The 72089-nt window shown below is 40.3% G+C and overlaps 1 long non-coding RNA gene across 1 annotated transcript; it reads right to left on the bottom strand.

Annotated features, from left to right (window-relative positions):
- Positions 1-44615: 44615 nt before the first annotated feature.
- LOC109503443 lies at positions 44616-70426 on the bottom strand. The gene is made up of 5 exons (XR_002162418.3): positions 70325-70426; positions 66879-66962; positions 55379-55507; positions 48170-48932; positions 44616-45294 (listed from the first exon to the last, which is right to left on the bottom strand). It is a non-coding gene; the product is annotated as an uncharacterized LOC109503443 (long non-coding RNA).
- Positions 70427-72089: the final 1663 nt, after the last annotated feature.

The raw sequence follows: 72089 nt of genomic DNA, 5'->3' as shown, positions 1-72089 counted from the left end.
CACATGCGGGTAGTGCAAGAAACATCATTTCCAGCTCCCTTTCCTCCAACTGGCCTGTGGTTCATCTCAGTGATTCTTGGCTATATGGTGCTTCTCAAGGGCTATCATAAAACACTATGGTTTTAGGTTTGAATTAAGCACTACATTGTTTGCAAGGAAAATTGTTCATTAGCACTCAGAGAGGAAAGTTATTTTATGACTTCTTAGAAGACGATTGGCCCCAGAGCAGGTAGGCCACAGGCATTGTACCCTTGTAGCTCCCTGTACTCGCCCATCATAACCCTCAAGAGGGCTCGTTGCTATTGCTTACTTCAATTTTTGTCTTTCCTGCCAAGCTCAGCCCCCTGAGGGCAGGGGAAGGGTCTGTTCCATTCATTATTTCTCTACTCACACCAAGCCTCCTACCTGTATATTCTAGCAAACCAATAACTGCTACTCATGTCTGATTGTATGAGAGGCTAACAGGAATTAAGTTCATGGGTGGTAGGTTTAAAATGGATTATTAACACGCTAAGTAGATTCCAGGCCCATTTCCTCTTTTCGATATTAGTGTGCAATGGACAATCCAGTTCTCAACAAAAGTTCCTTGTTAAGAGAAGAACCTTGGTCTGGCAGAGCCATGTATTCATTCATTCATTCATTCATTCATTCCACAAAATTCTTTTAGCATCAACTACACACCACGGACTATTCCAGCTGGGATCCATACATAAGTGACCCCCCAAAAAACCTAAGTCCCTGCATTCTAGTAGATTACATTCTAGTGGGCGAAAACAGACAACAAACAAAAAAATACACAGTGTATCAGGTGGTGCTGAATGCTATGAAGGAAAATAAAGCTGGAATAGAGAGCCAGAGATTAAGAGAGGTGCTGTTTCAGATATTTCAGGTGCTATCTCAGTTTTAGATAGGATAACAGGAGAGGCCACAGACAAAGGGAAGTTTGAGCAGAAGCCTGAAGAAGTGAGGGACTGAGCGTGTGGGTGTCAGAGGCAGCATGTCTGAAGTAGGAGGGTCGGCCAAAGTTGACAGTCATGATTGGCTTTTCCTCTGATGGAGATTGGAAACCATAGGACTAAGGGAAAGCTACGGGAGCCAGTATGGTGGTTGCAAAGAAAATATTATGCTTCTCAGAGCTTGCTCAGGGCAATCCTGGCTCCTCTTCCAAGCAAACGCAGGTGACCATTCTTGTCTTTGGGCTAGGGAAACAATTGTGGCTTTGTTTTATATCTTGGCCAATATTCTTACAAAGGTTTTAACGATGGAAAATGCAAACCTGCAGATATGATTCCCACACTACCTGAAGGCCAAACACCTATTTACATTACCCAGGTTGCCGCAGGGCCTGGCCATGACTCCTTCGCTCTGGGAGGCTACTGGCCAGGAATAGCTTTTGGGAGCCAACCAAGGCAGATGCCAGCCCCCCTCTCCACCCTCACACCCAGGAATCCTTCACTGACAAATAACAGAAGAGCTAGGGCAGGGAAGAGAAGCATGCCACTTGCCCACCGAACACACACTGCAGCAGCTAGACAGTTAATCTTCCATCTAAAGAAATTTTCAGGCAGCTTCAAGATACATATTTCCAATTTCTCCTGAGAGGAGAAACTGATGGGAAAGTCGCACCTCCCAGTCAGTCCCCAGTTCACAGTGAAGAGCTTGAAAAATCACACACAAGGAGATGTGAAACCGATAAACAGAGCTGAGAGCTCCTCTGAGAAACTCAGAAACGCAGTGGCAGCTGGAAAACCTTGTTTTCCTCAGGTTTCCAAACTTCCCTCAACTAACTTCACTGTTGGTCTCCGTCTGGTGTGAAATGATTAATTCTTTTAAATGATGTAGGGCATCATAGAGATCCAGGGCTTCTTTGCTCTGCTCCGAGACTAGAAAGAGACAGATGCCATCTCACTACCTTCTGGTTGGTTTTGTTATATGACCTCTCCCCCATAAATATTTATGCTGGCAATTTAAAATGACCAAGTGATGCTCTATTTACCTGGGGCAAGCTTATCCTCGTTCATTCATTGTTTTTCTTGTACATCCTATCTGCTTTGGCCACAGGACACACTTGTCTGCTGATCTAAAGATAATACTCAAATTCCCTAGTCCCAGGGGATGCAGCGCTTGGTAAAAATTGTAGGAGCTGACCTGGACCAAGGGGCTACAAGAAGGTCAAGTAGGTTGAATGGCTTTTTAGTTTTGAAATTGTCTCACAGTGTCTTGTGAATTATTCATTGATCCAAAATTATTTGTATTAAGTGCTGAAATGTGCTGTGTTGGGGTTACAGAAATGAATAAAATGTGACCCTCAATCTCAAGGAGATCACAAATTGGTAGAAGCAGAATATGAAAATAGAAGACTAATGTGACAGTAGTGTGGGTGGTTAGTGGCCTACCCAGAAGTTTGCCCCCCACTTCCTTCCTTCTTTCCTTCCTCCCTCCCTCCCTCCCTCCCTCCTTTGCTCTCTCCCTACTTTCCTTTCTCCCACTGTCCCTTCTGCCTTCTGTCCCACTCCCCTCTTCATTACATATTATTGATCATTTAACCATAGCAATTACCAGTTGACAAATAGCACAAAAGACCAAGTTGTTACCCTCAACACACTGACTTTTTAGTATTAGCCAATGTCTTAGTGAGAAGTGGTTTACTTAAGGGGACCAGTGGCTCTCAAATTACTGGGGGGTTTTTTCTTTATTTTTTTACCCCGTCGGCCACACTCTCTAGAAATCTCAGCAGCAGACCGTAAGCAGTTTCTGAGAGTAGGAACTCAGTTATTCCAATTCTCTTCTACTTTCTGTTTATCTGGTACAGAGTAACAGCTCAATAAGTGTTGAATGAGTGAGTGAATGAATAAATAAAATATCCCAATTACCACAGAGTGGCTGGGAGACTTAACATCCCACTGGAAAATTGGATCTTTATTGGTGGCCAAACCAGATAACTCAAACCACAGTTGGAAAATTTACTTTGGTGTTTTGAGTTGTATGCCATAGACATAAAACTCAATAAAAATATGTGGCTCTCTTGCCCAGGAGGTTTCTAGACCCATCTAGGAATGACACTCACTGAAAATATTTTGGCAGCTCTTTTGTGAACTTCTTTCACTACTTGAAAGCTGAGTTTTAGTAGCAAGAATATTTTACCAACTCTTACCTGGAAGGTTCTAATGATGCCCAAAGGGAGCCTGGAGATGACTTGGTGGAGTCCACTGTGCTTCCTGTCCATGCTAATCTCATGCCCTATTGCTATACCTTTAGGACTTAGGATCCTGGTTTGCTCTATGTCATGTGCTTGGTGTGGTGAAAGTGGTGGAAGAAGATTAAATTCTAACTTAAAGGATCTAAGAGCAAGTTGGGAGATAGGCAGTGTGATCTTGAGTCCTGTATTAGTTTCCTGTTGCTGCTATAACACGTAACCACAAATTTAGTGGCTTAAAACAATGCAAATATATTCTCTTACTGTTCTTAAGGAAAGAAGTAAAAAATGAGTCTTATGAGGTTAAAGCAGAGTGTCAACAGGGTTAGTTCCTTCTGGAGGCTCCTGGGTGAGTTCATTCCTTGCCTCTTCTGCTTCTAGCGGCTGCTGGCATTTCTTGGCTTCTGGCTGCATCATCCCAATCTCTGCTTTTGCAGTCACATTGCTTTCTCCTCTACTGTGGTCAAATAGCCTTCTGCTGCCCTCTCACAAAGACCTGTGTGATCACATTGGGCCCCTCAGATAATCCAGGATAATCTCCTCATCTCATGATCTTTAATCACACCTGAAATGTCTTTTTTGTTATGTCAAGTAACATTCACAGGTTCCAGGGATTAGGAGGTGCGTGTCTTTGGGGGAAGGGTCATTATTCAGTCTACCATAAGCCCTTCAGTCTTGCTGAAACTATGTATATAAATTATGGAATAAAAATGAATAGTTACATGGTGTTTTATATCACTCTTGTACTGTAAAGACCATTAAAACACAGTTTATTGCTGTTGTTGTTATTGTCATTACCACTACTCTACTGAAGAACCCCACTACATTTGCCAGTCAAAGAAGGTTCATGATCCTCAAACAGGATTCTTTTAGTGAATTCTCCCATCCCTACCCAGGTCCCAATAAACTGTGAAACTGCAAAATCTGTTTGATTATTACATTTCTTAAGGTGCAACTTACATTCAGTAAAGCATGCAAATTTTAGCTTAATGAATTTTCATGTATGTTCACCTTCGAGTAAACAGATCCAGATCAAGATATAGAAAATTCCTAGTACCTTAGTAAGGTTTCCTCAGGCCTCTTCCCAATCAGTTCCCCCAGGTACTTAATGGTCCTGTCTGGATGGGGGTTTATTCATTCAAAAATTTGTCCTTGAGATTCCTTTGAGTTTTTGCAAAAACCAGAAGTTTATTATTTTTTTTTCACTGTGTGAATATGCCATAATATATTTACCCATCCTATTTTTAATAGATATTTGGGTTATTTACAATATGGGCTATCATGAATGAAGCTGTCATGAATATTTTTGTGCATGTCTTTTGTTGGATATAAGCAGTCATTCCCAACAACCAAGGAAGTCCATCATAATGGAGGAAAAATAGGGAAATGAAAAGCCAATTTCACTTTTAAATACAATGTAACAAATAACAAATTGAATCCAGACCTAGATGTGGAGTTTTATAAACACAAAACAGGAGGGAATGTTCTTACCCAAGTTAAGGAGGTTAGCTCAGATCCAGTGGAAGAATGTCTGAGAAGTTCACAGTCAATTTCATGGCCGTGATTTTGTCTGGGACAAAAACTTTGGTTCTCTGTAGGGGCTGCAAAGACCCATCAAGTGCACTTGCTGACCCGTATCAGTTAGGACAGAAAACTCTGGCAGGAATTGAATCAAACTCTGGCATGTCTCTCTCTCTCAAAGGTGGTTGGGTAGGTGAAAGAGGGCATGGTTCAAAGACAAGTAGGGAGGACTGTGGTTTGAAAAGAAAGGAGGAGCCATTGGCAGCTTAAGGTCATGGAAATGTGGAAACAATCCATGTCAGTTTATTTTATGATCATTCCTCAGAGTTTCCATCTCACATTGGATTTTTTTCTGGGGCAGATTAAGAAGGGGAATCAATTAATGTGAATCTCATGTTACTGTAAACAGTTGGAGGTCTTAATTGGGCCAGGAGTGAGCAGGTGGTCCTTCCCCAGTCAGCTATCCTTTCACCTGTCAGTCAAATGAGGACTGGGCCTCCATCATTCATTAGCAACCATTTGTCACCTCAAACAGAGCTTTGAAAAGATTTCTTTGAACTTTGTTTGGGATTGATTTTCTGCATATGCTGAGCTGTTACTGACAAACTCTGGGCAACTGCTCCTCTGTAACAAATGCATTAAAAGAAAGGGTGAGAGGATTTTAATAGCCTCCAAATTACAGAGCCTAGAAGGCTGGGATTCTTTCTCCACCCCGAATTCACCTCACCAACACTTCACTTCCTGGCATTGCATTACAATGAATAACAAGAACTTTATCCTTCTTAAGAGAACTGTCTTACACTTTTGCTTATTTATTTATTTATTTATTTATTTATTTTAATCTGCCACTAGTTCCAGACTAAAATTGATTCTTAATGATGCTTAATTAAGAACGGACTTTATACCTTGGCTTTGTCTCTTACTTTTCAAGGAACATTCAGGGAGGGTATTTGCATTATCAAGGGCTGGTTTGGAGCACTACCCAGATGGTCCTAGAGATGCGCTTTTAGCCTCTTTCTTCCATTCTTGCCCCTCTTAAGGTCAGGGGCTATGGCTGGTTTGCTCAATACTAGATGTCAAGTATGTTCCACTGTGTCTAGCACAGAGGTGATGCTCAATGAATATTTATTGAGTTCATTAACTGATTCAAAAAAACAACTAGTTGTCACTTTTGCCTTGTAAGGTAAAGACATGTTGTAACTTTCTGTAGCCAAGGAGAGTAGCCATAGTTCATCAGCCAAATAAGTTGTTGGAAGGATCCAGCTTCTATTTATTGATTTACTTGTTTTACGAGTATACGAGTAAAATTTATGCGTTGTGGAAATTTTGGAAAACATACATAATTCTGATGAAGTTGTGATATCCCCTGCCATAGAGCAGGGTCTTATTTAAAGAAGCATGAGTGATCCAGCCAGAAATAACCATCTTTACCTACATTTCTGTCATATGTGGAAAGCCACTGAAGAACTTCCAACACGTGGACTCTTATTTAAATCTCTTCTTCCCCCATTTCTTCTCTGGTACCAGAAAACATCCAGAGTCTCCATTTCTCTTCCTATCCCTCTCTCCTCTTTCAACCTCTCCCTCTCCCTCCCACGCCCTCCCCAATAGAACACTCTTGCCCTGCATGATGGCTCCACCCATCAGCTTCCCAGTCCCCTCGCTTTTCCCACCATGGGAGGCTAGTTCTGCTGTGGCTCTCAGTACATTTTCTAGAGATAATCTGTCTAAGCAACTTCAGTTCTTTCTCAGAGATCAGGGAGGATGAAAGGGTGGATTTCTCCTGTCACACACACGTTAAGAATTATCATCCTATCTCAGGCAAAACTTATTAGAAAATTCAATTTAAATTAAATCTCACCATATACACATAACCAGTTTGTACTTTTTTTGTGACGATACTATAAATTACAGTATTGTATTCCACTTTTTAACTTAGCATTTTGAGCGTTTTCCCATGTAATTAAATAATATAAAAAATGATTTATAGGTGCTGCCAGTACTCAGTCTTACGGAGGCCACATTGTTTTAGACAATTCTTCTATTGTTGGGCATTTGGGTTGATGTGAGGTTTTTATATTTCTCTTCAATTCCATGCCATAGGGAAGGCATCGGCTCTAAAAAGTGGACTTTGCCAGAAGACAGGCACCAGCATAATGAAAGGGGGGCACTTTCATTATGGACCTAGGTCTCAACATTTACTATACACATTTTCCTCTTGCTGGTTTGGCCTCCTGGGGGTCAGAAACTGAAGCTGTAATCAGTGGAAGCCAAGTGTGCGGGCTGCCAACTTGACTCACATTAGGAAGTTCCCAAATCTCCTGGGCTGTATCTTTCTTTAGAACCTGACAGATCCAGGCATAGTGCAAATTAAATAGGATGAGCCAAGCCAAATCTCCCCATCTTTCAAATTTCTGAGCGTAGGTCTGAAGCAGCAAGGGGACTTTTAACACTGACCTCTGGTAAAAAATGATAACACACTTCTGTTAATGGACCTGGAAAACCCCCAATAGCTAGAATCGGTGTGTGTGTGTGGGGGGGGGGTGGTATTTTGCATTCTCAATTTTATTAGTTTGGTTCACTCTACCAGATTTTTATACTCTGTTCCTTAGGAACTATGGAATGCCTATAAACCCTGAAAACTGCACTGAACTTTGGGAATTGATCCAGTTCTGGTTGCTAAACAGATAAAAAATAGAAAAAAAAAAGGAGCTTGTCAGAGGATAAGCCTCATTTCAGTGCTTGCCAGTCTTCATATGTGAAGCCCTGGGACTATTCTGCCTCAGTTTATTTGTAAGGGAGATTAACAAACAATTGTCTTGGGGGGCACTCGCCATGTGTCCTGAACATCCCACTGCTAAGTAAGCACGCGCTGGCTGACACCGTCTTTCAGTGGGCAGAGTTCTTTGGGAGTCAACGCAGATCCATATGGAAAGCCAAGTTCATCCCTTAAGATCCCTTCAGTGTTGGTTTTTGGCCAGGATCATGTTTTTGGATCACCAGAGAACACGTGCTTTTTGGTGTATTTCCTCTGGCTAGCTTTATGCTTTTTGGTTAGGGAAAGGAGGCAGTGTGTCATCCCCCTGCTTTGCTTACAAAGGTGGCCGTTCTGGCATTACATAAAAAATGAAATAATGGGGAAAATGTGACCAACACTGGGATGGTAACGTTAATAAGTAATCAGGCCAAGGTGTATGCGAGACAGGTGTGAATGGGACACCAGGGCCTAATGGCTGTCTCTTCGTGCATGGGGCCTAATTTCTTGACACTAAACATGGACAAACCAGAGGTTGTGTTAATTGGGAATGACAGCATGTATCCTGTCTGTGCTAGTGTTTTGTTGAGGTTGACAAAAGTTGACTAAGCCGGGTACATTGTGCTAGGAATTGGGCATTGTTTTTGACACTGACCTATCCTTCTCTACTAATATTAGCTCTTTAATGAGGTCATGCTGGTATCAATTTTTAATATATAAAAATTCGTAAATATCTGACCTTTTAGCTGCTGAGGAGACCTTCACAATCTTGTCATCATCTGCACAGATTCTTGTTTTTCGTGTTTTCCTCCTATCTTCTTTTACGTCCATGCTTTTATATTTGTCTTTAAAATTTTTTTTTAATTTAAAAATACCAGAATCAATTTTCACGTTGGAATTACATAACATTCCACTGTTTTAAGAGCCACTCTATTGGTCAGCTACCTTGAAGGATGGGACTTACATTCTTTCCATCTCTGTGTTAATACATTTATATTGTTCTTTCTTTAGTGGTACGGCAACTTTGGAACATTGTAGAAACCATAGGGTATTCTTGTAACACACTGTGTCCAGATCACTTACCCGATGAGGACCAACACAAAAACACTCTTGTAAAGGTTTAGTCTGTTATGGTACTATGGCAGATCTTTCTATCTCCTGCACTGAAGGCAGTGCTGAAAGCAATCATTGGAGGTACTGTATCTAAGATATAATGCATCTGTATCTAGCTTGCTATTTATAATTTTAGCACATCCATGGTATCAGAAAAACAGAACAGCTCTGTTTAAAAATTCTTGGCAATCTATGGTAATCTTCTTCATTTACCTCATCACGTTTGCAAGGTAAAGTTGATATTGAAACTAAACTCTGGGAGTCCTGTCTTAGATATCACCAAAGAGTTAAAGAATGAAATTCATAGCTTAGATTTTTCTCATCTGTACTTTGGGAATAAGATTTGAACACATAGCACCAGGTACTGGCAAAACTGTAGGTTAAAAATGACTAGATGTATAGGGTATCAGGAGTTCAGATGATGGCAGGAATTGATGAGGTGGAGTAGGTAGCTTCACAGGACAATTTGGAATGAGAGAGGAAACTGAGGCAAAATTAATAATGGCTTAAAGTATTGAGTCTTTTGAGAATATTTCTATTTAATCAACCAGAAAATCTTCAAGAACCAAAGGACTGACTCTATTACAATGGACTATCAGGCCAAATGACAAGTGGTGAGGATAATTTGGGGTCAAGGATTTTAGCACAGAGCCCGTAAGTCACTGAATAAGCTATCCCTCTTAAAATGCCTCTTTAAGCTGAGTTTTGATAGGCAATGCCTTTGGGCACTAAATCTTTGAAATAAGGCAATTTCTCAGAAAGAGTAATTAGTGCCTTGCTGTGGAACTGCCTCTGGGGCCTATGCTTTGGGACCACTTTAGAACTGAGGCTGCTTTGTCACATAGTGCTTCAGGTGACTGTCAGAAACAAATCCTCTTTATGCATCCTTTTCCTTGCAGCTGATGGTTTTAATCTGGTGAAACCTGGAAGCCTGATAAAAGTGAGATTCCCTTGCTTAGAGCTGTGATGGCATCTGCACCAGAGTTTAGTTGGAAGTGGTTAGACCAGAGCCTGCAAGGCACAGGCTCCTGACCAGACTCACAAGGATGTGGCTGGAGATACTGAGAGTTCTCAGTGCTGAGTTGTTATGGGCCATTGTCATTGACCCCAGATGCCACTGGCTACTTTGGGAGATAGCTGATGGTGGTACCTGTTAAGTCTGGCAGTAGAAAATAAGCAAAAAATCCGGGAAGGTAGGTAAACACCATCCTTACCATATTCTAGAGACTTCCTGGATCTAGCTCTTGCCTGCTGATCCACCCCATCTCTCACTATCCTCCCCTCATTTATTATTATCCAGCCCTAATGATTTTGGAACAGGCCACCAGTTGGTTTCTACCTCAGGACATTCAGACTTACCATACAAGATGAACCTCCATCCTGTGTTTGGCTCATTGTCTTCCTTCAGTTTCATCTTCTATATCACCTCCTAAGATCATGCTCCCCCAATCACTCTCCCTAAATTACCCTAATATTACTTTAGTCACATGGATTATCTAGAATTATCCCATAAATTTGTTTATTTCTAGCTTATTTCTAGAATATAAATTTCTTTGAGAGCAGGGAGTGTTTCTGTTCTTTTCACACTGTCTGCCAGATGCCTAGAATGGTACCTGCCATATAGTAACTGCTGAGTAAATATTCCTTGCGTGGATAAATAAATAAGTGGACAAACAGGGGAACCAACATAGGAACTGAGAGGTAGAGAAAAAGAAAGCTTTGGGGAATAAGGCCATGAAAAAATAACAAAGAATTAAGCAACAAAATAGTTATTGGGACCAAGTAAAATGTCAAACTCAGCTTAGTAATAAATACTGACCTGATGAAAAGCCACTGACATAGGTCCTTAAGTTTGTTCTAATTAGCAGTCACTTTTAGACTTACAGCCTGTAGTATGGCTGAGCCTGCATGAGGGTTAAGTCATTTTTAGAGTTGCGGGCCTTGAGCTAGAAAAGCAAGTGGACATTACAAACAAAATCGGAAACCAGATCAGCAAATCCCAGACTGGTATTGGTGCTACCACATCCCTCTTTGCACAGATGGCAGACATCGCTAATAGATGACAGAATCTTTATTGCCAATCTAGCAACCACCAACCACTAGAATGTAAACTCCATTTGGGCAGGACTTTTGTCTATTCACTGTTTTATTCTCTGCTCCTAGAACAGTGCCTTTTACTTGTAGAAATGCAATAAATATTTGTTGAATTAAATATTTGATGAGTGACTCAATCAGACTTGACAAATGAGATACATTTTATTTGCCATCCGTGACCTAAAGCAAAAAAGATAAGAAATTAAAATTGGATTCAGAGAAATGTTATCATAAAAGAGTAACAACTAATCTGGTCATTCTGAGAAGTGTTTCCATGCTGAGAATAGGCACCTGCCTCACTATCTCCCTAAAGTACAAAGCCTGGGGTTGTTCCTTCAGTTTGCTATAAATTTGAAGCAACTCAGCTAAGATCCAAGATGCATTCTCTTTGTGCCAAATTATACTACTTAGCAAAAAAATGTGATAGCAGTATATCAGGTTATTGTCATACTGCAAGGACATCCGTTCAACATTTATTTATTGCCTACTATACACTTATATTGTCCTCCATGATGAGATTTTTGAGCCTAAATTTCTACTTCCAGAGAGGAGAATTTCTCCAGCAAACATTTCTCAAAAAGCCACTGTTCAAAAAGAGATTTGTCTGGCAGTGATTTTATCTATTAACATACTGTTTATCCATCACAGAGGCTATAGCTGAAATCGTACATGGGTTTCATAATTAAGAACATGATCTCTTTTTAATTCATTCATTTATACAATCAATATTTTTTGAGAACCTACTATGTGTCAGGCCTGTGCTGGGGATACAGTAATGAAAAATAATGATCAGTAATAAGAAAAACCAAAATCTTTTTCATGTAGATTATATCTTAATAAGGAAAATAGACAGTTAACAAATCAAAACATAAATATATAATACAATCTCAGTAATGACAGAAAACTTGTTTCAGTCGAGTAGTGGAAGCAGGAACTTGATTAGAATGGGTTCAAAAAAGAATGAGATGTTAGGACATAAAATAGTGATATAGGACAATTTTTAAAAATGGGTTTTGTTTTATAGGGAAGCCAAAAAAAAAATGGTTGAAGGAGTAAGAGTATTAAGGGCAAGGATGTTATTAAGGTGAGAGATTGTTTCAGAGCTGCTGGCAATGACCCACTGGATGGGGGAATTTCACAAAAAAGAGAGGGGATAATTGCAGGAACAGTGTCTTGGAGGAGACATGAGGGGGCCGGAAGTAGTAAGCACATAGCTTTTATTTTGAGGAAGGTTAATGCCATTCTATACTTGAGTGCTAACTCATCCAGGAAGAGATAAAATTACCTTACTCTCATCCCCATCTGTGTTTCTTCATGCCAGCCTACCGTCAGCCATATTGGAGAAACTGAGGCAGTTTAGTAGCTGGCTCACGACTGAACCTGGGGATGCCAAGAGAAATGAAGCAGAATTCTTGCCTTCAAGGACATCTCAGTCTAGTAGACTTCTGGAAAAATACACCCCTCTCCTCATATTAAAGAGAGGTTTTCTCCCAGAGAATGACTTGATCATTTAATTGATTTTGTTGAGTCATTTTAAATCCAGATTTTTATTAACCTTTCTTTCTTTTACACCCATTCTTGAGTATCTTGCCTTGAATTCATAAACTCCAATTAGGTATTCTTGGCTAATAACTTTGCCATGAAAATATCTCAAACTATTAAAGTCTTGAATAAAGTATTCTGTGCTTGACACTCCCCACAAACCTCATAGGATTTGAAAAACTTGAAGTATGCAGAGGGAAATCAGACTAAACGCTCACATATATTTTATTAGAAACATTTCTTTAAAAACATGAAGACAAGGGGGAAAAAAAAAGACCAAATTCAATTTTCGAGCCTGGCACTTCAAGTTCTCCACAGATAGCTCTATTCTAAACAGTAAAAACAAAATCAGCTTTGTTCCTGAGCATATGCTTTTGACATTTTTTTTCCTTGAAGTCTGTGAATTATTAATAAACTAATTTCTCTTTATAGTTCAATCTTTGGAGATTTAAAGTGTTCACTCAAATGCACAGGGCAGAGATAGAGCTTCAGTTCCAATCAGCTCCAATCCTCTCCAGAGATGCTGGCCTTGAGGTATCTCTGAGTCTTTGATATCAATCTTTGATCCGACTGGGAATTTCTGATCATTTCTAGAACTAGTCTGTTAATACCACTTAATGCCCTATTTAAGTTGGACCATTCTGCCAGCTGATTTTATGCTTCCACTTTGCTCCTGAGATACTTTATGTGTGTGTTTATGGCATACATATGTACATATATCTCGCTATATAGTTGTACTTGATGGATTATTTCTTGGCAGGTTGTATTAGAAGGCAGAATTTTTGATAACAGAGGATGTCTAGTATATTGGCAGCTCTTGTAATGAACCACATTGGAGCTAAGTACCACCGAGAGTTCTTCCACCCTCTCAGTGGAGCTTAGTGAAGAGAACTTTGGGCTCTAGAGAGAAAATAAGTTTGAAAAACTCAGAACTGTATGACAGTGGAATAGGTGAACTCTGGATTAAGTTCCTTCCATCCATCCTGCACCAGTGACCAATGGTCAGGGTGAGGAGGGAGAGAGGATTCCTCCATTAGCTGAAGTCACTTCCAACATTATAATTCTATTCCCTCCTATGGCCTCAATGTATGAAAATTATCATTCTTTTTTGTTGTTGTTTGTTTGTTTTTATTCAGGGAGAACCTGAGACACTGAGTTTAATTGACTTGCCTCATATCCTGCATGCTATATTAAGGGACTGAGCATGCTTTCCCATCTATTTAATAGACCTTAGGGGGATTCAGATTCTGGATGAGGTCTTCTGCCTCTCTGATCTCTGGTCTATATTATTGATCCAAAAGGAAAAAAAAAAAATCTAGCAAACACAGGCCAAGCCTTATGCACCAGTTTCTTGCCCCTCGCTCCCTTGATACTGTCTGAGGGAAGTGGCTTCATACTGAACCCATCCCTGCCTTTTTCCCTCTTCCCTCTCCCTTAACAACCTGCTAGATTATTACCAAGATACAGGGATCAAGCGAGACGATCGCCAGGCGACCATGTCGAAAGAGCCGCTTAGCAGGAGCACCAAAGAATTCAGTCTTTGCCAACATTGCCAGCTCATGCAGGCAGCAAACTTGCCTCCCTCCTGAGAGGCCTGGGTCAGAACCTGAGCCACAGAAGCAAAGGGAGGAGGAGGAAGGGAAGGCAGAAGAAGAAACGAAAGCTTTTCCTTTTTTATTTTTAAAGCCAGTTCTATTCTGGGACTTTATTTACTTTTTTTGTTTGGCTCCAGGGGTTAAAGGGCTCACAGTAATGGAAACTGGAGGCCACCACTTTATTACTCTTCCTCTGGACTCTCAGGACTGGTTTACTTGGTGCTGAGTATCAGCTTCGTCAGTTTTTCTCACCCAGGACCTCTGCCTCATCCAGCCCTATGAACTCCCTCTGTCCAGGACCTGGGAAAAGTCAGCTCAGCTGTAGCCATTGCCAGCCTCAGCCAATTGGAGGTTCAAGTGGTTGTCCATATGAAATGGCATTTGCGTTTACCAGTGTTTACCCTTCTCCTTAAAGACCCAGAAAGCTTTGGGATGAAAGAAAATGCTTGTCAAAGAAAAACTTTTTTTTTCATATTTTGTAGCATTTTTAGCCTTTCCAGGTTTACTTTTAAAGATTTTGGTTCTCCCTCTTCTCTCAAACTCCTGGGCTTCTTCTAAAGAAATATGTCCTTATCCTACCATTATACATATTGCAGAAATGTGTGTCAATAGCATGTCACATTTCTTTGTAGAGGTGGATTTGATATAAAATGCATCAGATCCTTTTCTGGAAGGAAGAAGAATATGTCAAGAATGGCATAGAGAGTCTCTAATAGGCACCACATCAAGGTTCTCCAGAGAAATAGAACCAGGAGCTGGCTCACATGATGATGGGACTGGCAAGTCTGAAATCTATAAGGCAGGTCAGGAGACTAGATACTCAGGCAGGAATTGATGGTACAGTCTTAGGACACATGTTTTTCTTCTCTGGGAAATCTCAATTTTCCTTTTAAGGCTCAACCATACGATCTAACACTAATCTTCTTTACTTAAAGTCAACTGATTGTAGATGGCAATCACACCTACAAAATTCCTTCACAGCAACACCTAGATTAGTGCTTGATTATTTCACTGGGTTCTAAGCCTAGCAAACTCGACACATAAAATTAATCATCACATGCCCCACCAAGTCCTTTCATTTATATTTAATGACTCTCTCTAATTCATTCACTTCCCTCTATAATCCCACTCACCACCCTAATCCAAACTGTTGTCATCTCTCCTGAAGCAATACAACTTCTTAATTTGTCTCCCTGGCTACACTTTTCCCTCCACTCTGCAAGCAGAATAATATTTTCAACATGTAAATCTGATCCTGTAGCCCTCTGCTTAAAATCACTCAATTGCATTTGCCTGGATCTAGGATCAGTCACCACTTCTTAGCACCATGGAAGAAGCCCTGAAATGTTGGATTCTTCCAGTTTCTGCAGGCTTCTCCATGTTTTGTGCATTCCAGCCACACTAGCCATTCAGTATCTTGTATCCGTCCCTTCTGCCATATGGTCTTTGTTGGCCAGTTGCAACAGAACTGTTGCTTCTGCTTGACAGCTTGTTCCCTCCTCTGGGGCCTGGGTAACTCCTACTTATGGCCATTAGTCAACCTATTCTTTTCTCCACTACCCTGACCAGATCAAATCCTCTAATTATATATTATCATAGCCCACACCTCTTCTTTGGAAGATGCATTGCATTAGACAGATTATATTCATTTGTATGATTATTTGATTGATGTCTATGTTATCCCTAGACATCGCTCTGTGAAGATAGCAGTGATGACTAACTTGCACACTGCCACATGGCTAATGTCCAGTATGGTGTTGATTCATGGAGGGTACTCAGTAAATATTATTGACTGAATATAGGGATGAATTGTCCAAGTTAAGATGGAGGTCATGAAAGGATGCTGGTTACATCCTGCCCCTTATCCTTACCCATTTCACACTCTTCTCCCCATATCTTGGACACAGCTACAGTTTCCTCTGACTTACAATCTTACCTCACAGTTGGACACTGAGACTAGGAGTTTCAAAAATGGCCAGGAAATCAATGGTAATTACTGCATTTCAACCTATTTGGCTGCTCCCTTGAGCTTGTTTGGTACCTAGACCCCTCACACACATCTAGTGTCTTTAGTCCACTACACATTTCTATATTTATTTTATTTTATTTTATTTTATTTTATTTTATTTTATTTTAAGAGAGAAAGAGAGCACAAGTGGGAGAGAGCAAGTGGGAGAGAGCAGAGGGAGTTAGAGAGAGAGAGAGAGAGAGAGAGAGAGATGGAAAATCTTCAGCAGGCTCCATGCTCAGCATGGAGACTGATGCCAGACTCAACCTCAGGAGCCTGGGATCATGACCTGAGCCAAAATCCAGACTCAGACACTCAAGCCACTGAGCCACCCAGGTGCCCCCCCCCAAACATTTTTGTAGTTTTGAAGATAGTTCTAATATTTTAAAATAAAAAAATTTGGGGCACCTGGATGGCTGGGTCGGTTAAGTGTCCAACTTCGGCTTAGGTCATGATCTCACAGGTCATGAGTTCGAGCCCTGCATCCGGCTCTGTGCTGACAGCTCAGAGCCTGGAACCTGCTTCGGATTCTGTGTCTCCCTCTCTCTCCTCTCCCCTACTCACACACTCTCTCTCTCTCTCTCTCTCTCTCTCTCTCAAAAAAAAAAACATTAAAAGCATTTTAAAAAATAAAATAATAAAAAATTTTTATCTAAAATATAAATTTATGACTTTCCATTAAAAAAGAACAAAAAAGTTCTATCTACCCTGGGCCTATCATCTAATATAGCAAAAATGAACTTGAGTTGAGTAGCCACTGTCCATGAGTTGAGTTGAGAAAGGACAGGTGTCCTCCCCTGTGTACATTGGAGTTTGAAGCTCCTGCTATAACTGATGACAAGCTACCAATGAGCTTACTTTTTTCTCTCCTTCTCTATTCTGCAATAAACTCCAAGGATCATGTTGGTGGAGGCCGGGGGCGGGGGGGGGGGGGGAGAATGCAATAATTTAAAAACAAAGAGCCATCTGATGTCCTGTCTACGGATGCTCTCTGCTATAGGCTGTGGCTGACCACGGCAAGGCCAGCACTCTCTATTGTTCACTTAAAAGCCTTTTGATTTGGGTGGGCCAAGGATGAAGCAAGGCTGTGAATTTACGGGCAGTTTCTCTACAAAAACTGAAACAATTGCTGTATCCGCTTTTGTCTGTAGAATGGGAGTGAAAATACTTAGCAGAACTGACAGCCAAAATGGCACAGTATGAAGGCCATGCACACGAATTTTTTATGGCCTTACTTCTCCCGGGAACTTAAGAAAATTCCCTGAGCTTGTGACCTTCCACTGGATGCAATACAAAGGGTTGTTATTTGCTAGATTCTCATGCTTAAAGGGAAAAAAAAAAAAAAAAGGAAGTCCAGATGAAAGTTAAAAATAGGGCATGTGAATTTAATGCAACTTTCTCTGGGATCATAAGTCTGGTGAAAGGAAATAAAGAAGGAAGAAAAAATAGACACTATATTAAGTGAGCTTCCTGGAAGAATGTTATTTGCTCACAAATATTTATCCAGAGAACTCCTCAGACTAATTCCTCATTAACAAAAGTGTCCTGGAATGTAGGTGGAATCCATCCGAACATCCTCAAAGGAAACTTGATAGCTCAGAAAAAATCCCAGGCTTAGAGACATTTTCCCTGTTCTGTAGATTTTTCCCAACTACTCTTATCCCTTACTAAGTATTTTTTTCAGAATATCTAGAACACACACGTATAACACTCCCACCTTTCTGGAAGTCAGAATTTTGCTTTGGGTCATATGGCTGAGTCAGAAAAGAACACCCTATCATTTCCAAATTCCAGGGTCCATAGTAAAAGGGACCCTTCTACTTAGCAGACAGGATTCACAGATAATAAACAAACATTGTTTTCTGCAGTTTGGTCAAAGGCAGGGATGATGAGTCTAAACTTCCAATTCTGCCTCTGAAGCATTATTCCAATCAGGGAATTATGCTGCAGGTGGAGACATGTCCCTGGGAAAGAAACCATCTGCTTCCATACAAATGTCATCAGTAATAAAGAAAGACGGGAGAGCCATGTGATTGAGGAATTGGATCCCATCCATATCAGATCTGCTTTTCAGTTGTAAAAACAGTTAAGTTACCCTCAATTATTCTTATGCACTATGTGAAAACCTTTTCTTAGCTTTATCAAGGTCCAGAAAGAGACACAAGAGCCTGGTGACTGTTTTCGAAAATGATCATTTCTGATTTCTGCTTCAAACTCCATATGCCACTTCCTGGTTCAGGAGCAAGAGGCTTGGGGGAAAATAAGTTTAAGCTCATAAAAACACTCAAAGGGCATACTGGTCATCAAACAGCTCTGAGCAAACTGCATTTGCAAATGAATCTGAAAACATGTGGATTCAATTTTCCTTGAAATGCCCAGAGGTTAAAAAATTAAAGGGGGAATGCTTGGCAGAAAAAGGCTGGGGTTTGGCTATGTGCACCAGTTTCTGAAACATAAATTGATTGTTTTGCCAGAAAGAAAATATTACCTGGTCCCCCTTCTCAATCACATCTCTAACTTAATTATCAGTGGCCCCATTTCTCATTGTGCCTGCAAAGTGGACAGGAGACTTGAGCTCATGTGAAAGAAAGCAAGTTTTGTTCATTCCCAGGGTGGCCTTGTATGTGGCCGACCCAGGATCTCAGTACTGTCATGGGTTTCAACTCAGTGACACAGTGGCAAGAAAACCATCTGCTAGCAAAGTCGTTTCTCCTCTGCCTATTGCCTCCCATCTGCCTCCACTCATCAAGTTTTACCCCTCTTTTTCCTTCCGCCAACCCCCTAAATAATACCTTTTTTATGACCAAATAAACACAGGCAAATGTGGAACTGCTTTAGAGCAAATCCAAACTGTTTTAAAAGATCATGAAAATAGAGTGGGTGGGGGAAAAACTACATCTGTGAAAAAGCAGTGATTAGCCTTAAAACAATGTGAGGCCAACGGCACAGAGTCCCATTACAAGATGATGTGTGGTGCCTGTAAGTGGCTGTTCCTGGTCTCTGAGGTAGCAAAATTGTCACATGTTTCTGTTGTTGCCATGGCAATAATCTGTAATTGTGCAGAAAATCCACAGAACTCACAAGCAACTCCTTAGTGGATTGGGCTGAAAGAAAATCAAACCCGTGAAAGCCCTGAATTGATGTGGTTATGAGAGTGCGTTGGCCAAGCTGGTCCAGTTTAAGCTGACCTGATTTTGTGGATTTCCTTCCCCTGGCCCCTGTCTAGCTATGGTGAACTCCCTCTTTATGTATATTTTTCGCACTTTTATGTTCCTAGCCGGTGAGAGGCATAAATCCTACTCAGCTAGGGAAATGCTTCAGCTCATTGCTTAGAATTCTGAGTGCACAGTTTGGAATCTATAGGGTGGGAATTATGGCTGCCAGAACTTCTAGACCTTGGACTAGCACTGAAGATGGAGGCCTGATTTGTCCATAAAGGTGAATAACATTGAGTGTCCACAAGGCCAGGTGGATATTTCCCCCCAACAGGGACACAGTGGGGAGGAGATTAGTGCAGCAAGGGTGTGTTTTTCCTGGGGTAGCTTGGCAACCGAGTACACACACATGTACAACACACCCATCTGAAGGCATGCCAAGACTCGCCTTCTTTAAGGCAAGCTAATACAAACCATGCCCAAAACATGGCCAGGAAACAGAAGGTAGGTAGCACGTCTCCTTTCTGCACTAGATGCTGTATGACGTTTATGTATGTATCAGCCGTCAACCCCAAATGTTTGAGGGCATGAGTGAGTGTGGGGGCCCCTGTCAGAAAATTGAGCAGGAAGAGGGGCCAGACAAATCACTCTCATGTTCCAAACTTCAGTGAGAATCCCATGGGAACGCAGCTTCCAAGTAGATCCCATGAGAACATCTGGGATGAGGATACTCACGCCAGGCCCTAAACCCAGACTTGTTAGTAATAATGCCTCATTTTTTCTCATGTATTTATTTATCCTCTCATATACTGTGAGTATGATTTACGTTCCTTCTACAACTTTTCCTAGTGGGAGCCAGGAAAGCAAGGTGGAGAATGAACACCAAGCTGTCTATTAGGAGGCTTTCTTTTGGATACCCTCTCATTTGAGGTTACTCAATTGCAGGCAACAGAAACTCAGTTTGCTTAATTTAAGCAGAAAGGAACGTATCATAGGAGAGTGGAGGGCTCATGGATTTTGGGAAAGGCTTGAGAATCAAAATAGGAAACAGGAACCTAACAGCTTAGGATTCTAAGTAGCAACAACAACAAAATGAGCAGTTTGATCATAGTTTGTCCCTAGAATTCTTAGCTTCAACTGCTTTACTCTTCTGTCGTTTTCTCGAGATTCAAAATCTTGGGAAAAAGAGTCTGAATTGCCTAATTGGAATCAGAAACCCAGTTCTCTCTCTTGGAACAGACATGAGAGGGAAAGAAGGGAAAGTGTAGCTCTTAACTTAGAGTCTCATCAAGATTCCATAGAGTGGGAGAGAGATACTTTCTCAAAACAAATCCTAAAGTGCACTCAGGAAGGGAGGAGATTGAGGATTGTGATAGTTGAGGTGTTGGCTTGGAAGAGAGAGTCAATGACTAATGTTCAGCATTGTAGCCTGGAGGGAACGTTGAATGGTGGAAGTGTCGATCAACTGACATATATCCATATGCCTGAGCAGAGATTTGCTAAGGAAAATTGGAACAGAAAGGTTAGGTAGATGGGGAGTGAGTGAAGAAGAATCTAGAAAATATTTTGTTTGGCATCTGAAAGAATTTAGAAAAAAGGTTGTTAAAAACAACCTGATTTGACACCAGCCATGCTAATGGGGTAGACTTCCTGCTAGTCAGAGCTCCCGGTTAATGTCCACTTCTCAGCGTGTCTGATTACGGGTTGAAGTTGACCGATCAGCAAACTACTCAATTATAAGCCCATCTTCTCCCTGTGGTGCCACTAATTAAAACAGGAACCATGTTGCAGCTCACACTCTCCATGCAGTTCCACCTTCCAAAGGCTGAATCAGTCACTACAATTAGCTGTTGTCAGTGGAATCAGCCTGCCTTTCCCTTTTTCCGATCCCGTTCCTGTTTGGTGTGAATTCATCTCTGAAAAACCTTCCCTTGGGGTGATTGGTCTCCCCCCATACCCTCAGCTGTGAGAAAGGAACACATGTGGCGGGAGCTTTGAAATGCAACCTCAAGATGCAGCTATGTGGAAATCTCAGTGTTCTGGAATGCTCTGACCTTTTGTCCTGCCAAGTGCCATTCTTTTTTTCTGCAATCATGTCATGAAGGGTATTCCTACATGAATTTAATTTTTAAGAGGAGAGGAAGAAGAAAAAATACATGGCTCAGTATGGATCCATTTGCAGGAAAGCTGTTCTTCAGGCAGCTGGGACAAAGAGCAGCATTTTATTATTATTATTATTATTTTTCTGTCATGATGAACATAATGGACCACTTGGGTAATTTCAGCTGTAAATGTACTTCTCTATAACGGGATGATGCTTCCATGTGTAAGAGTGGAGAGAGAAAAGATGTTGAGAAGCACCATGGTGACAGGCTAGCAGAACAGGGGCTTGCTCCATGACTACTGAGCATATCCTAAACTCTCTTGAATGCCAAGTCCATGGCTTCCCAACCAGAGAGAGGAACTTTTGTGAACTTCTCAAGGTCCAGTTCAAATCTCCATTAGTATTAAAATCAATACCCCTGGCCGGAAACAAGATGACATTTCTGGCATCCTTCCAGAGAGACTGCCAATTAGCCTCCAGCAGAAAGGTCTCAGCCGGCACTCCTCTTAATGTCCCTTTTCCCTTGACGAGGCAACTTTAGGTGCCTTTGTCTTTTATTACAAACTTTTCCATTCAGTGTTTGATGACTCTGATGTTTTCTCCCCAAAATAAACTTCTAAGTTTCTCTATCAAAAATTTTTCTTCTCAAAACAACTGTGCACATTGAAAAGTTTCTAAGAACATCCCCGCACTCAATTGTAGAGGGGCAGACCAATCTCAGGGTCACTGCACAGATACAGTATCATAAATGAGAATAGAATGTAGCTAAATGTTTCATATAAAGCAATGATTAAGTGCCTTGACTCTGGGGTTAAAAAGATTTTCATTTCAATTCTGAAATCACTAATTAATTCATCTCTGGGTGTCAGTTTCCAAATCCATAAAATGAAAAGTATAATAATGCCTACCTCATATGGTTATTGGGAGGGTTCATTGAAATGAGGGTTAAAGTACTGGGCATAGTATTTGTGGCATAGAAAGTGCTCAATAAATGGTGAGAGTTATTACTGAATAATTTGCACCTTGGACAGAATTCCCAAGCAGGTGACCGGTTAAAGTGGGCAAGGAGGAAGGAGTGTCTAGAGCTCTGGAACCCTTATGATATGCTCACCATACATTAGCATAGGACTTCTGATGGTCTGTGTGTCTTCATATTACCCAGATCTCTTTGTCACTTTGTTTCTACCACTTACATTTTGATATAATCATGCCTTCAGTCCTGAATCTCCTACCTTGGGGAAGATGTCCACAATGGGATATGGGGAGCTGCAGATGACTCAAAACCTCATTTATTTATCAATGTTCTTTATCCTATGTGACTTCAAGTTGCTAGTCAGATGACAAAAATGGAGCAGGAAACACAGACACACACATACACACATTAAACCAGAGTCATCCTGTTCCACAGACACATGTTCTCAAAGCTAAACACTCAGTGACTATCCACGTATCTGTTGATGGAACATCTTGGAAATGGAGATCATTTTGTATATTCCACATTTTACATTGATTTAGATTGGGATGACAAACTGATATCAGCCAAAGTTCAAGTCAGCTCAGAGATGGAGAAATGGGGTCCACAAGTGGCCAGTTTCCTCTAACCCAGTGCCTCTCTGACCGTTCACACTCTAAGCAGGGGACAGGGCCTATGCTAACAAGGAGTTTTCAAGGGAGGACAGAGTAATATTAGGGAGATGGTGGGTGGGGTTCAGGAAATAGCATGACTAGCTCTTACACAGGCTCAGGTTGCTCACTGTCATATACAATAAATCTGCTGAAAATGTTAAGGCAATTAAATAAAATAAAGAGAATACAAATGTGGAAAAAAGCAATTGTAATTGGATATTCCAGAACTTGAGACCCAGGCATAATGTTTTTATAATAGTGTATATAAGACAGTGTTCTATTCAATAACATAACAAGGATTATGTAATTGAACAACATTATTTCAAAATATTTTCTGGGTTGGATCTTATGTCCCAGCATCTCAAATACACACAGTTCTAGTTATGGGAATCTGCAGTATTAGGACAATGAGCTCCAGCCCACAGAACATCTGGCTTCAACCACTGTTCCCAATCTCTTGTTTTTATAAGCAATAAATTGGGAGAGCCAGGTTTGCATGCTTGGGTGATTTGATTCACTTGATGCACAGATAATTTTGGCCACTTGTTATAGCTAGTAGTCATAGGTACCTGACTTCAATCCCTAAAAGTAAAAATGGTTATAGTCTTTCCAGTTAGTCATTTAAGGATATTTTAGGTCCCTGTTACCTACATAATACTTCATGATGGGTCATGATTAAGTCATTTACAAAAATATTTATTGAGAACCAATGATGACACAAGTTCCCTGCTCTCACAAACTTACAATCCAGCAGGGGAGACAGACATTAGATAAATCAACACCTAGATGATTATTTGATTACAGTTGTGAAGTATGATTCAGAGGAGAAGGATGAAGTGCCATATGGATGGATGCTCACTTGGTCTGGAGGTCAGCAAGACTTCTCTGATAAAAACAACACTTAAGACATCTAAATCAATGGCTGTGTTGGTCAAGGGAAAAGGGAAGAGGTAGGAGAGAAGTGCAGTCTAGAGTTGCAAAAGCCTAGAGGCAGAAGGGATAAGATATATTGAGGAACTAGAGGAAGGCCAATATGGCGGGAGTATGAGAGTTACAGGGGAGCTTGGCAGGAGATGAAAGGGAGGAGGTAGGCAGGGCCCATGCTGAGGACAACAATCTTATTTGCAAAGGTACCATCTAATAGAGGAGCAGCTGCTTCTCCAAAGTAAATTTTGTTGATTAGGCTCTCAAAAAATATTTATCTAATGTATAATTACTCCTTGCAATTTGTTCCCACCACTGGTGAAAGGAAAAAGAAACAATTCAATATCAATCCTACTCATTGTGGGTCGGTACAAAGCACAACACATTTCTGTTACCAATGTTTCCTGAATTTCTGCCATTCATGGGTTAGTCAGGATTCTCCAAAGGGACAGTGCATATATCTAGGACTTAAGAAGAATTAGGGGTGAATATGGAGACCAGGAAGTCCCAGCATCTACAGTTGCCAAGCTGGAGATGCAGGAGAGGCAGTGTGTGGGTCCAGTCCCAGTCCGAAGCCTGACAACCAAGATTACCAACATGTAAATTCGAGTCTGAAAGCTGGCAGGCTCGAGACCCAGGAAGAGTTGATGACTCAGTCTGAGTCTAAAGGCCAGAAAAAGCCTATGTCTAGCTCAACAGTCACACTGGAGGAGTTCCTTCTTACTTTCATTCTCTTTAGGCCTTCAGTTGACTAGACGAGACCCGCCCACATTTGGGAAAGAAATCTACTTACTAAGTCCACCAGTCAGATGTTAATCTAATCCAGAAACATCCTCATGGACACAACCACAATAATGCTTAACCAACTGTGTGGGTACCTTGTGGCCCAGCAAGTTGACAGGTAAAATTCACTGTCACACAACCCTAATGATTTTTGTCACACTCATGTGACACCCATATCCTAGTTTATATAATATTTTTGTTTAAACAAAATCCTCTTTTTCTTAAACACATTTATTTGTAAATGGAACTTTAAGTCACCACTGTAAGTGCCATGTCAATATTACCTGCCATAAGTTGGAAGTGTACACAAAAATAGAGTTGTATCAAAACAGTATTATTATGTACTCGAAAATCATCGTGGTCTACTGGAGTTCTTAGCCTGTGGTCTCCTCTCCATTATATAAAAAGAGAGATTAGAAATAGATGGAATAAAAGAGATGTATAAACACAAAACTGAGACTTTTCCCCCCGACTCCGTTAGTTGGTTTCAAAGAGAATTGAAAAGGAAGCAATTTTCTCACTGAGTAATACAGTGTAAGTAATGTCATGTCAGAGTGCCACATAAAAACATCCACAAACCACTGGTGGCACGTGGCCCACACTTTGGGAAACAAAGTTATTTCCTAGATAAATGTAAGCCAAAAGTGTACAGTCTCAATTCATTGAAGGAAGGCAGGCCAATCCTTGCCATGGCAGTGAATGTGTCCTCTGCTTTTTGGAAATGAAATAGACACTTTGATAAGTTAGGAAGTTTTTTTATGGATAAAAATCTCAGAGATGCTTTATATGGACCAGGTCTCGGTGCAGGTGGACCTTGAGACTAAAGGGATCGGCCAGAGGAAGTCACCTCAGAGAGGACCTTGCCATGGAGTCAGGCCAACCAAGGGTCATGGAGAGGGGGTGGATGGGGTGTTGGGTGACCACTAATAGAGGTCAAGTGAAGCCTGACAAGCAGCCACAGAAGACTCTTAATGCATATTCTGTAAGCAGAAGCTCTTAAAATTGTTGATGCTGATGTTATCATTTTAAGTAAAGGTGCCAGCCTGTTACTGGCATCAGCAGAGTCAAAATGTTGGCAACAGAGACTGGGAATCAAGGACACCATCTCTGACCTGATGAGAACTCATGAGAGCCAAGGAAGATCCAGGTTTCAGAGGGAATGGCCTATTAGGCTGTTATTCAGTCAGAGCCTAAGGCATTAAGGGAATGAACAGGAAGAGTCAATCATCAAAACTAGGCATTTGGCCCCCATGAGGAAGGAGTTCTACAGCCCTTGAAGGTCAGTGCAGAGGAGAGGCTGACCAGGTGTTAGTTTCTACAAATACAGCATAGCTATCCTTGGCCAACAGTTCCCAAAGTGCAGTCCTCCAATCACCAGCAGCAATATCAGCTGGGAACTTGTTAGAGAAGCTTATTCTCTGACCCCACCTCCTACTGCATGTAGGAAACTCTGGGGTGGGGCTCAGCAATCTGTGTTGAATACGTCTTCTAGATGATTCTGGTACATGCTACAGTTTGAGAACGACTGGTCCAGGGGAACGAGGTGAGTCTAAGTGTGCACAGCTAGAGGACAACAGGGTTGCCTTCCTGGCAGGGACACACGGGTGTCTCTGCTCAGGACACCAGTCAGGACACTGTCCAGCTTCTGTTCTGACCTCTCTTCAGTTGGTAGTGGCTTCTCACACTTCAGCAGTCACTTTGTCTAGCCTGCTCCTCTCTTTGTGCACACAAATAAGCCTCACAGTTGCAACAGGTAATTAGAAGGCTCTCTCATTAAATCATTGTTAGTATTTATCCTTTTTTTTTTCTCTCTTTTAGGTAGAGACTTCTGGGGGAATTTCTCCTAGTTTATATGATGTGGTAGATAATTTTATGAACATCTCCTAGGGTTCTTTTGTTTGTTTGGTTTGGTTTTAAAGCGAGGGCCCCTCTGTACTACCCCATTGCCTAATGAGGCACTCAACTCTTGCCTGATGTTGGAAAAAAAGCCTGCAGCTTCTCTCTCCCCAACATTCATGCAGATGTGGATTCGTTCTGGGAAAGAGGGTGATTTTGCAACAGAGGAACAAAGACCTTGGCAAAGGGAGGCAGCACAGGAAGCAGCAGGAGAGGAGTCGTGGCCGAAGCACAGTCTATGGATCCAGACAGACCTGGGTTTTCTTGACTTTGCTAAATGTTAGCTGTTCAGCCCAGGGAAGTCACGTGAGCTCTCTGTGCCTCAGTTTACTCATAGTAATATAACAATTTCATAAAGTTATTGGGAGGGTCCAAAAAGACAGTGTGTGCATATGAAATGCCAAACTTACATTAGTTGCTCAATATAGAGATGTCATAAATTTGTGTTATTCTCTAATTCTTTCCCAAGTCTCTTGGGATCCACAGAAGGGTAGTTTACTGGGCACGATCTGACAGATAATAGCCAATACTTACTGAATTCTTATCAGTTAGATGATTTTACTGCATGTAACCAAAGTCTGACTCAAAGTGGTGTAATGACAAGAAATTATTACATCATATAACAGGAAATCCAAAGAAAGGAGGGGTTGGATGATGCAGTCAGAGCTCCAGCCCTCATGTTCTTGGTTGTACGTACTCTGTATCTCGGCTTTCTGAGACTGGCCTCCTTTGTGGTCACAAGATGACTGCAATAGCTGACGTTTCGGGGCTTCCCTACTCACATCCAGCAAGGGAGGGAAAAATGTCTTTTCTGACCAGTCTTATTGGACCAACATGGGTCATATGCTTTTCCTTCGAATAAAGACATGCACTGATTGGCTATGTTTCAGAAGTCTGGGGCTCTGATCCAATCGCTGGCGTTCAGTTATAATGATTAGTTAGTCAAACCAGAACCCTGTCTGAAACTTGGGGGATAGTACCAGCTTCCCTTAAGGTTCTTGCGCCGAGTTTTGAAAAAAAGGATGAATAGCTAGAAATAAAGAAAAGGAGAGCCAGATATGTTCACTACGCTCTTCTACATCCCAGGGACTGTGCCAAACATTTTATATTTATTCTTATTTCATCTTCACAACCACCCTATGAAGTTACTCTTTTCACAGTTGAGGAAGAAGAAACTCACAGAGGTTAAAATCACTTGCTCGATATCGCTGGCAAGGTTGACAGACCAGAATGCAGGCTCTGGCCTGAGTGCCCCCAGAGCCATGTTCTTCACCTTTGTATTGCCTAGTTGGCTGGCCTCTTTGGCATGGGAGCAATACTTTAGCCTCACAGTGCAGGGTCCAGGGATCCTGGCACTGGCCCAGTGAGGTGGACTCGTTTTTACCCCATGCAGAGGAGTGATGGGAACACTCTGCAAAGAACTTGAGCTCGGCTCTCAGGTTTCCACAGTTATTTGTCTGTTGTTACCAAACACTAAAGACTTTAAAAATGTACTGTGGTCATATAGGCAGGAAAAATGACCTCATGCTTGCAACCACAAATCCAAAATGCTCTGGAATCTGTAAGACGAACTGCATTTTAATTAGAAGAGAGAAAGAGCAATGAAGACGTTTCTTGGATATTTTTTCAAACCCTCCCTTGGCTTGCCTTCAGGCCAAAATGTGACAAGTGCCCTAAATCTGATAACAAACACACACTTCTGAAATCACTGTTAGCTTTCCTAAAAAGAAAAAAAAAAAAATCACATTAGTTTCCTGTTACCAGTAACAGTTCAAGAATGTGCAGCCTTGAAATACAGCACATGGGAACACAGGGAATCATCCTCCATTAAATATTAAAAAGTAAAAGTGGAGTTCTCAGCCCATTTTCCTCTTTGCTTAGAAGGGTTTTTTTTTTTTTTTTATTACATTAAGTCCTAAGAACCTTGAACCAGGCAATACTAAAATGACTTGTACTTTATCCCTAAAATCTAGTCAATGGTTATTGTCCATGTGTTATTCTTAACCACTGGGTCAAACTTCCTAGCTGTTGATGAAGTTTTCCCAACCGACTGCAGTGAATGATAATGCAATATCAGTGAGCTACTATATCCCATGATTTGTGTATAGAAACTCTTGACCTTTGACACAGTAGCCTCTTAATCAAAGGGTGATTGCAGGGAAACAAGAGAACTTTTTACATGTTATATGCTTACTATAACATACACACATATAACGTATAACGTTCCTGAGAACCTTGTATGTATTATTTTATTCAATACTCTCAACAAACCAATGTGATCTTTTATCCCATTTTATTGATGAGCACAATGGGATCTAGAGAAGTTAATTTACTATGGTTGACAAACAATATGGATTTGAACTGCATGAGTTCACTTACATGCAAATATTTTTTTCAATAAATACAGTGCAGTACTATAAATGTTTTCTCTTCCTTATGATTTTCTTAATAAAATGTTCTTTTCTCTAGCTAGCTTTAGAGTAAGAATACAGTATGCAATACATATAACATACAAACTACGTCTTAATCAAGTATTTCTGTTCCTGATAAGGGTTCCGGTTCACAGTAGGCTGTTAGTAAAGTTTGGGGGGAATCAAAAGTTATACCCAGATTTTTTTGACCTTGTGGGGGATCAGCACGATAACCCCATATTGTTCAAGGTCAACTGAATATGTAAGTTCAACTGAAAATAAGAGAATGTATACCTGAGAATGGTTAACTCAAGGATTTGCAAACTCTTTCTGTAAAGAGCCAGATAGTAAATATTTTAAACTCTGTAGGCTATAAGATGTCTGTCAGGATTGACTAGCTCTGCCATTATAGGATAAATATATCTATAGATAATATGAAAACAAAGGTGTGGCTGTGTTCCAATAAAACTTTATATATAAAAGAAGGCATTGGGCTAAAGTGGCTCTCAGAGTTTGCAGAAAACTGGCTTCAAGCAATGCTTCTCAAACTATCTGGGACAAACAACTAGTTCATTTTTTTCCCTCTAATTTCCAGTATATCATGGATTGATACTTTTGTAAAATGTGATAAAATGAATTAACAGAAAATGAAATAAGATACTTATGTTCAAAATTCTTTTGTTTAGATTCAAGACATAAAATTACTCCATCAAACTGTTGCGAAATTTATAAATGCCCCCAAATTCTGCATTTAGCATGAATCAGTAATAAATAGTCCATATTTGGACCATTGGCACTATTTGATGATTGACATTTTGAGTAGCTGTGCTTTAAAGATTAGGATATTTATTATCTCACCTAGCAATAAGTCTAGAGACAATCAGGGTCAACTGCCTAACCATGTTCTCAAGGACCCAGGCTCTTTCTACCCCTCAGTGATGCGATGCTCAGCATTGTCTCTCTTCTTTGTTCAAGATGGTGACCACAGTCATCACTGCATTCTCACTTCCAAAGCAAGAAGGTGAGGAAAGGAGGGCTTCCACTTGCTCTACTATCTCTTTTATTGGGCAAGGCAAACTTGCCCCAAGCAGCAGTCTATTCCTGTGTTTCACTGGCTACGGATAACATGAAATAACTACATCAGTCTCTAGGAAAGAGTAATAGGGATTCCATGGTTGGCTTAGTCCAATTGTGATTTGTCCCCTCAGGCTGGACCCAGAGCCACCTGACAAAAGTAGGACTTTTTAAACCAAGGAGGATGCCAGCTCCAGGAATGTGTTTAAGGAAACCTTGCTATTTGTTTTATCCTGGGCCTGCAGTCCTGATCTATTTAACTTACAAACGGTGTTCCTTGTGCTCCAGTAGTCTGTTCCAGTGAAAGCATTCTCCTTCTGCTCTGGTTCTGTCTTTATGATCTGTGTCCAATTAATCATTTGTAGGAAGCTTTAAAGATTATAATGTGCTTCCATGTATATTATAAAATTTCAATGTCCATGCTTACGTGTTTGTATGGATGTTGTATCAAAGGATGGAATTTAAGCCCACCAATCATGCTTGAGATCATACAGCAAGAAGAGGCAACATCAGAGCTCTTGCCTAGGGCTTCTGACACTCTTCAGTGAGTTCTTCTCAAAGTATTTGACCATTTGTTCTGTGCTGATCAGTCAGTAGAATCAAAACCACAGCCAACTAATCCAGGCAAAAAGTCACACAGACAATTGTTAGTGTGAATTCACTGGTTGTGTCATAGAAAAGACCCATTTTTGACCATGTTGATCTGGATGGTCTTGTGTAGGGTGACCAACTGTCTTGATTTACTTTGGACTGAGGGACTTCCCAAGATGTGAGACTTTCAGTTTTAAAACCAAGATAGCCACAGTTTTTCATTTTAAAACAGAGAAAGTTCCAGGAAAACCAGGACAATTTGGTCACCCTTGTTTCTGACCCCTGTCTTTGCCATATTAAATTCATAGGCCCCTAGTTTTCCTTGCAAATGAATAAACAATGAATCTAGTTTTGTCTTGTGAATGACATTCCCCCCACAATTAAAATATCTAAATTCGGAGAACCACAGATACATCTGAGATATTCTTTACTTCTTCCACAACGTCCATGATTTCCATGGGAATGTTTTGGAAATATTTTTCCTTGATTGTGAAGAGAGACATACAGGAAGACCTTGTCAACATCTTTTCTGCTTCTTTTATATCTGCTACCGAGGCCAACACAGACACATGGCAGAAGGCCCTAGAACCCACTCATTGAGCTGAATGTATTTAAAGGTGCTTCAACCTTTTCTCTGTTTATCTACAACTTGGAAATCATGTTGTCCCACACATTGTATTAACTATTCTGGTGGCTTAAAAAACAAAATCAGTCTGAGCAGTTAAAGAGGCCTTAATGAGAACCTTTACAGCTATGAGGCTTGCTTTTGTCATATTACAGAAAGCAAGGCTGTGATTTGTCACTAATTTTCATTAGAAATTGCCTAGGGCCCTTTAAAAAATAAAAGTAAATTAAAAAATTCCCGAGCCCTACACTATGCCTGTATTGGAAGCTGAGAATGGGTAGGAAATGGGGGATGGGTTTGGAGCCCAGGGACCTTTACCTTTCACAAAGTTCCTGAGGTATTCCTGACATGCTGCCAGCTTCAAAAACCTGGCTAGAATATGTCATTCAACCTGTCTGAGTGACAACTAAAATTGTAATTATTCTGTTAAAAGAAAACCTTATGAAATTGTAAAGTTGCTCAGTTTTTCCTTTCTTCCTTTCTTTCCCCTAATCTTCCTTTCTTCTTCCTTTTCTTCCTTTTCTTCAATGGTAGCAGTTTACATGAATGTTGGGAGCAAATTTAGGAAATGTTTGTGGAATGACACTTAAAGATCTTTGAAGTAAATTTAAATATGCCTTCTAAAAATTCAAGCTATTTTCTACCTAATGTCTGTAGGGATATGAAGCTTGAACAAAAGCTTGAAAGAAATTGATCTCCAGATTTATCCCTAGCAAGGGACATCTCACACTGCCTTATTCCTCCACTGTCATCGTTCCTCGGGTCTTTTCCTTCTCGCGCCTTCATTGTCCTCACCCACCTGAGACTGCATGGGCAGAGAAGATTTGATTTACATTGCTCATTAGGCCACCAGTCTCTTGGCTGAGCCAGGCAACAGGAATGAAAATTAGTGACAAATCACAGCCTTACTTTCTGTAATATGACAAAAGCAAGCCCCATAGCTGTAAAAGTTCTCATTAGGGCCTCTTTAACTGCTCAGACTGATTCTATTTTTTAAGCCACCAGAATAGTTAATACAATGTGTGGGACAACACGATTTCCATTGGGGCACAATCAAAAAGGAAGCTACTTTCCGCACTTTGTTTAATCTCTCTCCTTACATCAACCTGAAGCAGTGCAGAGGTCCCCCTGGGATTCCTGCTCATCAGCCCTGCCTCCTACAAAAGGGAGATTTTGCCTAGACAGCTCCAAAGAGTCCTGATTCAAAGGTAGAACAATTAGTACACATTAATCATCACAAGGATGGTACTAAAAGCATAATCCTCTTAGAACTGGAACAAATTAAACTGAAAGTAGCAATATAAAATCAAGCAAACACACACACACACACACACACACACACACAAATGCAAGGAAGATGAGAGGACACTGCTCTGAAGTCCCAAATCTCACTGCCAAAGGGGTCCCCAAGCATCCACTATCTTTGGTATTCATACAAAAGCTACCCTGCCTACTTCAGTTCCCTATAAAAACCAAAAGCTCTCCATGCAGGGGCCATGTAACCATCTCCTCACAAATCTGGATTTGTGACCACCTGGAAACTACAATTACAGTCTGATATCTAATGGGTTTTCTAAAGGTGGAAAGTTCCCCCAAAATCCTGGAATCAACCCACCAAAGACTTCTCCAAGAGGAGAGAAAATTATTCTTCTGTTTTGGAAAAGAAGGATCTTTGCTCAGATTTCTAAATGAGGCCAGCCTTGGGCCAAAATTTGAGTTAGACAAGGAATGTCTGCTTCCTTCACACCCCTCTTTATGGCTTTTCTTTTTTTCTCTCTTTTCTGAGCTTTCGCCCATGAGATGAGAACTGTCTGGGAAGAGAAGCCACATACTACAATAAGTAACAGTGCTTTCACACCCTGTAACAGCTGGAAGGCATGTAGGGTAGGTCCACCAACAGGAAAGATACAAAGATATTACTTATAGTCAATGACACATAACACTTGGAATTCAGAGAAGGGTGCAAAAGTAACTTTTCTACTTTTTTCAAGTTGCCCTTCATGGGCCCTTTGATGTTTTCCTTTGTTCTCTCTCTATCTCTCCATCCTTTTTACACTCTCCCAGGTTCCCATCCATGTCCCAGTACCCTTTGTCATAGAGACAGTCCCATTTCAGATTAGTATCTTTGTTCTTTGAGCCAACAAGCCTCATTTGCTCTGGACCTTCAGAGTATCTGAGTAACAACTGGTACCAATAAACTCATGAACTTTTCTCTCTTGCTTCCTCATAGCACAAATGATGCATTATTAGAAGACCTCCTTCCCACCAAAATTAAGATAAGGCGAATCAAAGGGAATGAAATGGACAGAGAACCCACCCAAGGTGTGTGGAACTGGGTGTTTTATTTGCACATTCATAGAGAATTATCAAAAAGAGGGCAATGCTTACAACAAGGGATTATTGGTGGACTTTCATGACAGTGTGGGAACTATTGAAGATAGATGTCTCTTCCCAGAGCCTTTATATCCCTGCTTATGAAGTTGGAACCTTTTCCAGATATAATCAGATTTTTTACTGTGAGAGGAACCCAATTTACAAATTCAATTCCTTTAATTTATTTTGAAGCTCATGCTATTAACTAAATGCTCAAGAGTTTAAATTATCTGTTTTTCTTCTCACCTTTGCCCACTTTCTTACTCTCAGGATATCACCCCTGGAGACAAATAATATGATGCTAGGAGGAAGGCCAAATAGTCATTGGCCTCAGTTGAGGCTCTGGCTTGCAAACTCCCCCAGAGTCCTCCTATCTGAGTTCTGGGTGTCTGTAGGACATACTAGGGAGGTGTTTGATTTACCCGCCCATGGCAGAGTTCAGGTCATGTGATTATGAACTTTGTGCCATTTCCAAAATGGAAAATATTCAGTTTTTGATGAGATTATTAGCTTTCCTCCTGTCCGGTTCCAACAAATGAAAACCAGATTTGCATGTATAAATAACAATCAAGCGCTGAAATGATTTATTTAGTAAAGTTACTGTTTTGGAAACTAAATCGATGTGTCATGTCAAGATCCAATCTGCCCTTCACTCACATGGCAAAGGAGACTTCTCCGGGGTCTACTGGTAAAAAAAAAAAAGTTGGAATCCTATTAATAGTTTACTCCTGCCACGTGAGAATTACAGTGGAATCCAGCTATGAGAATAAAAGCTCAAAATAATGTTTCCGAGAACATCCTGATAGTAGCGTGTGCTATTTCTTATTGTATTCAAGACACACATGAATAACTCTCCCCCAGAAGAAAAGGAAACAAAGCAAAGGGCAACATATTTTCCCACTGTGTAAATTTCCTTCCTCAAGTAGAAATAGTTAAAATTAGAAGGCAAATCCTATGGTCATTACATGTCAGAATGCTGACATGATGACAACTTCAAAGGCGTGTCGGGCTACATTTGGCGTGCTCTTTTTTAAAAAGACAATAGGCATTGAAAATTAAGCACTGCATCAAAGCCTCCCAACTCTATTGAGACAAGTCTATGGAAAACTCAAACCAAGATGCAAGGCTGTTCCCGCGTAAATTATGTGGAGGGTTCGATGCATGGGAATTGCATTGTCTAAGATGCTCTGGAGACAACATACAACCCTGATCTGAGTGGCATGTCAGAGCTAATGACTACAGCTAGTATGGAACCATCTGCAGCTAATTTTAGTCATCCTCATGGCATTAAACTAAGACTTGTAATTTGAATCAACCCTATAAAAGCTCAGAGACCTCACTGTGATGCCACTCAGTACACAGTGGGCTTGGATAGCTGATAGTGCCAACTTGAAGCCTGTATGAGGGCCAAACACCAGAGAGCAGAATGGACCAGGAGGAAAGGCCAGGCATTAGACCAATTCCAGGTCTGTTATTTGTCAGATAAATTGCTTTACATCGATTGTTTGATTTCTTTGAGCCCTAGTTTCTTTATTTACAAGATGGAAACAGTAATAGTTAACTTGCAGGGGTATTGAGAAAATCAGAAACTTGCATTATGTAGTGGTGACTCAATAAATGGCACTATTATTTATTTATTTATTTATTTATTTATTTATTATTTATTTATTTGCTATAGCACCTAATGCATCCTTTTATAGCGGAGATTATTAATCTGGGGTCCAAAGACATATGAGACCTAAACTCACCCACCTCCACTGAAATTATATACAAAGTCTCACACATATGTGCATTTTTCTGAAGACAAGGGTTCATGAATTTCATAATATTCTTTTTTTTTTTAATTTTTTTTCAACGTTTATTTATTTTTGGGACAGAGAGAGACAGAGCATGAACGGGGGAGGGGCAGAGAGAGAGGGAGACACAGAATCGGAAACAGGCTCCAGCCTCTGAGCCATCAGCCCAGAGCCTGACGCGGGGCTCGAGCTCACGGACTGCGAGATCGTGACCTGGCTGAAGTCAGACGCTTAACCAACTGCGCCAGCCAGGCACCCCAAATTTCATAATATTCTTAAAGGAGTCTATGATCAAAGTGAATGTTAAAGTCACCACTTTCTGATTTGGCTTCACCTATGTGTGGATCTTACAGCACACAAAGAAGAAACAAACAGTTTGTGATTCTTTCCTTGTTTAAAGTATTCTGTATCCAGTTGGCTTCTAAAATAAAGTTCTGTGTGTGTATGAATATGTGGGTGTTCACATGGACATTCATGCTTGTGGGTTTAGGAAATGCTAATTTTATAATGAGCCACAAGTTTACTGGGAAGACAGAACAATTGTAAGACCAAACAAGTTGATGACAGATGTACACATGGAGAGAGGCCTGGGATACTGTGGGAAGAACACCAAGGGAGGAAGCAAAAGGAATGTGGAGGAGAACAGAGCTCGGGCAAAGCTGAGAGCCCACTGGGGTCCATTTTTCCAGAGACTTAGCAGACACAGGATCCCAATGGACTTGTGGGAGGGTTCTTAATAGGAATGTATGATTGGATGCTACATATAGAGAGGGTATATGGAGAATCAGCAGGAAAGAATGTGTTATCATTAAAGGTGATACCACAACACGTTCTGGAAGAAAGAAAGAAATGCCCCAGGTAGGGGCAAATTAAATAAATTAGATAAAATAAGGGATAACCCAATGGGCAAAAGACTCAGAGATTTAGAAGCAGAAGAGAAATTCATAAACTTGTTCCATCCAAGTTCACCTGGCTTTCCTTGACTGAGATGCCAGTGGTTTAACTTTCCCTAGGGCCATGCTGTGCTTGGTGCATAGTGGTGAGGCATGGTAAACATGTCATAATGTTGGGTAAGGAATGAAGTTGAGTACTTGAGTTAAAAAAATATATGTATGTTTCTATTCCTACACACATGCACATATATGCACACATACTTGTGTGTACGTGTTATGACTCAAGTTCTTGATCAAAATTCTTGAGCTTCACTTATGCAGAATATAGCTCTGTATACGCATAGGTACATATATAAATATAGCCACAAACATGCCTTAGTATTTACTATTTGCTAGGCTCTGTGAAAAGAGTTTTAAAGCTCATTCCCATTTAATCTTTAAAGCAATTGTATGCGATAGGGATTATTACTGGTTTCCATTTTATAGATGAAGAAACTGAGACATACTATGGGAAGTGATTTCCCCAAGATCACACACTTAGTAAATTCTTAAGCTAGGACTTTAGCTGAAACAGTTTGATGCTGGGCACTGTAGTATAAACTGCCACACTTTGTGTATATTCCTAGGGAAAATTGAGTCTGTTTACAAAATGCGAGGGTGATAATTTAAGCTGCAGCAAAAGAGCAGGGAACTCAGGTTTGAAGTTTGAGGCTAATTCTGAGTCTCATGGAACCATTTCAAAATACACACCAATGTGGATGTATGATATCTTAACCTTGTACTGTGCTCTGCCATGTTTTATTACTTCTCTGTACACCAGGCAATAGAACTCCAAACAGAAAAGAACGGTCAGCTTAAGAAAGGAGCATAAAACTATTGAGAGCCCTTTTATTTTTTCTACACTAGCCCCATAGGTCTGAGAAAGTCAAGGACTTGATATTTACCACTCAGTCTCTCTACACAAATGGAGATGCACACTCAGAAGGCACAAGAACAGAAGAAAACGAAATTCACCACCTCCTAGTGGTCATAGTAATGTGGAAGCACATGCTGGAGCTGATCTCTAATGGTGACTGGTTAGTTCCCATGAGAAGTAACCAGCAAGGAGAAAGGGTCCCTTCTGTTATGAGTTTGGAGACCGTCTTGACTTTTATAGATTTCTTGTGAAAGGAAGTCAGTATATTGCATATCTCTGAAGATTAGAAATTTGGTGAATTTTCTCAAAGGTCACAGTGGCTTCTGAATGCCCAATAGTTCATTAAGTACTACACACTGTTCTGCCTCAGTTGCTTACATTATCTTTCTTCTCTAGAACGCCTGCAACTTCCTCATCCCTGTGTATTGTCCCCCCACCCTTTTCTTTTTACTTACTAATGAGAACTGCATTGGAACCATGTTATGGAATCATGTTAAGATAGAGACTGAATGGCACACACCTATGATTAGGCAGCCAGGTTTCTGCTGTCTGAATACAGCGGCTGAGGTAGTTGGGGCTTCCTTGGAGAAATGGACATTTTAACACAGTGATTTGGATGAATGCTAATAGCCTTCCTTCCTTAGGCATGCAAGGTGCTGTTCACTTTTTTAAAGTTTATTTTACTTTTTATTTTTAGAGAGATATAGAGAACAAGCAGGGGAGGGGCAAAGAGAGAGGGAGACAGAATCCCAAGCAGGCTCTATGCTGTCAGCACAGAGCCCGATGTGGGGCTCAAACTCACAAACCATGAGATCATGACCTGAGCCAAAATCAAGAGTCAGATGCTTAACCAACTGAGCCACCCAGGTGCTCTGCACTGTTCACTTCTCTGCTGAGACTTTAGATATGGTCTGAGGATATCTTAGAATTCAGAGAATATCTGTGACAGATTGGATGCTAGTAGATATGTTTGTTTTGTTTATAATATTTTGTTTGTTTATATGTATTTTTTTTTCTGGCCAGCATGTAATTCTCTACCATTCCTAGTTATTGGAGCTTCTGGAAATTACTCATGCCTGTCATTTTCATCACTATATTCTAAGCCCCTAAAGCAATGCCTGCCATGTGATTGGTATTCCATAGAAACTTGTTGAAGAAATGAATAGATGGCCAAATGTGAATTTGTATCACTAATGAGGTGGCCTTATCATATCCCAGCCTTGAGCTCCTAACACAGTGCATGGTTATGGCTAATCTAAACAACTATTGTGAGATACTCCTGCAATTCCTGGGTCTATGGACTATAAATCATATAGAGGAGTTATCTGAGGCTAAGGGTTTCTCTGGGGATCACACTAGGGCAATGGATGCTGGGAAGGAGTGGGAGGAAGAATCAGTTACCCTTGCTCTTTAGGATCCTAATATTGCCTTGGTTGGCAACACTGTCCTTTGGTTCATCAGGATCTCCTCCCTAGGACTCCTTAGCTTACCTTATGCTGTGTAGTAAATTCCTATTCATGTACCCACTCTAGGAAATATTTCCATTTAAACAGGAACTTTACCAATATTGGGCATTAGTCTAAAGGAGAAGCCCTAATAGTGGACTCTTCAGAGAACATAACAAGCCAAAACAGGAGAGATGTTTGGAAGCAAGTGACTATTTTCTGTTCTTATTTAAATTCCATCATTCTGACATCGTCTTTCTCTACCTCCACAAAAAGGGAGTCATTTCCTCAGTCACTATGGTGATATTTCTTTTATTGGAGGGAGAAAGAGACTCTCAGGAAAGGAACCAGACAGGCCTAATTGAAAGAAATAAGACTCTTAAAGAATACCTTTAGATTCTCCCCTACTTCCTACCACGATTTCAAATCAGCATTCTTAGTAACTTCCCTTAGAAGAGCTCCACCTCCCCTGTGTTTTTTTGTGAGGAAAAGCAACTCAACTTGTTAAAAAGCCATTGCAGCTAGCGTATTTGAAAACTATATTTTATTTATTGACATTTCTCAAAAAAAACCATACATTTTTAACAGAATTTTTGTTGAAGTTATTTTTAGGTGATATCAACCCTTGGATAAAATGTGACAGTGTGTACACAGTATAAATGAGTGAAGTTCTGCACATAAAAGATGGAAATTAATGATGTATGAATTTCACTGCATGTATTTTTCCTTTGTATAATACCGATATCTAGAACAGTACCAGTTTCTTTATGTCTCGATGTCCTCTTATGTGGCTCCGAAATGAGCTCTGGACCAAGAGTCAGGTGCTCTGAGGTTTAATCCTGGCTCTGTCTCAAACTTTCTCTGAGGCCTTGGGAAAATAAGTTTAAGTTTTTTAAACCTCGGTTTCCTAGTTTTTAAAATGGTATTATTGTAATTTATAGAATAAAAACACTGGAGCTTTGCCATCTTAGTTTGGATTCTGGATAGACTCTTACAAGCTATATGAACCTGTGAAAGTCATTTAACTTCCCTGATCTGTTTATAAAGCAGAGATAATAACAGCACCACAAGTTTACATATTAAGAGGCATAATCTATGGATTCCTGCTTCAAGGTTGGCCATAATAGGGTATGGCAGGCAAATACTTCCATTGTAATAACCAGGAAAAATGATAAATTACAAAAATAAACTTTTAAAAACAAAAGAGAGCTATAGGAACAAAGTAATGGGAACTAAACTAAAGTTTCAGAGAAGGAAGATCCCTAAATAGGAAATTGAATAGTCTCTGGTAGTTTTCTTAATTGGAGACATTTGCAAATTCTAGGATTGGCCTCAGGATTGGACTTTAATCAAATTGAGGGATTTTATGGAGGAAAGATAAATCAGCAGAGGTTTTGGCAGTCTAGAGCTGGCATGATAAACTGGAAAATAGAAGAGTCCCAAACATAAGGGAACTTTGCTGAGTTCTAAGAGGGTTTAGGAGACCCAGGAGTGCCTGGGTGAGAAAGGAAAAGTGGAAGTTCCCACACTCTTGCAGTATGTGTAAGTGTGGCCTGTTGTCTTAGTTTTTCTGGGACTCAGGGGGCTCCCAAAATGTGAACCTTTAAGTATTAAAACCAAGAGAGTTCCAGAATGAATTGGTCACCACTAAGTGTTTAGAGAAAAAAGTCCAAGTGGAGTGATGGAGCCTAAATACACAACCAATCTCCTCCTTAAGACATTTGCCAAATATTTAACTTGCATAAAGTCTGGGGCTAAAGAACTAAATTCAAAATATGCAAAGGTTACACTTTAAAAGTTGAGGAAATTGAGACAATCAAAAGCTTGTCAGGGCCATGCTTAAGAACCAGGATGGAGTAAATCTTACTAAAACTGAAATCCAATTACAACTCAACCAATCCTTGATAGGATTATAATGATCAGCTCCTCACTGTGTAACAGAGGAAAGGAGAAACTCCGACTGGTAGAGAGTATTATATGGAGATCCTATGGTTCTTTTATGTCGATGTTCAGTATAGAATCCTTGGACACAAAAGGAGCAGGAAAATGTGAGCAATAATCAAGAAAAAAAAAAGGGTAGAAACAGACCTGCAGAAATGTAGGTATTGGAGTGTATGTATAAGGAGTTTAAAATTACTATAATTAACATGCTATGGAAAATAGTGGGGAAAATTGACAAAATAGATAAAACATGAGAAATTTTAGAATTTTAACTAATAATGATAGTAGAGAAAAAGAATCAAGTGGACATCCTAGAACTACAAAACACAAATATTCAAACAGCTGTCTAGGATGGCAGAGGATATGATTAGTAAATTCACAACTGGTCAGTGGAAAATATCCAAATTAAAGCATAAAGAGAAAAAAAGAATAGAATGAACAAGAGGAATATGAAAAAAATCAAAAAGTATAAAACCTGTAGTTAGAGTTGCAGAAGGAGATGAGACAGAAGAAAATGTTTGAATAGATAATGGTCAAGAATTTCTAAAATTTATAAAAACCATTATCCCACAGGTTCAAGAAACCCAGTAAACTTCAACGATATATAAAAGCAGAATGAACTACATAGTCACATTAAAAAAATTTTTTAAATATTTATTTATTTTTGAGACATACACACACACACACACACACACACAGCATGAGGTGGGGAGGGGCAGAGAGAGGGAGACATAGAATCCGAAGCAGGCTCCAGGCTCTGAGCTGTCAGCACAGAGCTGTCAGCACAGAGCTGTAAGCACAGTGGCTTAAACCCACTAGACATGAGATCATGATCTGAGCCGAAGTCGAACACTTAACCGACTGAGCCACCCAGGTGCCCCCATAGTCACATTTTATTTAAGCTATTAAAAATTAAAAGACAATGAAAAAGTCTTAACAGTCAGAAAAAAAAAGACACATTACGTTCAAAGAAGAAACAATAAGACTAATAACTAACTTGTAATTATAAATTATTGGAGTCTGAAGACAATGAAATCACACCATCAAAGTAATAAGAGGGGTAAAAAATTGCCAATCTGTAGCTCTATACCCAACAAAAATATTCTTCAACAGTATGAGAAAGACCTTTTTAGACAAACCGAATATGAGAGAATTAATGAATCCCATTCAAGCAAATAGCCATTCCAAGAAATACTGTAGGAAATTCTTCAGGCTGAAGGAAAATGATTCCTAATGGAAGCAGGAAGAAATAAAAAAATACCAGATAAGGTAAATAGATGAGTGAATGTAAACAGATATTAACTGTCTAAAGCAGTAATGAAACAGTCCTGTGGAGTTTGCAACATCACAGAAGAAAGAAAGAAAGAAAGAAAGAAAGAAAGAAAGAAAGAAAGAAAGAAAGAAAGAAAGAAAGAAAGAAAGAAAGAAAGAAAATAGGTTAACAATAGCACAAAGGATAGAAGAGTAAAAAACAGTTATAAAGCTGAAATGTTTCTTTTGTTATTTAGGAGGTGGTAAAAATATTAACATAGACTTTTAAAGTCAGGGTTGCATATTTAAACTTGTAGGATAATAGCTAAAAAAAATTACAAGAATATATATCTAGAAAGCTAATAGAGGAGAATATATTAAATAAAACACTTGAGGAACCCAAAAGAGGCAGGAAAGCAGAGTAAAGAAATAAAGGATGTATGTGAAACAGAGAAATGAAAAGCCAGTGAGTGTCAGTTATTACAATCCAGGTAAATGAATTAAACACTCCTTAAAAATTGAATGTTTGGCAAAACCTTAACTATATGCCATTTATAGGAGATATAAGTTAAATGTAAAATTGCAGCTGGGTTGCAAATAAACAGATGGTAAAAATATGCATCATGAAACACTAACAAAGCAAAGTTACTGTCACCATATTTATATTGAATAGAGTATTTTAGTGGAACATAGCAATTGTTCAATAAATTGTTAGCTCAAGTTATTAAAAGAAAATATGTTATAAAAAATCTGAAATCGAATGATTTGGAATTCTATAATATAACTTAGGGATGATCTTAAAAATTTTGTACTGTATTTCTTCCAAGCTACTTTTCAGAATCTGCCATAAAACTTTGGTTTTATTTGCCCAGGTATATTTTTCAACTGATTATATATTTGTTGACGTGTCACCACAGTTAAAGCAAGACTCTATTTGTACATTAAATATTTTCAATTTGGGTTCTCTAAAATACATCAGGTACATTTTAAGGGGAGGGCTATGATATGCCAGAATGCTTGAAATTCAGGTAGCCATGAAAAATCAGAATTTGGAGGTTCAATCCTTAAATTGCTAAATCCTCTATGTTACAGACATTGAAACTTAAAAATCTAAAGCATTTATTTTTTTAATGTTTATTTATTTTTGAGAAAGAGACAGACAGAGCACTAGAGGGAGAGGGGCAGAGAGAGGGAGACACAGAAACCAAAGCAGGCCCCAGGCTCTCAGCTGCCAGCACACAGTCCAAAGTGAGGCTTGACCTCACGAACTGTGAGATCATGACCTGAGCCGAAGTCAGACACTTAACCTACTGAGCTGCCCAGGTGCCCCCCAAAAATCTAAAGAGTGTAGGTCTTTGCAGGCATCCACTTATTTTGCAAGTGAAAGAAATGTAGCCCACAAAGGTAAGGATAAAGGGGTATATCCTTGGCATCCTGAATCATTGTCTGATATTCTTTTTACTTCAGTATCCTGAAGGCCTTCCTAAAACTCATTTAACAAGTATTTTGGAGTATTTTCTATATGAAAAGCCCTGATCTAATCATTGGAAATACAATAAAGGGCAAGGCCCTGCTATCCATAGGCTTACAGCCTAAAAAAGAACATAACATTACATTTTAAAAATTATTCTTTTATTAAATATTTAATGAGTGCAATCACATGTAGTAAAATCTCAAGAGTGAGATTCAGCCTAGTATACTTTTCATGGAAGACTTTCTCAATGAAGGGAATTAGAGTTAACTAGGGAAAGTCAACTAGGGAAAGGGAAGAATATTCCAGGGGGAGAGGAGGAAGTATAATGACCTGAGATAGGAAGGGGTTTGGTGCCATTGGATCTGATAGAAAGCCAGTGTAACTAGAGTCCAGAGAATGTGTGCATGTGGGAAGAGAGTCAGTGTGGGAGGTATAGCAAGACTTGAGATTACAGGTCTGATCCTGAGGAACCTTATAAAGCTTGCTAAGGATTTTGGACCATATTTGGAGAGCAATTAGATATCACCAAAGAAAGGGAGAAAAAATGTTCAGATTCATGATTTTTTTAAATAATCTGATTTTCAAACTTACATTTCATGAAAACAAAGATGATATTTTTTTAATATAACATTGAATTCTCAAACCCTAAAACACAGTGCCTAGCACATAGACTTTCAATAAATACCTGATAAAGGGTGGAGGTTGGATGGATGGGATGGATGGATGGATGGATGGATGGATGGATGGATGGATGGATTGATGGATGGAAGGGAGTGGAAGGGAAGGGAAGGGAAGGGAAGGGAAGGAAGGAAGGAAGGAAGGAAGGAAGGAAGGAAGGAAGAGTGTGGGAAATGGGTTTAAGCAGATACAGTGGAAGTGGGGACCAGTTCAGATACAATGAATGTCCAGGCAAAACATAACGGTGGCATAGAATAGGAGAGGTAGGTGGTGACAGCAAAGATAAAGTGTACAGATTTGAGAAATTTTAAGGAGACAGGTTAAACATAACTTGTTAATGAATTGAGTATCATGGCTTGGAAAGAGGTTATCAACGATGATTTCCAGTTTCTGCTATGAACTCCTGGATATACGGAGGTGCCATTTATTAAACCAGTAAGAGTAGGTTTGAAGAAATATTGTGAGAGTCCCTAATGGACTTTTCTGCCTTTCTGCAGTGAGTGAAATAAACATAATTCAGTCTTTCTTCTCTGGCTGAGGAGTTTACAGGAGCAAAGCATCCTTATTGGGCTCAGCAGGGAGTACTGCCCAGGGCTATAGATAGAGATGCAAAGCAGTAGGCACTAAAACAGAACCATATGCAAAAAAAAAAAAAAAAAAAATTGTAGGCTTATTAAATTTATTTATTTATTTTGGAGTGAGGTGCTTGTTTTTGATATCTATCAATTTGTTTACTTAACAAATTTGTGTCTTAGTCTCATAAATTACCATATTTCAGGATTCTAAGATGCAAATATTTTCACAACTTAAATTGGGATGTGTCTTACTATTCATAGGGCCTGCCTGAGACTGTTTGTAGCACCTTCATGCAGGTAGTTTAATTTGGGGCCAACAGTGAGTGTGTGAACAGGGAAGGAGGGGATGTCAATGCAAGTCAGTACTATTGAATGGCCATGACTGTAGGCAACTAGCAATTCATCTTGGACCTTTTGTGGAGAGCCTTATAAAATTTGGCTCTGCAGCATCTGCCTGAGGATATTGTGGGCAGTTGGTTGCAGTGGCCCCATAGGGCATGACTTGTCCAAGTCTTTTGTTGCAGGTATGCCAGTACAAAGTGTAGGCATCCCATACTGTGGTGTCAGAGAAATTCTGGGGCATAAAGCAAGATACAAGTGGACCAAAGACTGCACAGAGCTGTTGCATGTGAAGGGATGCATAAAAGGCCTATGTAGTTTACAGTCTAATCGCAGTTCTTTCTTTCTTAGTGCTACATATGATAATAGAGTATCTTAAAATTGATGCCATCTTAGATTTAATGGAACATGGTAGAATATTGACCTTGCAAAGATGAAGTTTGTTGAAGTAGGATTTGAATAAACAACATTTGTAAAACTAAATGGAGCCATTGGAGTCGATAAGGCACTGACTGCAATTCTTGTATCTCTTGCGATCATTGGAACTGTACAGACAATTTTCCACATCCAAGAGTTTATCACTAGTGGAGAATATTTTACCTGGGAAGAACAAGTAGACTGGTAAAATGGTATCCCGTTATTTAAAGTGGCAAAGAAGAACAGTTTTCATTTTTGTTCTTAAAGAATTGAATCCTTTGTTTTCACATAAAGTATTTTCCAGAACACTAATTATCTGTTTTATGATAGGGAAAAATGGACAAAATGGAGACAAGAGTGGAGACGAAACAGGGTTTGGGGGTTCCAGGACCCCACAGCTATATTGACTCCTTATCCCCTCTGCAGGCCTTCTGAGGTTTTTATATGGAACCCTAGAGTTCCCACAAGATTAAGAACCTGTGGTTCACAGGAGACTTGCTTCTCTGAACCCACCAAGGCATTTATTAGTGTCCTTTCTCTCTTATTTGAGACACAATTCTAGCAGATTTGGCTATTTGGTTTCCTGGCTTACAACAGATTTATAAGCAAAAAATTACATGAAGGGAAGAGTTATTAAAAGCTGGCATGGGAATCTTTACAAAGAGAGGAAGCTGGAAGCTAGAATTATAACTGTAAAACTACAAAAAGCAGCCTTTAAAAAAGGACAATATTCAGATAAATTTGGCATGTGGACAATGACCCAACACATGTTAATAGTTTGAGAAGTGTTGGAGTTCTTCAAGAAGATGGAGGAGGTATTTAGGATTATAAGAGCACTTTGCACATCCTCTATTCAGCATAATTCTTAAGGTGCTGAAGTGTATAACATAATTTATAATAAATCCCATCCCAAACAGTTTAAGTCAAATAGATTTGATATATAATGTGTCAAGCTTCATTCAGTTAGGTGAAACATTTGTGTGAGAAATTTATTTCTTGAAGTTGTTGAATAAATAAGACATTGCTGTGTACATTAGTATTCTTTCATATCTAAGTAATAGAAAATCCAACTAAAACTGGTAAATAAAGGGTGTAGTTGAAAGTCAAGAAGTTTCAGGTAGGGTTTGATCTAGCTTACTGATATTACCAAAGAATGGATTTCCTTCTGTTCTCCAATTTGTTTTCCATACTCCCATAGGTCTGGCCCACTTATTGGCCACAAAATAGCTGATGCTTCCTTATTCATGTCCAACAGGGGTGGGGTAGAGGGCAGTGAGGACAGTGAGAGATGGGAGTTAGTTCTCTTTCTTTAATCATTAAGAGAGTCCTCAGTTTGACTGGAACAACAGTTTGTGTGCCCATTCCTGATACAATAGCTTTATGTACAATAGATGAGATTATGTGAATTGATTTAGGCCAATCAAGGCTTACCTCTTCAACTAGAGATGATGTTAATTCCCATGGGCCCCACGGTGACATATATATATATATATATATATGTGTATATATGTATATATATGGAGAAACAAATGCCTGGGATGGTAACAGACCATATCCACAGCATTGTTTCATAAGGTAAATATTGATCAACGGGACTCTAAGCTCAGTGAAGTCAGGTATCATCCCTCTCTTGCCCATTGCCATAGCCCATGTGTGAGTAACCAGGACTATTATTAGAGGAGCTTAGTAATATTTATTTACTGATGAACAAATAAATGGATTTTTTTTGTTTGGAGAAATGCCAAGATTTCCATTTTATTTTTTTTCTACTTCTTGATGCTCTCTGGTTGCTTGTTCTAGCTTAACAAGAAGCAGAAAGTATCAGGATCAGTCAACACACAAGAAGCATTTTCTCTTAAGATGTTAAGCACTATTTCCAAAATAAAAGAGGATGAAATCAGTTGGAATAAGGCAAGATGAAGTCTATCATTTCTTTCCTCAATTATGGATATCAAAAAAAGAGAGAGGTGGAGAAAGAGAAGGGAATGGCGGGGGGCAGGGAGAGAAGGAAAAAAAAGAAAAATAAAAGGATGAAAGCAAAGAAGAAAGGAAGAAAGAGGGAAGGAGAAAGGGAAGGAGGAAGGGAGGGAGAAAGAAAGGAAGGGAGGATGGAAAGAAGGGGAAGGAGGAAGATATAAATAGAATCTGGTTCCCGGGCAAAGGCACTTGAGATAGTGGTTAATCTATGATACGAATTTGCTGTGTGTGTGTGTGTGTGTGTGTGTGTGTGTGTGTGTGTGTATGTGTGTGTGTGTGTACGTGCACATGTTTCTTTTCCTGATAGAGTAAACATCAAGCCCAGTTTTAGGCCTTTAAATTGACCAAACAGCTATGAGAATGTGGATAGCAAGTTATAAATCACCCAATCACTTGGGTGTGGATAAAAGTCCCGAGCCAAATACCTGAGTGTCCACTTCATAACAGGAATAATAAGGCTATTTGAAAACATGACCCAGACCCCAAGCTATAGTTTTTTTTCTTTTCTAGAGGACTGCCTGACATGTTTATATGCACATATTGGAATTGTATCCAAGGGGGGGGGGAAACTATTGACTTTCTGACTTTATAGTCTGTCATTGACTTTTAAGGTATTTCATGAAATGAAGTAATAACTTCGAGATCAAGGGCATTTTCCTTTGGGTCTTCATCAATTATTTCACTTTCTCTTGGCAATGGCCTCCACCCACTTCTTCCGAAATATCACCGGGCTGACGTTGCACTGGAAAAACTTACTCTTTCTCTTTGCCTTCCTGAACGCGTGTTTCATGCATTAAATTGTTTTAATCACTTCAACTTTTACTAGAGTTTGGCAATTGGTACATTGCTGGATTGTGTGTTCTCAATTTAATGTTTTTAGAATGTATTTAAGTAAGTTCCAATGCACTTAGTCATTGCTATTCAAATGAGAGAACCATATTTCAAGGAACGGAGCTCAGGGAGAAAGATGAGGTGAGTAATGAGTAATAAGCAAAAACCATCTATCAAGACACATTGGAGGCTGAAACAGATGGTGAAGAAATGCCCCTGAGTCCATCCCCCCTTGCCCTGAAGGACCTACCAGTTTTATTTCCAGCAAACATACACCTTGGCTGGCTTGCTCTCATAGCTTATGGCTGATGTTTCCTATTTTAAGATTTTAGAGAAGTGGGAAACTGACTTGTTTCTCAGACTTCAACTCGTAAAAAAGTCAGCCCTGTGGGGAAGATAAAGGCCAATGTTAGGAGCCCCAGGCAGGTGCTGACATTTATGGAGGGAGGGTTGGCTCCGTACCCATCCATAGCACTGGTTTCTGTAGAGTGTTAGGAACAGGACAAAGAAGCAGTGGCATTGAGGGTAAGCATTCAAAGTAGACAAAGCTTGGCCTCTTCACCCTACTTTTACTACTCATCCTCCAAGTGCCCAGGGCATTTTGTGGCCCCATAAAGTCAAGTTTCAATAGCAAACTTCTCTCTTTGAGGAATTTATCCAGTTTCTGAGCTTCCGAGTCTTCATATATAAAGTAGATCAGATGATACCAGCTTCTTAAGAATGATCTGTGGCTTGCACAAGATAATGTGTGTGAAGAACCTTCCAGAACCAGGCACAGGTTAGTTGTGTTTTTCGCTGGATATTTTCTCTACCCTGGCCTTTCTTGCAGAATCTGGGGAGCTCACAGTGAGCTTAAAGGTAGGGAGGGCTCCACCATAACTGGACATCTGGGACCTAAAATTTGAAAAGTAACTCTTCAGGCCATTTGGCAATCTGTATCAAATCAGCAGTGCAGGGCATCCAGAGCAATTCCATTTCTGGGAATTTATCCTAAAGAGACATTTCACGTAACTCTGCAAAACACACATGTAAAATCCCACATCATATCATTGTTTATAATGGCAAAGAATTACAAACCACCTAAATGACCATCAGTAGGGTACTGGTTAAATATGGTACATCCAGATAGTGAAATAATATGCAACTTTTAAAAATGATGTGGTAATTCTATGTTTATTGATATTAACATTTGTTCATGTCACACAATAAAATAAAATATGAGTTTGCAAATCAGCATGCATAGTATGATTGCATATATGAATACATTTATCTATAGCTATAATAATATATATATTTTTAAGTATACTTATTTATTTTGAGAGAGAGAAAGCATGCATGTGCCCACATCAGTCAGGGAAGGGGCAGAGAAGGCGAGAATCCCAAGCAGGCTTTGCACTGTCAGTGCAGAGCTTGATATGGAGCTCGATTCTATCAACTGTGAGATCATGACCTGACCCGAAATCAAGAATCAGACCTTTATCTGACTGAGACATCCAGGCACCCCTACCTGCAACCATATTTATAGCTATGCAGAATCAGATGGCTACAGAGATATATCTGGAAGGATGCTAAGTAGGATTTTAACAATGTGTTGTCTCTGAGTAGTGGCATCTAAGTAAATTATTTTTTCTTTGTAATTTTCTACCTTGCATGACTATATTTTTTTAAACAGTGGACTTATGTTTATCCAAAACACTAAAACTATGTGTCCCCTGAAAATTTCTGTGCCAATTTGAAACCTTGAGAATAGGTATTTCTATCTCAATCTGTACTGAACTCTGCCTCATCTGTTCATCGCTCTACTGGTATAATTGCCTAAGTCGCTGATTGTTTTCCCACTAGCCTGGAATCTCTAAACTCAGGGTTTTACCTTTACCCTAGTCCCAATGTCACATACCATTGCCATAATACTCAACGAATGTTTCCAATTTTTAAATCTAGAAATCTGGTGATCTGGAAGCTATCCCAAATTCTGACACTGCCTGGCAGTGAGGCCATGATCGACACTTTCTCCTGAGATGGTTCATCCTGAAACAAAACTAGAATGATCTCTGAGGTTCCTTCTACTCCTGACCTTTGTCATTCTGAAACTGAACTTGTCCAATCCTCACAAATCAAATGAAATCAAAAAAGACAACATACAGAGATGAGCTTTATAGACTCCAAAATGCAATAAAAATGTAACGTGGGATTAAAAATCTTTTAAACACAAACAATAACAATGATGATTCTAATATATTGAGGCTGACATAGAGAAAGCAAATTCTACTAGGATCTGAATGATCTCTTATTGCCCTTCGTCTCCCCCTGCCCTCACCTCTGGGCCTTAATTCCTCACGGAGTTAACACTGATACTCAGTTTGTGGATTAAAGCAGGAGCTGACCTGGATTTGCTCCACGTTGCCCATGCCCTAGATTGAAATGTTAAAGGACTTGGAATAAAAAAAAAAGTTGCATTTTTCAGTAACAGCTTCACAGTAACTGGGGAATTAATGTCAGCCAGACAGTGATTTCCCAGTGGTTGGGTTTGTAGCAAAAGTCTTCAACTTTTATGTGTGGCCTGTTTGAAGTTGAAAATTGTTGTTAGACTCTCCAAAGTTGTTTGAGGTGTCACTCATCCTTCCCTTTTGTGTTGGGGTGAGGATGTGAAGCACAGAGGCTGGGAATAGTTCTGTGACTACCACCTCCAAGGCAGGTCTCTGCCAGGGCCCAATTGAGTCCCTCTCCCAGGGAATTCAAAGCTTTCAGTGCAATGCGGCTCTGCATCCATCCGCAGCCTTATCACCCACTACTCCCTTGCAGGAACTCTTCACTCCGGGAAGAGGGAGGATCTCATGGCCCCATGAATGTGCCATGCAAATGTACGTGTCTAGCATTTTTATTCAACATATGATTTTCCCTCCTAGGATATCATCCCTCAGAGTGACAATAGCACAGGATAATAATAACAAATAATGATAGCATAACAACAATAATAATACCAGCAGCTAATGTCTTATTTAGCACTGACTATAGGACAAACACTTCACAGATGATTTTCTCTTTCGATTGTCTCAATAACCCCATCAGGTAGATACAAATATCTTTATTTTATGGATGAGCCAATCTAGGCCCAGCAAGCTTGAATGAATTAACCAAAGCTATACAGATATGAAGTTGGGATTTGAATCCTGCAGTCTGACTCTAGAGGGGGCTCCTGAGGGGGAGGGGGCTGAGACACCCTGCGTCCCACACAGACACCTACCCATATGGAGTAAGATAGCAATTCAATTCCATTCATGGATTTGAAGGCAAGGTTTCAATTCCAGCTCCTCCGTGCTCTGAGTAAAGCAAATAGCTGTTACTATAAGATGGAACACTCAGTGCCCATGTGAATGCCCTGCTGGTTTGACATTCTTATAGAGGCTGAGAAGCTACAAATGGCATTGCGTAAACTCCACTGCAGTTATGGCATCCACACAAGACTCGGAAGCGGCCCTGAGCAGTGGGAGGTGGTGATTATGTTCAGAGAGAGCAGATCTTCATAGTGAAAGAAGCTTCTGTAATGGTACCATTTCCAGTATCCCATCTCTAGGGTCAGATGTATTGATTGATGGGTAATGCAGGCAAGGGTGTAAGTGGGCCTTTCTCCTGGGTGTGTCTATATACAGTTAGTAGGATGCAAATTCTCTGTACCTTCTGTACCCATATCCCTGGTCCTCTAGGAGTTTCTATAAGCTACATAGTATCTTTTTATAAATTTTCCTGCTTGAAACAGCTATACTCGCTTCTGTGTTCTGCAACCCAAGAATCTTGACTGATACACTAGAAGTGTTATCACAGTTAATTACTTAACTTTCTGGAGCCTCAATTTCCTCCTCTGCAAAATAGTAATATTAAAAGGATTGCCTCATGGCGCCTCGGCGGCTTAGTTGGCTAAGTGTCTGACTCTTGATTTCAGCTCAGGTCATGATCCCAGGGTTGTGGGATCAAGCCTTGCGTCAGGCTCTGCACTGAGTGTGGAACCTACTTAAGATTGCCTCTCTCCCTCTCTCTCTCTTTCTCTCTCCCTCCCTCCCTCTGCCCCTACCCCAATTGCACTCTAAAGCTCTAAAATTTAATAAAGAAATAGATAAATAAATGGATTGCCTCAAATGAAATAATGTGTGCAAAATATTTATCACAGTATATAGTCTAAATGAGCTCTCACAGAGGGTGAGCAAGTAAATAGGAAGTTAGAATTAGGTATGATATATAGCCGGGGATGGTAGAATGCACCCAGAACTTTGAAGCCCAAAGGAGGAACAGCAAACACAGCTTGGTCATAAAAGTCTTTGTAGAAGACATGGAACAAACAAACAAAAAAAAAGCAGTGCTTAAGTTGAGATCAAAAGTATGATTCCCATACAGTATGTACAGTTTTCTGTGTCTTCTGGATTTTTTCACTTAGAATGATTTTTCTGAGTTACATCCATATTGTGTGTTCCTCCCTTTTTATTGCTGTATGGAATGCCATTGAATAGATATACCATAATTTCTGAATTCATTCACCAGTTAATGACATTTGGGTTGTTTCTCTTTGGGCCAATTAGTAATAAAGGTGCTACAAACAAACAAACAAACAAAAGTATGATTCCAAGATAGCCACATGCAGACGGTCTGGGGAGAGAGCAATGGTGTGCAGCTGGGCCTCTCCTAATAAGAAGACACAGAACATGTGAAGTCTTGTAGAGAGGAGAGAACACACCTTGCTGAGCAAGTGAGAGAAGTTTACCATGACTGCCATGGAGAGTGTGAGGAAGGAACTTGGAGATAGTGTAGGTGGACCAGATAGTGAACAGCCTGGAAAACAGAGGTGTTTGGAAGTCATTGGCCTTCCACAACATGTCATTTGAAGACCATTAGTCTGTGGCATGCCTGGTTTTACTCCCTCAAGTCACCCTTTGGTAAAGATGCATAGCCTCGATCCAACCAGACTGCAAGATCCTGGAGGGTGGATGCTGTGTTTTGTACTTCTCAAGGGGCACTGTCTTGCCTTCTCCACCAATACTTGTCCAGTGTACTCGCTGTTAAGGCAAGTTTAACAGAACATATACTTTTGCATGGAGTATTTTATAAAATAGTAAATAGCTTTCTATGTAGGTGAGGATCTCTGGGCCCCACCCAACACTTATATGGAAAGTTTGTTCCCTTCAACTAGCGTGTGTTCTGTGTGGTGAGAGCTGTTTACAAACTTACAAACTGAAGGGCTTGTGGACAGGGTCTCTCTCTTTTTTGACCTTGTTTGTTTTTTCTTTCCTACTATGACATCAATTATTTTCCAGCCAAACTGAGATTTGTTGTTGTTGTTGTTTAGCTTAGAAATCATGCCATAAGGTTGAAAGGGCCAAGTACAAATTTGTTTGTCTTTTAAGTAAGCTCTACACCCAATGTGGGGCTTGAACTCACAACCCTAAGATCAAGAGTCCTATGCTCTACTGACTGGACCATCCAGGTACCCCTAAATTTGTTTTTTGTTTGTTTGTTTGTTTTTGTTTTGTGTTTCAATCTTAAGCTTTTGTTTCATAAGATGCTATTTCAGCATTCCAAAGAACACTCTTTAGCCTAGTTGGGCATTTCTGATTCCAAGGTGAGGAGCCAGTCTGCAATCACCCTGGCAATTGCCCTGTGGGTCTTGGAAGACATCCTGGAAGGACTTTGTAAATTCCTGAGGAAGAATTTAGACTGGAATTAAGAGCCATTTGGTGGATGCTCATCAGGAATCTAACAAATGCTGCCATTTCTTAGGCTACAGAGGAAACAAATCCCTCTGATCTCCAAAAGTATGCTAGAACAGGCTCATAGCAGCCTATGAAAACCAATGATTAGGTATTCAGTAATTTTTCAAGCCTTTTGTCAAACCATTAGTAGCTTAAAATCATCCACAGTGGGAGTATTTACACTATGGGAATTGGCAAATATTACAAATCAGGGACTCTTCCCTCTCTTCCCTCTCAAAGCTGGTTTATCAGCACACTATTGTGTCTAGCCTATCTTGAGGAGTAATACTTTGGATATCCTGGTAAAAATTCTGTGCTTGGAAGCACTGGGAAAAACTGTTTGAAGTCTCAATTCCACGTGAGCAAGAACCATGCATGTTTTCTTGGAGAATATATACCATGACGATGTAGGTCTGTTGTAGGGTCTGGCACATAGAAAGGGCTGAGTAAACACTCCTTGAAAGGATATAGGACTAGTGGGCTGAGAAGCACCTGTACAGCAGCATCAAATCAGCCCAAGCCAGTCTCCCATGGGAATCCTCCCCGAGCCATACATTCTCTAGAGTCACTCAGGACACTGGGTTGTCACTCATATCGCTTATGTCATTTTATCTTTTAAAGGCAATTCTGACTCTCTCAGTATATTCAGCAACCACAGTAGACTTTAAGCTTTCAGAGACAGGATTTGTCTGATTCATTACTTTTAACATCGCAGGTGCTCAATAAATTTCTTTTCCAACAAAAGAAAAATCTGTGAATAATCTCATAAATTCATGGTATTGGGTGGACATTGCTTTATTGATATCCCTGTGAGTAGGTAGAAAGGAACAGTTGTCCTTCCTAGCAGGTAAAACAGTGCCTGGCATGTGAGGACACTGAATATTTGTTGAATTAGTTATGAATTAATCATCCCATTTTACAGATGATAAAACAAGCTTGTGGAAGCTATCTCACACAGTTCAGCTTTAGTTTATATCATTTCCTTTTGCACTATGTTGCCTGTATTAATAGTCCCTTAACTTTTTTTTTTTTTAATTTTTTTTCAACGTTTTTATTTATTTTTGGGACAGAGAGAGACAGAGCATGAACGGGGGAGGGGCAGAGAGAGAGGGAGACACAGAATCGGAAACAGGTTCCAGGCTCTGAGCCATCAGCCCAGAGCCCGACGCGGGGCTCGAACTCACAGACCGCGAGATCGTGACCTCGCTGAAGTCGGACGCTTAACCGACTGCGCCACCCAGGCGGCCCAATAGTCCCTTAACTTTTAAACATACTTTATTGTGGATTCTCTCATTTATCAACCCTATCAGATAAGCAGGTATTTTCATTTATGTTTTAGGGGAGGATAGTACTGTGGCATAGAAAGTTTTAGTAACATGCTTGATGTCACAAAAGGATTTGAGGGTAAAGCTAGTCTTAAAATCTACCTTGTCTAAGGATTCTGAAGCTAGGCTGTGTATTGTAAACAATTGTCTTGTATTTTACTTCCTTATTCATTCCTTCAGAGGGAGAGAGATTGATCAAAACAGGCTAACAAAAAGCATGGTACCATAGCACATTCAGAAATACCGCTGAAATATCGTCAGTGAATCCCCCAAGTTTGTGTCTCTTGCTTCAAACACCTTAAAACATGCTGATGACTAGAATCTGTGCTTTGCCACTTAAGTCTGCTGAAGATTCAAATTGAAGTTTCAAATATAAAATTACAGGAAATTACCTACTTTTTCTTTTGTGAATGGAATTTTGATTTCTTTTAGTCATCTGAGAAGGTCCTGTTTTTCCATGAATATGGAAATTCCATGATTTTTCTTTCCCTAGGACTCTAACATTTCAAAATGGCCACAAGACTCCTGTATGAATTACAAAAAGGATACAGAATTAAGCATGATGACTTTTAAATTTATGTTGTAAAATCCAATGTTATTCCCAGCACAGTGCCTCATTTCCGATGAAAAGCATGCTGCCAGCTTCCCATTTTTTCTATGGACGATATCACCACTCATTTTATTAAAGCCACCAGACACTCATGGAAACATGCATGATGTCGTTTTTTAATGTGGGGGAAAGAATTTTGGAAGTGGGAGCTAGTTAACATTTCTAAAACATGTTTTTTTATTCTTGCCTTTCCCTTTTGACCTTCCTGAGGATGCATGTGGGTGTTAAATTGTTACCAAAGGGAGGGGCCGTTGTAACTACAACGGGATCCACACACACAAAGACACACTTTCCCACACATAAGACTTGGCTCTGTTACACTTTAATGGAATGCTGAATGGAAAAGATGCAGGGTGTTTTTGATCTGTGGGGAAATGCAGCCAGTATAGTGTCCATCATTTTCTTTCTTTCTTTCTTTCTTTTTTTTTTTGTTAAACAGCCAGATTAACATTTGGAAGGCAATGTGTGTGAGGGAGTGGGTGTCACTAGCAAATAATTTTCCTCTCTTTTAAAAATTATAAACACAATATAGTCTGTTTATAAGCATTGAAATAATAAAGGGGGAATATAAAGTGAAAAGTAGAAATCTCCTTCTTCCCCCTACCCATCTCATCTCACTCCTACATGCAGCCATTAATAGTTTGATATTTGTCTGAGTAGGATTTTCTCTATGAATTCAAGAACCACATATTGAGATTCTATAATTTGTGTTAGCCCTCTCATTTAAGGGTGAGAGTGTGGTACAAAAATGTATCTTATATCCATATTATCCTACAACTTGCTTTTTTTTCATTTAAAAAATGTATTCTGGGTATTTTTCTGTGAGTAGACTTTTAAACTTTGGCCATTCTTTTTACGTCCCATATAAAGTTTCATCATATTGACTGTACATTACATTATTATTATTATTATTATTATTATTATCAGTGTTTAGCTGATCCTATATTGTTGAGCATTTGGATTGCTTCCAGTCGCTCACTATTACTCGCAGTGTCTCCTTGGATCTTTGTCTTTACGCATTCTGGTTGTATTTCTTTAAGACTGATTTCTGGGAGCAGAATTTTTAGATGGAGCAGACTATTAATACCTATAATGCCAGGGGAAAATGTCTATTTTAAAAAAGAGAGAATTTTCATTGAGCAACACGTGGCAAGATTCAGCTGCATATAAAACAAGACCACCTCCAAGATGTGTTCCTATTGTACTGTTCTCAGTACCGGCTACTCACTAGATTCACCTGGGGGAGAGGAGCTTTCTGAAACGAACCAGTCTTTAGATGCCGCCCTAACAAATTACATCAGAATCTCTGATGTTCGAGTCCAGGTATCTATACATATTTTTGAAGCTCCTTAAGCCAGACTAGGAGCCATGGCTCCAGTGACAGTGCTTTCAACGTAACTATGAACGTGCCACGTTTGCTGTTGTTCTATCCGTGAGCATCTAAACACATCTACCTAAATATATGTATTCAATATTCAAGCACATACATGTAAGGATGTACATGCACACCATGTATGTTTTATGTAGTTGGAATAATAAGACTTTTCTACCTTTTGCTTAGCTCTTTGGTATATTTGGCCTCAAGTTCTACCAGCTAGCCCAGAAACATAGTATGTGTCATGTAGAGTTCTGCATACAAATAAGGTTCAGGAGGATGATCAAAGAGACAAATGGGAACTTTAATGGGGGAATGGTGAGAAGTCCTAGATGTGATTAAAGAGAAGATAAAAGGGCCATTAAGCAACTGTGCAGAGTAATTTTTAGACTGAAAAATTGTAGACAGTCCTATATAAACAGAATCCATATAGGACATTAACTACCAAGGTAAATGACCCTTTGTCTCCTTGTGTATTTCTTCAACTTACAAAGTTTGGTTGGCAGATGGTGGAAGGATGCAGGGTATCTGAATAAGTGTGTGTGGAGGGAGAGTCGTCTTGTACTGGACAGGAGCTGTTACCTAAACACACTATATATTTATAGTATAGTTTACGATATATTACATGCATTCATATACATTATTTTATGTGACCTCTACATCAGTCTTGGAGAGAAGAAGATGGTTATCTCCATCACTCAGAAGAAACTGAGGCCGAGAGAGAAGGGGTAAGGCCAAGTTCATAATGCTCACACATGGGAGAACTGAAACAACATTGCACTTTGAATGTATGCATTAGTTGAATTAGCACCTAGGGTTTCCGATTCGTAGCCTATGTTCTTTTTGCTAATATACAAGTGTCAGCATTGGTAAACCATAGGAAGTGGTACAGACTGTGGCAATTAGCACTAAGTGCATTCAAATTGAAAAAATTTTAAATACTATACGAGAAAAAAATATCTTGGGCCAGATTCAACAGACAGGCTTTCAACTGGTGACCTTAATTTTAGAAAATCTAAATTTTGAGTAATAGAAAACTAGAGGACGAATCTGCCTTGGAATTTGACAGCAGTATTTCCTAAACACACAAGTAAGAAGATATTGAAAGCAGGTTACAAATATAGGTAAATGTAGTCTGAAGTAGACACCTTCTAGAATCTTTTCCTTTTTGTGTTTCAAAAATATATATATTAACACATGTATTTGTAATACCACTGCCTTCCAATCTCCTCTTTGTTAGAAGACCCTGACGTTGCTAAACATGGTTTTGTCAGGAACATAACTTGCACGGTGGTCCAGGCATTGCTATTTTGTTGCCTGGAGAGGGAACACATTATGACCCATGTCCTCACAAGTTTGGATCGTTTACCCAATTAGTAATCATGCTGAGAATGCACAGGGCAGTGTGTTGGGGTGAGGGACCAGTAATTGGGGAAGCTCTGGGGTTGAGAAGGTGGGAGCTGATTGAGGTTGGAAATAATTGGGAGAGCCAAATGAAGGCAGGGACGCCAAAATCAAGGCAGAGTTCGGACAAGTCGGTGGGTGCAGCTCAGGTCCAAGCCCGAACCCTGAGGTTGAATTATTTTAACCTTACGCATCAAAGAGGCATTTTATATTTTTTTCTTTAGCATTTTTTTCTCTTGTTATCTCAACCATCTTGTGAATTCAGTGGGAAGGTAGTCTTGGCTCTAGTGTTGAGATTAATAGCAACAGAAAGTGGTTCAGTAAGTTGCCCAAGTACAACATTCATTACTCCATCTGAGACCAGAACTCAGAATTCTGTACCTAATTCTTATCTCTGCATCTCATACTATTTCAAAACTGGATGGGGGCCTGACCCCGTGGTGGAGTCCATCTGGCTGCAAAGTCTTCAATAAACAGAAAGACTTGTGTTGTAGGCTCACATTTGGGGCATGGAGAGGAAGAGTAAGGGAACTGCTTCAATTCAGCAGGTGAAAAGGAAAATGAAAGAGAAGTTGAACTTTTCTGTGTGAGAGGGGAAATGTATTTCTCCCCAGACTGCCAGGGAAGGGAGGATATAAACATGGGTGTGGGTGTTGTTGTTAAGCAAAGCTGTTTGTAATCTTTGAGGCTGTTTGAGGAATGAGATCCATGTCAGAATGCTAAAGGCAAATAAACATTTTAATGATTTTTTAAACAGCAAATTCTGGGAACTATAGATAGGAACGTAATTTTAATCACACTTGACCAAGATTCTAGGACAGGCTGTTGATTAGAGGAGCTTTGGAGCCTGAGCAAAGAATGTGGTGAATTATAAGACCAAACATGGGTTCACTAAGAATGAAACGGACAAGACTAACCTATTTCCTTCAAAAAAAAAAAAAAAATTACCATGTTGAGAGATCATGTTGACCTGAATTTTAGTAAAGATTCGGTCAGAATTTCCTTTTGTAAAAATTGGTGGACTGCATACCAGCTATTAATTCTGATACATTTTAAACTTGCTGAATAATTAGTGGCCTTGAATTAATGACCATGAATCTGAATTCCATCTTACCTTGGGCGTTGGACTAGTCACTCCACCTACCTCAACTGTAAAGCTCAATATGTGCAGCCACTTAGTATATTCCAATACTATTCAAGTGAAAATTATCCCGGTCCACCTAGGGAAGGATCTCTGTTGGAATGCCACCTGATTCCACCGTTGATTCGGTTTCACTGAACATGTTGACAAGTAGTTGCATAAGTACGTGCTTATGAAATTTTCAGATGCAGAAGACTCTAGAGGACTAATGATATGATGTTATAGAGAATCAATGTATCAGAAACCATTCATAAGAATTATAAATGAGAAAATGAAAAGAAATACAAGTCTGGGGGAAGGGGCAAGAGAGTTCCCATGGTTTCCCTCTGTGTAGAGTGAGGGAAGATGGGTGCTGTGGGGCAGCCAAGTCATCCAGGCATCCTTAGGTGGCCCAATATGTCTTGGAAGCAGAAGTCTTAGCAGGCACGTTCAAGAGCAGCCGCAAGACTCTGGGAAAAGAGCTATTTGGGGAGAAAGCCGCAATGTGGTGAAAAAGAACTGTGGAGAAGGAAAGGGCATAGGAAGTTGGAATGGAGGACAGATTTTAGCAGCCGTCCTGAGTCACACACTTCGAAAAGGAAGAGATTAACTGTACAAACTTTTGAGAAGCACTTTATATGTTACTCCCTTTAAAGAAGAAACTCACAGTTAAGAAGTTTATATTCTTTCTCAAGATTTTTGGAGTTAAATGGTTATTTTTTTGCACACAGAACAGACTGGGCTATGTGGGGTCTCAGTTATACCTGGTTTAAATTATCATTACAAACTTTCGCCATGATATAAAAATGCAAGGACCTTAGAATTTCATCCTGCCTTCTAGTTTTCTCACCTTTCCTCTTTTTCTTGGATAGTCTCCTTAATTTCCATGAGTTTGGCTACCAACAAACATAACAATGACTATTAGCTTTATTGCTATATCCCAAACCTCTCTCCTAAACTCCAGCTAGGGATTCTAACTGAGGGTTGGATGTTTGGAATTCACAAATGCTTAAAGCTCAGCTCATGCAATAAGGAAAATGATAACTCCTCACAGAATCAGAGAGGAAGCCTGTAGAAAAAGAAGCACTCAGTTTTCTTAACTGCAAAATGGGAAGCCCCAGTAATGAGATCTCTAAGGCTCTTTTCAACTCTAACATTTTATTTAAAAAATGAGACAGTGTTGTTCTTCATTTTTGTAAAAAGGCCAGGGTGAAAGTTACCACAAGGTGGATTTAGATGTCTTTTTTTTTTAATTTTTCTTTTAAGTAGGCTTTAGGCCCAGCGCAGAGTCCAGTGCAGGGTTTGAACTCACCACCATGAGATCAAGATCTGAGTGAGATGAGAGTTGTACGCTTAACCAGCTGTGCCACCCAGGTGCCCCATAGGTGTCAGATTAAAGTGTAGAACTTTTCCAATAGGACTACTTCTGAAGACAGTGAGGTAATTAATTCAGAATATCTATGGGAATACTGTGAGATATATTTCTCCCTACAAAGAGTATACTGAGGACTCTTGATGTCCTTTTTAACTCTAAAAATAATATATATATACATAATTATATATACACACATATATACACACATATACAATATACATAATTATATATACACACAAATATGTATATGTTTTATATATATAATTCAAATTATGTATAATATAAGCATCTCTTCACACTGTTATAATTTTGAAAATTATGTGGTAATATATTTACCACCTATATGGTAAATTCTACAAATTCCTATTTATTTTGTTAATTTTTCTTCCTTTTCTGCAACTAAAAGTTATATTTACTATATATTCCACCACTTGAGACCTCTTAGGTTACATCTGAATCTTTTTACAATTGTACACAACACAGTAGTTCCTTTTATTAACTACATCCTCTCTGAAAAGTTACTAATGGGGTTGATAATGCAGTTCCTACTGTAGCCAACTTTGGCATTGTGAAAAGTAAGGACGTGATGCTAACCAGTCCAAACCTGTCCCAACTAACCTTGGTCACAGGGTCTCATTAATCACTATATTTTCCATAGCAACAAAATTGCACATTCAATAAAAAGCGATTGCTCTTAGCAAGAGTAAACCCCAGGAGATGGAGCAGGACAGCATTATTTTTTATAAAAGCTGAAGACCTAAGTTCTATTAGAAGAAAATATAGTAAGAAAGCATAGTATAAAAAATGATGCCTTCCTTAGAGGGGCTCCAGAGGGTAACTGGACATGTTGGCTCTGGGAGAGATTATACTTTCTAGATCTTTCAAGGTAAGGGAAAACAGCAATGTTCAGAGGTCGGAAGACTGGTTCGGTTTGTCACATGGCAGTGTCCTATACTCATAGTGCAATAGAAAGTAATAATCATGATAAATATAATTGATAGCATTTATTAAGTGTCTACTGTATGTGACAGTGTATTAAGCATCATGCATACTTATTTCAGTTAACCTTCACAATAACTAGCTCATGTAAGTCTTACTGTTATCACCGTTTTTAAGTAAGTGAACCAAGGCTTCATGATTTGTCCATTCTCACAGCTAGTGGATCTCTTACTCCAGGGCCCATCTTTTCAGTCAATTGGCCATACTGTCTTCCAAGTTCTGCATTTCAGTTTATGCCCAACAATGGAGTCGTCATTGCTCATTGGGGGGAAATAATTATTTTTTTAAATTTATTTGAGAGAGAGAGAACGATAGAGAGGGTCAGAGGGTGTGGGGAGAGAGAGAGAGAGAGAGACAGAGAGAGAGAGAGAGAGAGAGAGAGAGAGAGAGAGAGAGAGAGAAAATCTCAAGAAGGCTTCATGCCAGGCACAGAGCCCAACACAGGGCTAGATCCCATGACCCCAGGATCACGACCTGAGTCAAAATCAAGAGTCGGACGCTCAACTGACTTAGCCGTCCAGGCGCTCCTGGGGGAAAACCACTATTAAAGGTCACTATCTCTCTTTGAAATTCATCTGGAGATTTTAAGCCTTCGACTTAAAACTTAAAAGCTCATGAAAGATGAGCGGGCCAGGAACAGTGACTCAGTGGGCCAGAAACAGTGAAGTTGTAAAATATGGCCCCTAGCCTGAGAAATGTAAAGTCTTATTTAAAAGGCTTACCCATACATGCAGCCTGATAGGAAATTGGTTTTTGTGGTCCACATTCTAAGAATTCAGAAATAATGGCGTTCAAATTGAGCTCGATTAGGGAACTTATTATAGAAAGTCCTACACAGACCTGTATTAGAATACATCCTCCACATACATTGGGTGGACAGATGTGCTGATGGATGCCTCTCAGATGAAGTTTATACTTCAGGGTGACCCCAAAGTTTGGGCAGGATTTGGATAGATGTGGAAACAGGGGTGAGGCTTGGGCTTGATTGGCCTACATCTCACTTGGCACAGAGGTGTCAGTCTCAGTTTGGCTACTTTAGTAATATTTTCTATTCTGTTGAAAGCATAAGATGAGGCAACTTCTTCCTCAGATCTTCTCATGGCTGACTCCTCACCATACAGTTCCCAGATCCTCTGTCATCTCCTCAGGAAGAGCTTGCTGACCTCCACATGTAAATCGTTTAGCCTGGCTCCTGCCCCTCTCCGCTCCATTGCCCGTTTTATGTTCTTCAAATATTTGTCTCTCTCTGCACCAAACATAGTTATACATGTATTTGTTTATTGACCTGTCTCGCTGAATAGAATGCAAGCTGTTAGGGGTCAGGGAGTTTGTCTTTCCATCCACAGAGACATGCCCGGTGCTTAGAACACTGACTGCCACAAGGGTACATGCCCAATAAATATTGGTCTGATGCATGTTTGAATGCATGAAAAATGGTAACCGCCAGGATGTCTGTTAAAAACACAAATGTCCTGGACCCAACCCTAGAGACTCTGATTCGGAGGATCACTTTGGGGGGTTTCAGGAAATGAGAAGTTTGCAAAGTTCTTCATGTGATTCTGACACGCAACCAGGTTTCAGAATGATTATGTTCTAAAAATTTTCTTTGCCCTCAAGCAACTTGCGATCTTAAAGGGGCAGACGGTATCATTGCTTGGGGAAGGAAAGACAAATATCTCCACCAATTTGATCACCACAGTCCAAAAGTTGAGCTCCCTTGACTTTCCCAAATTGCAAAGGAAAGAAGAAAGAAATAAATTCTTTAGAGAAAAGAAGAGCTGGAGGAAATGAGAAAAAAGCAAAGATAGGGGTAGGATGAACAAGTACACAAGAAGACACACCGTGCAACGGTCTGTTAGAACAATGATAAAGAAATAAGAAGGAAGATGGAGAAGAAACAGATGTAGCTGCCAGAAGTTAAATACACATCTGTTAAGAATGCTCTTCTCATATGCAGGGTCAGAAAAATATGTACAAATGTAGCACCTCACTGATTGACAGAAAAACCTCAGTTCTGGCCCTGGGAATCTTGTTTTCTTGACAGCACTTTGTTTTAAAGCTGGAGGCAGAGAAATGTCTTATGCATGTCCTTAAACTGGAAGGCCTTTTGTTCAGGATACTTATACCATTTGCAGATAATGATGTGCATAGCAGTTTCAGCTGTCTGCATATGCATTTTTATGTTTTTTTATGACAGCTCTGCGTACTGAACTAAAAGGCCATTTAGAACTGTCAGCCACTGACAAGCATTACCCTTTACATTTACAATTCTGTTAGCGTGCATTGTCAGGTGGGTTCACCAGACTGCAGAAATGTGATTTCCTTTGAAACCTATGTATGACTTTAATTTAATACAGCAGCCTCAAAAAAGAAAAAAAAAAGGAAGAAAGAAAAAAAGACAGTGTGAGCCCAAGAGAGCTTTATTAAGTATTCTTTTTCCATTAATCTCCTACTTTTTTTGTTTTTACAAGACCCTTCCTTTCTTTCTCATCTTCTTTCTCCCTCTTTCTCTTCCTTCTCTCTCTCTCTCTCTCTCTCTCTCTCTCTCTCTCTCTCTCTCTCTCTCCATTATTTCCTCTTTTCTTTCTTCTCCTCTGTAGAATCCTTCATGTCGTGCAGAAGTGCAGGCAGCCTAGAGAAATGACTTTACCTGTCTGAGCCAAGCCAGACCATCTCTTACTTTCCATATGGCCTGAGGTTAATTTTCAGTCAAGCCAATTTTTAAAAGATGTTTGGCTCAGTGTAGGGCTGGGCGAATATTCAGGACCTGGATAGTGGGAGCATGGAAAGAATCCACTTAATCCAACTAATGACTTATCATTCCCCATTATCACTACCACCTGTCTTTGGGAGTCCCTTTCCCCTCTCCCAAACGATATTTCAACAGTATGGCGAGCCCTTCCTAGAAAATATTTCAACAGTATGGCGAGCCCTTCCTAGAAAAGGCACTGGCATGTGCAGGGTGAGAGTCTTGAAAACAATGTGAAACTGTGGTTTTGCCGTGAAGGATTTTATAGTCCACCCAGGGAGGCTGACCATGTGTGCAGGAAACAAAGTTTCTACTCAGACTAGGCTGAAGTGAAATGCTCACATGTACGTGCTGACCTGGACCAGATTTACTGCAAAGTGATGAAGCCTGAGCTTCCGAGAGTTCCTCTCACTTGCCTGCCCCGTACGCATTCCGGGGGTGGTCAGGAGGTGATGAGAGTTCTAGAGTTCTAGTTGAGCAGAGCTCAACCTGAGTTGCAAGCAGGTAGCTTTATTATATGAACACTGATGGTAAATTGTATAAAGAGCTCACAGGGGAAAAGGGACCTGAAATCTCTAGTCTCCTTTTTTGTAACTAAATTTTGTAATTTAATTTGTATTCATAAGTTTGTAATTTTTATTTTATAAAGAAATCCCCATATTGTGTAAACCTCAGATCCCATAAGCTTGGACCTGTCCCCAGTTCTGATAGTAGGTCCGTAAAGAGAAAACATGAATCAATGTGGTTTGGGCAACCAAGGTTAGGTTTTCTTTAGAAAGCTTATCTTCACCTGGCCCTTAATAAAAGCCCAGTATTTGGCTAGGTAGCGAGAGGATGTAGGCGAATAGAGAGGGTTTCAGGAAAATTTGGTGTACAGATAACATTTTGAGAACTCATGTTTTTGGCAGTGGACTAATATTTATTTTTTACTTTGTAAGTTGAGACATATAAGAAATGTAACATGCACTGATCTTAAGTGTATGACTTGATGAATTGTACTGTGCTTAAAACCATGGAACCACACTCAGATCAAGAGGTAGAACATTTTCAGCTCCTCAGAAATTTCCTGGCTTCTGAGTATAGAAATCATAATCCCCTCTATCAAGTTTTTCAGAAAGGCAGGTTTGGACATACTGGGAGTGCTAAATTTAGTATCAGGAGATCACCTTTTGTGTTGACCTACTAATAGTATGGTTGTTCAAAAAAAGAATCCAACCCTAAGGGTGAGACGATACCGCCCCTCCTTTCTTCACCCCAGAAGTAACTGGGAACATTCTGGCACCCTGATGGCAATGTCTAGCTTTATATGTGGGTGGCACAAAGTGTTATCTATTATCTAGCTGATGGCTTGCCATTTCACTGATACCTGCAGATCCCCCATTTTTGGGTCATATGACTTGGGGCTAAGCCTTGCCTTTCACGTGAGTTTCTTTGAAAAATCCTATCTGCCTCATTCAGTCTGTAAGGAGTATCATACCAAGTTCCAACCCCTTTCTGTAAATTTGCTAATCAGTAGCTTTCTTATCTGGCCAGAAAGGTGGGATGAGACTCACAGGCAGGCTCCTGATGAAGGGTGGATGAGAGAAAGAGGGACACAGAACTGGGCAAGGTGGTGATTGCCGGTCTCAGAAGACCTCACATCTGCCAAACGCAGAGCCTGACGTGAGGCAGGCAGGTTGAAATTCCCTCCCGGAGGAGAAAAGGTAAAAAAGAAAACAAAATCCATACAGTGCGCGCGCACACACACACACACACACACACACACACACACACACGTGCGCGCGCAGCCCCTCCTCTTTTTCTCCTGTGTCACTAACCTCGAATGCCCTGTGGGAACCAATTACAGCATTCTAATGAGTGCAGTTTCCAATAACTGCATTTGGTGGGTGCATTACCTCCTCATCCACACACTGACTGCCACCACCTCATCTCAGATCACCTTTCCCAACAATGAATCTGCCTCTCTGGTGCTTGTTGGCTGGCTGGACATCTCCCTGCGGAGTCACCAGGGGCAGGGGGCCATAAGGGCAGCTGTGTGAGTTCTCAGAGTTTGCAGAATGCATAGGATTGTGGGCCTTGCAGGCAAGGGAATAAACCAGTCAGGTTTGTGGCTCTAGACAGACCTGGTTCACCTACTTGAGATAGTCTTTGGGGACCAAAATGAAAATTCACTTTTTAAAAAGCCTCCATGACGTGGAAAGGATTATAAGGTAGGGATCAAGTGTCATGGTTAAGGCATGGACATCAGAGATACAAAGACTTACCTCAGACTAATGTCTCTATCACTTAGTAGCTGCACGACTTCCAGCAAGTTCCATAATTCCTGAAATGAACCTCAATTTCACCATCTACAAAATGGGAATAATAACAGTCCCTACTTTGTAAATGTTTAAACAATACCGTATGCAAATACTAAAGTGGAGATGTTATTCTAATACAGCTTGGTCTAATAAAAATGGAAATAAATGGAAAGATCATGAATTCTCGTCATTCACTGGCAAAACCCTGCCTTCTGCCCCTGGCTCTGTCCTTATCTCTGTCGAGGTCTGATCCCAGCAATCTACTCAGCACTATGGGGACACCTCTATTCCAGGTTGCTATTACAAAGCATGTGATAGGTCTCCATGTACTTGGTAAACTCTCCCAGATATTTCAACTGAGAAAGGGACGTTTGTATTCATGACATACATGTGTATGTACATATGTAGGTGTGAACATGCATCAAAGGGACTGACCATGATTCTCCCAGGTGAGCAGTGAGCTTAATGGGAGGGGAGCAGGAAGAGAGATAATTTCACATTTTATTGTCACTACTCCTGGATTACCCAAATCTTAAAAATAATTTTTTTTAATGTTATTTTTGAAAGAGAGAGAGAGAGAGAGACAGAAACAGAGCGTGAGCAGCTGAGGGGCAGAGGGATCGGGAGACACAGAACTCGAAGTGGGCTCCAGGCTCTGTGCTGTCAGCACAGGGCCCATTTGCAGGGCTCGAACCCATGAACCGCGACATCATGACCTGAGCCGAAGTCAGATGTTTAACCGACTGAGCCACCCAGGCACCCCAAATCTTTTAAAATTAGGTGTATTCAAGCTTTTCTTGTGCAATAAAAGTAGAAATGCTCAGGAGGTATTTTCGTGGTCAAAAGTTAAAGGTCATGATGTGACAGTTGTTTGTGGCCCTAGTGGTTCCCCATATGCTCCCCCCCCCCCCCGTTGCACCACTTTTCACCCAGCTCTTGCAAAGCAAAACAGTCACCCTTCACCATTCTATCACCTGTTACAACTCCTTCTCTCTAGCCTGTTCACAAGACACCGTGTTGCTCAAGTGACCCTCTACCCATTGATTGTATAGATTTTAAAGTTATTTAATCCCTTAAAGCATTTTCCAAAAAGTAAGAGAGAGATTGTCTTCAAATTGTTTATAAAGAAAATCCAGGTTTATACATAGATAATCTGGAAAGTGACTATCGTCTGTGTATCGGCAGTTGAGAACGTATTGAAACATTTTCATTATTTGCCTCCTTTGTCCACCGGACATGTCTGCTTTCTTCTAATAAGCCACAGAAAGGAGAGCAAAAGGCAGTAATGGTCAGTGCTGGCAACTAAAGATCAATACCAAATGCACATAAGCCTTCTCCAGTGCCAAGCCCAGTGGGTGAGGACCAGCAGTGGGTCTGCAGAAATCTGAAGGGAACTCCCCCTGCATAGTGCTTTTTGCAGTTTACAATTATACATCCAAGGTGAGTAGAGAAAGCAACGTTATGTCTTAGGGAGTTTGTGTTCTGTCTGGCCTCCTAAGTATGTGGAAGACCACAAGCCTCTTAAGATGCTTATCTTCAGAAGAGAGAAGACCAAATCCACAGAGCCTTGGGGAGTGACACAGGTGGGTGCTGGGGGTGAGAAGCAGAACTTGGAAAGGTAAGGAAAAGGTGATAGGTTTTATTTGGTGTCTGAGCCTGCTGAGGGTCAAGCAGAGGTCTGCCTGTCCCTTCCCCATCCTCCGGTGGCCCGATCCTTCCTGACCTAGCAATTTTGCACAGGGTGTTCCCTAGGCCTTGAACACTCTTCCCCCAATTCATTGCCTCATGGACTCCTGCTCTTCCTTCAGGCTTCAGCTCCTAAGACCCCTGCTCAGGAATGTCATCCTTGACCTACCTGAATGCACAGCCATTATAGATTGTTCCCTTATTTTCTTATAGACCCAGATGAGATCCCTTCACAGCACTTATCACTCACAATTCAGAATCATATACTAATTTGTCTGTTGGATTTAGTGAATATCTGTCTTCCCAAGATGATTACGCCTTTTGAGTGTGGGGCTCTCAATTGTTTTATCTCCCTGTTCATTGCTTAGCACAGGGTCTGGAGTATAGTAGGTGCTCAATAAGTATTTGTTGGATGAAATGATAAATTAACTAAATCCGTGAATTGGTCAATTACCATAGGTGTCCTATAGCAAATGCTTATGCTTCTAAATCCTTACTTCCTCTGCTCCATCCCCCTGAAACTCGCCTTCTCCATTCATCCAAATCCTCCTCAGCTTCCAGACCCAATGACAATGATAGAGATAACAGATGATATTAAATGACTTCTGGGCCCAATAGTGGGAATCACGTATATATGTAATCTTAATCCATCTTCATAAGTCTATTCTTATTGTTAAATATCAAAGGGCAGGCACTCAAAGATCCTCCAGGAATGCGAGATACAGCAATTGGCATCTCAGAGCCCCAGGTTTGCCAGAGAATTGAAACAGTGAGGACAGTGGCCTGGTTCTTTGTGATTTACACATGGTGTCTCTTTGATGTGTCTGTATTTTAAGCTGAAGGGCAGTGGCTGCGGCTTCCTTGCTTTTGTAATTCTCTCCCGCTCTCTGGGACTCCTGGCCTCTGCTGAGGAGGGAAGAGCAGAGAGAGATTTGTTATTACTTTTCTGATGCTTTCTGTTACTGGGTCCTTGGGGGGTTAGAGGTAGGGAAGAAGCCTGGGATATGCAGTAGCCCTGGACTGTTAAGACACAAGGGGTGTGATGGAGAAAGTAGTATGATTTGAGGCAGTGACAATTACTATTTCTACCCCCAATTCACCACACCCTACCTTCACCTTCACCACCATCTCCCAAAGTAGAGCTGAAATGGTGGCATCCTCAGAGGCCCGTGTGCTGTGTGCAAGCAGTTCCAGCCAGGGGCTCAGCCTGTACACCGACAAACCTCAGTTTCCTCATCTCTAAAATGGACGTAAGGATAATTCATCTCCCATAAGGTTTTGTGAGGATTCAGTGAAATGATGTGTGTGTTAAATCTTTGCATAGTGCCTGGTATGACATCGCATTTTCAAAAGGCATTAGTTATTATTTGTATTATTTATTTACTAAATGCCTAAAGTCAAGCATCCGTCTAAATTCAAACCTAGATCTTTCTGATTCCTCACTGCATTCTTTTCACATCAGCCCTGATCAATTTCAGGACTGTTTGCCAGCACTGTGAGCAGAGAGGGGGAGAAAAGGAAGATTAATTAAGAAAGAGTTGTAAAAAAATTCACTGAATATCGAATGGATGTAATATTAACATACGTAATTACTTCTCAACTTCAGAAGCTATAATATCAAAGATAAAAATCATGTCAGCTTCAATCTTTTTCTCATTGTAGATTCAGACCATTACATTAATGACTAACTTTCTGAGCTCTATAATTTCCTCTTGGAAAGATACCTTTTTTTTGGAGCGAAGCACAGAAGCTCTCTCTCAGGCACACCCTGGAATTGAGGGAGGAAGAGGGGCCTCTCTGTTGAGGCCACTCCACTCCCCTCCAACTGCCCATTGTTGCGGGTACACTCTCTTTGTGAGGGAACAAAGGCAATTAATCACATAGGCAGCCAAGTCTTGCCTTTGGCTGGGCTGTGGAATTGGCTCCCAGGACTTCAATGGGGGCCGGAGCCCCAGTGAGTAACTCCATTGAGTGTCTATAGTTCAAGACTGCTCCAGTAACTGCCAGCCTCTGGGCGTTGTCTTGTTTCTGGAGGAGAGATCCCCAAGTATCTTGAAATTAGGACTTTGTTCATTTTAAACAGAGGTCCTACTCGGGGCTCTCCTCCCTTGACCCTCTAGTCTGAACCTTCCATCTGAGAGACAAAGAACAGGGTCTATGGGAGCCACAGTTTATAACCCTCTCGTTGGAGCTAAGTCAGCGCCTCCTCCTGCGAGGAAAGAAATGAGAGATGTCCTGGGATTTTCTGCCGTAGAGGATGCAGGCATAGCATCCCTTTTTCAGGATCTCAGGGTAGAACTGGGACAAGGAGGGGGACCCCATTTCTCAAACGTGATGTTCAGGGGCCTGCACAATGTCCAAATTGCTGCTAAATGGAACCAGAAGTTAAATGTTCTCTTTTTACAGACGTCTGAAACAATGAACAGGAGGGAAGGAAAAGAAATGTAGTTTAGCTTTGTACCTTTTTTTCTTATTTTTCTTTCTTTTTGGTGCCCATCCTTCCTTCCAAGTCCTCCTCCTATTTCCTGGCCATTTTTGGTAAGTGTCCAGTTTTGTCACCCTCACTGCTCAGAGTGCTCCCTTCCCAAAGGAACATCTTTCTCTGGACCCCTCTCCTCTCCGTATTCCTGTGTCCGTACAAGCTTTTTACCTACCTTCTGGTTCTTTCCTTCTGTTAGCTCTGACTCAGCAAAGTAATCATGGAAATAGAATTTTCTGCTTGTTAATCTGCTGCCCATCACACGAAAATGCCAATAAGTTTAAGATGGGCTGGCTGGTCACTGAGACTACATAAAATAAAGTCCACAAAAGATAAGCAATATTCTTAGGGAGCAGCTGAAACTGAGGTTTCTAGAGCAGTCTGCGTGATTCCACTTGGGAGAGGTATGCCCTGAATCCTGAGGAGTTCTACACAAAAAACAAAACAAAACAAAACAAAACAAAACAAAACAACAAAAAAAAAACAGTGCTTTTTTTCCCCCTCAAATCAAATCTACCCTTGACTTGGAGCAACTGTTAAAATGAAGACCCATGTACCGTACGGGCAAATATCTAAGTTATAACCCAGCTGACTATTGAATAAAAGACTTTCCCCTCCTAATTTGACCATCTTACATTCTAGTTAAGCATCAGACCATGGGAAAGCAAGGCTTGACCCCTGGGACCTGGTCTCCAGTCCCCCTCTGTTATTTTCACACACCCAATGCTGTTCCATACTGTGAACAGCCTCATGTCCACTATAGACAAAGCCCTGGTCTGAGTCCATTATCCCAACAGCTGCACCTGCTCAGGCCTTGTAATGCATATGTCTGTGCATGTGTTCTCACAGGAGAACAGACTATAACAAGTTGATTCAGGTACTGAGGTACTGAAGGTGGGTTCAGAGTTATTTGGACAGAGAATTCCAAGGTCCTTGATCCCCAGAGTATGGTCTAGAAGGAGACATGGCATAGGCTTCAGATGGGCACATTCCCATGGCCCTGTGGACAA

Source organism: Felis catus, chromosome A1 (genome assembly GCF_018350175.1).
Source record: "Felis catus isolate Fca126 chromosome A1, F.catus_Fca126_mat1.0, whole genome shotgun sequence".
Lineage (NCBI taxonomy): Eukaryota > Metazoa > Chordata > Mammalia > Carnivora > Felidae > Felis > Felis catus.
Note: the sequence above shows the minus strand (reverse complement) of the source record. Positions and strands in the feature narration are given on the sequence as shown.